The sequence below is a fragment of the Zootoca vivipara genome, chromosome 12 (assembly GCF_965207765.1).
Source record: "Zootoca vivipara chromosome 12, rZooViv2.hap1.1, whole genome shotgun sequence".
Classification (NCBI taxonomy): Eukaryota; Metazoa; Chordata; class Lepidosauria; order Squamata; family Lacertidae; genus Zootoca; species Zootoca vivipara.
The window spans coordinates 44685596-44756486 of NC_142595.1; the positions used below are offsets into that span (position 1 = coordinate 44685596).

Consider the following 70891-nt stretch of genomic DNA (forward strand, 5'->3'; position numbering starts at 1 on the left):
TTTCTTGTAACTCGAAGCCATGGCCTCGAGTCCTATTCTCTCTCTCTCTCTCTGTATATATATAATTAATGTTGCAATACATGTATAAAATCTTTACACAATGCTACATAAATGATATATTTCTAAATTCACATTTTCACATTTCATTATGTACCAGCATTTATCCATTTCTTTTTTGCTTCTTATTTCTTACCCTGTGTCTTCCCTCCACCTGTGCTTGACTTCCTTGTTATTATTTTGTAACTTTATTATTGAGATTATATTTTTGTATCTTAATAATTAAACATTCATTCTTATATATCTGCTTAACTTAACTTTGTGAAATCAGTCTATACATATCAATAAATTCTTGTTGGAGCACCTTTTTGGTCATGTATCCTTCTACACGTTTCCATTCCTGTTTGAGATTTTGATTAGATTGCATTCTAATTGTTGCTAATTAAATCATTTCAAAAAAAATTATATTGCCAATCTTTCAATGTTGGTACTTCTTCCGATTTCCAGTTTTTCCATTTTTTGCCTCGAGTCCTATTCTCAAGAACAGGAGAAAACAAGCATGCCAAAGTTCCCAGGATATTGGGGGGGGGGGCGCACACAAAACACCATGTGCTTTAAATGTACAATATGAGTCTGACCTACATCTCTATGCAGGCAGAGGCGAGCCAGTCTTTTTAAGACTCTGTTTCTCATCCATAGGAAGAAAGAAAGAAAAGTGGGGAGACAGAAATGAAAAGGTGTTTATGCACCCAATGTGTGTGAACCAGAGGAAGGCATGAAACACTTTCTAATGCTAATGGAAGACCAAAGTTAAAAAAGAGCAACTTCCTAAACAAATATTGCAGGGTTGTATTTGTAAGTTAGGAAAGGAAGTGGTTTCTATCTTTTCTGAGTTTCGTGCACAGTATACACACCCTTGTGGTGTGAAACCTGCTTCTCAACTTCCACCTAGAGGAGCTAAGTGTTTGTAAGATTCTGCTGAAGTAGAACTCTGCATTGAACTATGAATTTTTTTCCTGCTGCACTCTTTCTCCTAGGTAAGAACGATCATGTCTACTTCTCTCTCACCTTTTCCCTTTGTTCAGGTGGCACAAGGAGAATCATGAAGGAAAACAAGATGACAATGGAAGAATGATAAGGCCAGCTTTGGGAAACTTTGCTCATAGAGAAACTAACCTGTAACTTGTGTGTTATCAGAGATCAGGAAGACATAGGAACATAGGCTCAATTATTGTCATTTGGCAGGATGGACCAGCGGTGACCGAGTCTCCTCATATGCAATTTCATGGAGAAACTGGTGGAGGAACCTTTGAGAGACTTTGCAGGAGAAATTTGGATGTGTTATTTTTCTGGCTTGACTTGGAGTCTCTGGACTGGGGTAATTGCATGCCACAATGGTGCCCTGATCTTCTGATGCTGCCATGGGAAAATAAGCAGTGCTTTTGTCAGGTTTATATTCCTCTTTCTCTCTCTCTGTTGTCTGTTTGTTGCTCAAATACAATAATAAAATACAGTGGTACCTCTACTTACAAATAACTCTACTTACGAATTTTTCTACTTACAAATGGAGCTCCGTCCGCCATCTTGGATGCAGTTTAGATAGGATTTTTTCTACTTACGAATTTTTAGGTAGGGTTGCTTCAACTTATGAATTTTTTCTCCCAATGCATTCCTATGGGATTCGACTTACAAATTTTTTCAACTTACAAATGTGTGTTCGGAACGCATTAAATTCGTAAGTAGAGGTACCACTGTAAGCTGAAAAGAAGAAAAACTTCAGAAACAAAATACTAAAAGATGGTTCTGTGTACTCGCTTCCAGAATTGGTGGTGGGTAAACTTCTGCCCATTCAAGAAGAAGAAGAAGAAACAATAACAATAATAATCCAAAAGGGAGAACGATGATCCAGGGAGAGAAATCGGTAATGGGCTCAGAATATCCAAAGTTATTCAATGTCTGGGAAGACATTATAGAAGGTCTTCAATGAACTACTTTTTCTAGGATCCATATTAGGTAAAGGTAAAGGGACCCCTGACCATTAGGTCCAGTCGTGACCGACTCTGGGGTTGCACGCTCATCTCGCATTATTGGCCGAGGGAGCCGGCTTATAGCTTCCAGGTCATGTGGCCAGCATGACAAAGCCGCTTCTGGCAAACCAGAGCAGCACATGGAAACGCCGTTTACCTTCCCGCTGTAGTGGTTCCTATTTATCTACTTGCATTTTGACGTGCTTTTGAACTGCTAGGTTGGCGGGAGCTGGGACCAAGCAACGGGAGCTCACCCCGTCACAGGGATTCAAACCGCTGACCTTCTGATCAGCAAGCCCTAGGCTCAGTGGTTTAACCACAGCGCCACCTGGGTCCCTCAGGATCCATATTACTTCTCCACTAAATCTGACAGGAAGGTGTGCAAAGTTTCTGCCTCCTTACAGCTTTGGATGGTATCAGAATTGGAGCCAAGGGGAACCAATCTCTCTCTCCCCCTCTCTCTCCCATGCCCAACAGGTGGTTTAAGAGGCAATAAAAAGATAAAAGGTAAAGGGGCCCCTGACCATCAGGTCCAGTCATGTCCGACTCTGGGGTTGCAGCGCTCATCTCGCTTTACTGGCCGTGGGAGCCAGCGTTTGTCCGCAGACAGCTTCCGGGTCATGTGGCCAGCATGACAAAGCTGCTTCTGGCGAACCAGAGCAGCACAGGGAAACGCCATTTACCTTCCTGCCGGAGCGGTCCTTATTTATCTACTTGCACTTTGAGGTGCTTTCGAACTGCTAGGTTGGCAGGAGCAGGGACCATGCAACGGGAGCTCACCACCTTGCGGGGATTCGAACCGCCAACCTTATGATCAGCAAGCCCTAGGCTCAGTGGTTTAACCCACAGCGCCACCTGGGTCCCTAAGACTTAAGAGGCAATAACCACCTTTAAATGCCTTTCAGAAAATGCCTTTCAAATGTGAACGGAATCAAATTTCTCCCCCATCTTGAAGGATATCTGTTTCTTTGTTTTGTTTTTTTGCATTTATCCAAGGAGTTGCATGCATTGTCCTCCTCTTCCTCATGAACCCCCACAACAATATTGTGAGGAAGGTTAGGCTGAGAAGCAGTGACTGGCTTGAAGTCGCCCAGTGAGCTTCATGACTGAGTTGGGGATCTGAACCCTTCTCTCAGTCCTCCAATCACTATACCACTCTGATTGTTAATTCTAAAACTTTTCTATTTCTTTCTGCATAGTGCTGGGCTTTGTCTATGATATATAAATGTACTTTCACTCAGCTCAGTTTTTTTCTGGGGTGTATGAATTTGCATTCGCTCCCCTCACAACATTTCTCTGCCTCCCTCTGCAGTTGCTCACAGATGGGTCTCCTCCCAAGTTCTCCAGCCTTCGCAGCTTGCTTTGGTGGAAGGAAAGAAACTCCTGATTTCTTGCCAGCAGAACATCACATCTCATAACACGATGTCTTGGTACAAACAGGCATCACAGGCTCAGGGGGCTGTGGCTACTTTAGGGTCCAGCTACACGGGCTCAAGTTCCATTGGAGAGTTCGTCATGGAAGTGGAGCCGGCCTCACGAACATCCCGCCTAACCAAAGTGGTAGCAGCACTGAGTGACTCTGGCATCTACTATTGTGCCGTGAGTGACACAGTGAGAGGAAGACGGGAGCTGGCTGCAGAAAAAGCTGCCTGCAGAGTTTCCTGTCACCGTGGTTTCAGTCTGTACCTTGCTGGTTTTACTTTGGCTTTGGCTTTCATGACTCAGGGTGCTTCCAGACCAGACCATCGCTGTTTTTAGGTGCTATTTGATCACACAGCGGCAGATACGGGCTGTGCAATTAAAACTGATATACAGTCATAAGGTCCTAAACGCCTTACGAGTTGAATGTTGTGGCTCCCAAATGCCGCAAACCCAGAAGTGAGTGTTCCAGTTTGTGAACGTTCTTTGGAAGCCGAATGTCCGACATGACTTCAACAGCTTCTGATTGGCTGTAGGCAGGGCCCGTGCTAGGGTTTTTTTGCGCCCTAGGCGAGATCACCTTCTGGTGCCCCCCCAGGGGGTGAGAGGGAAAGAGAGAGAAGGAAGGAAGGAAGGAAGCAGTGGGTAAGAGAGAGAGAAAGAAAGGAGAGAGAAAAAGGGGGGGGGAAGGAAGCCTGCTCTTGCGAGAGGCGGTGGCAGGATGAGTGCCCCGAAAGGAGCGCTTTTGGGGTGCTGATCCTGTCACCACCTCTCGCAGGGGCGGCCGCGTCTCCCTTCTCCCCGGCTCACTGTGGGGCGGGGGGAGGGAAAGCGGTCTGGGCACTCATCCCACCGCCGCCTCTCTCAAGAGCAGGCTTCCTCCCCCCCCGGCAGGCTGGCCAGTGCCCCCTCCATTTTGGCGCCCTAGGCAACTGCCTAGTTCGCCTAAATGGACGTGCCGGCCCTGGCTGTAGGAGCTTCCTGCAGCCAATTGGAAGCTGCACCTTGGTTTCCGATGTTTTGGAAGTAGAACAGACTTCTGGAACGGATTCCGTTTGACTTCCAAGGTACAACTGTATAGCACTCCTGTGTAACAAACTTACTTCTCCAACACATTGGACTTTTTTTGCCATTCAGGAGACAGGGAAGTGCATTGGAAAGTGTGGGATAATGATGGTTTGACGCTACCCCATCTAACCTCCCAGCAAACAATTCGGAATGAATGCTGAGTAAGTAGCTGACATAAATAGCTCCCCATCGAGTTGGTACAAATGTGCTTAATAAATAGGCTCACCCAGAAGTGACCTGTATTTGGCAAGTCCCTCTTTATTCATTAAGCAAAGCATTCTGTGCTGCTTTAAATTTCTGCACTGGCTGCTTGTCAGCTACTGAGTTGGGATCAAGGTGTTGCTGTTGACATTTAAAGCCCTGAAACCATCACAGGTTCTGGAGAACTAGCAGTCTGCCTCCCCAAGTCCAGACCAATTGAGTTTTTATGATGGGGAAGGGACATCACTCAGCAGTCAAGCAGCTACATTGCATGCAGAAGACCCCAGATTGCCACTTGGTGACAACATGGAAGTGGGTGACCTCAGTGGCAACGCCCAGCTTTTGGAATGCCCTCCCCTGGGTGGTTCGTGAGGTAGAGACAGCAGCCAACAATAAATGTTTCTTAGACACACACACATGGATTCACCCCAGTGGTTCTCAAAAGGCCTGGCACGCCACAGAGGTGTGGCAGGAGAGAAGGGCAAGTGTGACTGGAAGATTCAAGGACTATCAAAGAAACATTGAAACATTTCAGTGTAGTATAGTATCAAGATAATATTTTTTTATTTGCGGAATATGGATATATATCTTTTCAACATGAGAGCAAGAACACCAAGTGATACTGAAGACAATCCTAGTTTTGTTTTCCATTGTATTTCTTATCAATAAAAAAATAATAATTGCTGTGGCACAAGCAAATATTTATTCTGAAGTGTGGCCAAATGGGGAAAAAATTGAGAGCCCACTGGTTTACCCTAAGCCTTTTGGCTTCAATTCTTAATCAGTAAACTTTTTCCTTCTTTTTGCACTCTACTCATTTTTATCTATGGTATATAACTTTATTCTGTTTCTATTGAGCCCTGCTTGATTGTTGTGTTTTCATATGAGTTGCTATCACTGCGGGAGGAAGAGGAGTGAGCACCCTGCGGGTGGCGTGCTCCGCTCCCAAAACGCACGCCCCACCTCTGTACCACAGGCGGAGAAAGGTTTTCATGGAGGCCTGACCAAGTGGTCTTTTATAGGCAAATAAATGTTCCTATAAGGGACCCAGGTGGCGCTGTGGGTTAAACCACTGAGCCTAGGGTTAAACCACTGAGCCTCAGAAGGTCGGTGGTTCGAATCCCTGTGACGGGGTGAGCTCCCGTTGCTTGGTCCCAGCTCCTGCCAACCTAGCAGTTCAAAAGCACCTCAAAATGCAAGTAGATAAATAGGAACCACTACAGCGGGAAGGTAAACGGCGTTTCCATGTGCTGCTCTGGTTTGCCAGAAGCGGCTTTGTCATGCTGGCCACATGACCTGGAAGCTATACGCCGGCTCCCTCGGCCAATAATGCGAGATGAGCGCGCAACCCCAGAGTCGGTCATGACTGGACCTAATGGTCAGGGGTCCCTTTACCTTTAAATGTTCCTATATCCACTTCTGAAGTATTGTAGGAGCAAGCAAGTAAGCCCACAAGCATGTACAGAGTTATTTCACCTTTACCACAAAGTTTTATGTCTGGCATTAGGCCAATGGATATTCCTTTAAAAAATGTAATGGAAATCAAGTGGAATAAAACTCCCCCATGAAAAATCATCATTTGATTTATTTACTGAATTTTATATCCCACCTTTCCTCCAAGGAGCTCATGATAGCCTCTGTTATGGGTCTATACCTTCCAGAAACGATACATTTTATTCCTCGGCTGCTACCAAAGTCTGCCTAAGACCTTTTGCACATGTGGAAACCTTCAGAATAACAAACACCCAAGCCCCTTGGTGAATTAATTAGTCCGAGGAGCTTAGATCTCCCAAGATCTTCTTCTTTTGCCTCCATTGTCTTCCAAGATGTCACTCCGAGTTTTTGCATGAAAAACAAACAAACCCTCAACCTTCATATAATTGGAAGAAGAAAAATCTCAGAGGTGGATCCAAAAGGACTATGGGTGAGCAACGAGCTTGAAGGAGAGATCATAACAAAGAGGTAGGATCAAGTCATGAAGACGTTGTTACAATTGCTTTCTTTCTTGACTCTTTCAGGCAAATACTTGCTCCTGAATAGAACGGATTGTGTCCACTGCTAGGGCTACTCAGAGTTAGCCCCACTGAAGTTAGTGGACATGACTAACTTAAGTTCATTAATTTCAGCAGGTCTCCTCTGAGTAGGACTACCACTGGATACAAACCAATGGAGATAATATAAGTCTGAAATGGTGGCTGGGTGAATCTATCAGTTTCAGATTCAGATTCTCATTTTTTTACTCTTAACTTGCAGTCTTCCACATTTCTGTACGCATTTGTGATTTGGTTTTGAGAGTCCTTATGAAAACCATCAGCATTTTGCGACTTTCTCCTAACACGTACTTCATTGCATGCCATTTTGCCTGGTACGCACATTTTTGCAAGGCAATTTATCCTGCTATGAGGCATTTTTGTATGTTATTTTCAATTATGCACATTTATGTGTACTCTTTACCCTAATACACATGCACACATGCATGCATGCCTGCATGCACACCACACACACACACACACACACACACACACACACACACACACACAAAATTATTTGACTGGAGAACTGTCCTGCAAAATTCAGAGAAGTGTGTATTTCGAAAGATATCTGGGTCCAGAGTAGATTTATGGGGCTTTGGGTATGTGGAGTGTGAAGGGAGGAAAGGAGAGGGAAAGAAGGTGCCATTGTATGCACATACCTCTTTCCACACACAACAACAACTTAGCTGAATGCCGCCCATAGATATGTGACGGACAAGATTATTTGTGAGAGAGAGAGAGACCGGGATGGAAGGAAGATGGGCATGGCAGATGAAAGAGAGCAAAGTAAGGAGAAAAACAAAGTGTTCATAAAACCTCCTATTGCAATAAAAGACTAAAAGAAGCTAAAAGAATCTAAAAGAAGGGTTAGGAGCATTAAACGAATGTGGAAGAGCATACTATAAAAGGTTAGTATATAAAAGGCTATGGCTATCAATTCGTTATAATCTAATCCAAAATTGGTTTGGATTTGGATTCGGTGAACTCATCACCCGAACCAGTTCTCACTTTACTAAATGCAACTACCCCCAATCTGGTCTTTTAGCTTTTTGAAAACAATGTTATCGTTTACCTTTTTAATGGCCATTTCAGAGCTGGTTGAAAATCCAATGAGCTTGTAATCACCCACTGAAGTATGCATGAAGTAGGCATCTTGCCTCAGGTTACTGTCTGCTTTAGCATGAATGAAGAGGTAATACACCTTCTCCTTCTCCCCAGCTACTGTTCTTTTCCACTTTTTTTCTTGACAGCTAGCCAGCATGTTACAAACTTATTGTTGTTGTTTAGTTGTTTAGTTGTGTCCGACTCTTCATGACCCCATGGACCAAGGCACACCAGGCACTCCTGTCTTCCACTGCCTCCTGCCGTTTGGTCAGACTCATGTTGGTAGCTTCGAGAACACTGTCCAGCCATCTCGTCCTCTGTCGTCCCCTTCTCCTTGTGCCCTCAATCTTTCCCAACATCAGGGTCTTTTCCAGGGAGTCTTCTCTTCTCATGAGGTGGCCAAAGTATTGGAGCCTCAGCTTCAGGATCTGTCCTTCCAGTGAGCACTCAGGGCTGATTTTCTTCAGAGTGGATAGGTTTGATCTTCTTGCAGTCCATGGGACTCTCAAGAGTCTCCTCCAGCACCATAATTCAAAAGCATAAATTCTTCGGCAATCAGCCTTCTTTATGGTCCAGCTCTCACTTCCAAACATCACTACTGGGAAAACCATAGCTTTAACTATACGGACCTTTGTCGGCAAGGTGATGTCTCTGCTTTTTAAGATGCTGTCTAGGTTTGTCATTGCTTTCCTCCCAAGAAGCAGGCGTCTTTTAATTTTGTGGCTGCTGTCACCATCTGCAGCAAATGTGTGACCCATTTCATTGATTTTGCAAAGAAAGCTCCCTTCCCACCCACCGCTCCTCCAGTACAGAGACAGACTTCTCTTTGAGAAAGACACCTGAGGTTTTCTGAGCGGAGCTGAGGTCAAAGGAGATCTAATCATGTTTAGATGCTCATTCATCAGGATGTCCATATGGACCCCCCACAACCCATCCATACAGTTTGCCCAGGAAACAGAAAACAACAACAAAATGCACTTTGTATTTTTGCACCGATTAATAATGAAATGTAACAAGTTTAAACAGAATGATAGCAGTAGTCAGCAGACAGTTAAAGCCAAGGGTAGATGATGATGGTAGTTGACTAAATTGTATCAGAGCAAATATTGTCCTATTTGAAAAAATTCTAAACAAGGACCACAAACAGTACAGGGAAATCTGCAGAATGTTTCTGCAGGCGAGGCTGTTTTGCAAAGAGATAGGACCAGGAGATCAAAGATCAGTTGGATGCTGGCAGTGAATTTTGCTACTATCCCTAGTGTGTGTGTTTACGTGTGGGGTGTGTTTGTGTGTTGGTTTCTGTAGACAACCTATTTTATTGAGCATTCGCCCTGATTTGCTTGCAAAACACTTATGCAAAATTTAGATTATATTTTGCATTTATTAAGCATTCGTTTTGATTTGCTTGCAGGAATTTTATAGGAAAATGAGCATTTATCCTGCTCAGTGCTTCCCCCCCCCCCAACAAATGTTTTGGGGCACTCTCATTTTGACTCAAGAAAATCACCATTTTATAGTTCAAATCAGGAAAAATAAATACAGTAAATGGACCAAAGTACAAAGATTCACAAAATGTTTAGAGGGTATGCGTGCCCCTGCATCCCCCCAGAAAAAGCACTGATCCTGCTTTCATTTGTATTTGCATACAGCGTGTTTATTCATCTTTCCATTAAGCATTTGATCATTCTATATCTTTTAATACATTTCCCAGCACTTTCTTAACCACATACCCCCTTCCTTCCTTCCTTCCTTCCTTCCTTCCTTCCTTCCTTCCTTCCTTCCTTCCTTCCTTCCTTCCTTCCCTTTTTTTAAAGAATTATTTTTATTAAGGATTTTCTTGGGTTACAAAGGTAGTGCAATGTCTCCCTTCTTCTTCTTCTTCTTCTTCTTCTTCTTCTTCTTCTTCTTCTTCTTCTTCTTCTTCTTCTTCTTCTTCTTCTTCTTCTTCTTCTTCTTCCATGTATCATTTTTACACATCAATTTTACTTCTTATTTCTACTAATAATCTACTATTATTAGGCACTTGAATCCCTCCTACAAAATACTGACAATCTGGAGGCACATTGTGTTTGTGTGTTGTGCTTGTGCGTGACTAAGCCAGCTTGCTGCCCTCAAGTGAAGTGGAGGAGGCTGAGGTAAGGCTGTGAGCACACCATACATTGAAAGCACATGACTTCTCCCAAAGAATCATGGGAGCTGTAGTTTGCACCCCACAGAACTACAATTCCCAGTACCCTTAAAAAAACCACCATTCCCACGATTCTTTTGTGGGGAAGTCATCTGACATACCCTCCAACATTTCTCAGATGAAAATAAGGACATCCTGTTAATAATAATAATAATAATAATAATAATCTGCCCATCTGACTGGGTTGCCCCAGTCACTCTGGGCAACTTACAACATATATAAGAACATAATAAAACATTAAACATCTTCCCTATCCAGGGCTGCCTTCAGTTGTCTTCTAAATTTGTATAGTCACTTATCTCCTTAGTGTGTGTGTGTGTGTGTGTGTGTGTGTGTGTGTGTGTGTGTCACATAACTTCATACCCTCCAATAAAAATAGGGACGTCCTACTATACCGTCCAACATTTCTCCGATGAAAATAGGGACTTCCTAAGGAAAAGCAGGATGTTCCAGGATCAAATCAGAAACCGGGATGGCTTCTGTAAGTCCAGGACTGTCCCTGGAAAATAGAATCATAGAGTTGGAAGAGACCACAAGGGCCATCCAGTCCAACCCCCTGCCAAGCAGGAAACACCATCAAAGCATTCTTGACATGTGGCTGTCAAGCCTCTGCTTAAAGACCTCCAAAGAAGGAGACTCCACCACACCCCTTGGTAGCAAATTCCACTGCTGAACAGCTCTTACTGTCAGGAAGTTCTTCCTAATGTTTAGGTGGAATCTTCTTTCTTGAAGTTTGAATCCATTGCTCCGTGTCCGCTTCTCTGGAGCAGAAGAAAACAATCTTTCTCCCTCCTCCATATGACATCCTTTCATATATTTGAACATGGCTATCATATCACCCCTTAACCTTCTCTTCTCCAAGAGAAAATAGGGACACTTGGAGGGTCTGATATGAATGTAGGACTCTAGTCCAGCATCCTGTTCTCACAGCAGCCACCCAGATGCATGTGGGAAACCCACAAGCAGCAACCCAGGAAAAAAAGCACTCTCCTCTCCTGAAGTTTCCAGCAACTGCTATTCAGAAGCCTATTGCCTCAAGCAGAGCATAAACATCACGGCTAGCAGCTGTTAAAAGCCTTCTCCATGAATTAGTCTGATCTTCTTTTAAAGCTATCCAAGTTGGTGACCATCACTGCCTCCAGTGGGAGTGAGTTCCATAGTTTAACAAGGCACTATATGGGAAAAAGTGCTTTCTTTTATACGTCTTTAATCTTCCAACATTCAGTTACATTGTGTGCCCATGAGTTGCAGTGCTATGAGAGAAGGGGGAAACCTCTCTGTACCCGTTTTCTCAGCATCATGCATATCGTATTTTTCCGTGTATAAGACGATGCTTTTTGCTAAACAAAATCAGGCAAAAATAGGGTGTCGCCTTATACACGGATAATGGGGGGGGGCGTGCGATTAATGGCAGCAGCAAGCAGGAGATTGGCAGCGGCGATTGGGTGGGTGATTGGTGGCCACGGCAAGGCCTGCTGGTGATTGGCTGTGGCTGCAGCAATTGAGCAGGCGATTGGCGGCTGCGGCAAGTGGGCGGGTGGGCTGTTGGTGGCAGCAAGCGGGCAGACAATTGGCGGCTGCGGTGAAGTGTGCGATCAGCAGTGGTTGCGCCAAGCGATCGGCATTGGCAGGCAGGCAGGCAGGTGAGCGACTGGTGGAAGTGACCTCCCCCACCCCACCCCACAAAGCTAAACAACTTAATTTCTTAATTTTGGGTTAAAAAATAGGGGTCATCTTATACATGGGGGCGTCTTATACACAAAAAATACAGTAATTGTCTGCACATCTATCATTTGCCCTTTTACTCGCTTTTTCTCTAAACCAATGCTGCAGCCTTCATGCAGCGAATGTGCTTTAAATGTACCGTGTGCATGCAACCTTGTATACAATGGCAGCTCTGGCATTTTTGTACATGGAATGCGGGAAGGAAATATCTCTACCCTTCGTCTTAGTAACCAAAATGTTTCCAGCCAGCTCTGGCTAGTGTCCAGCCTCTGAGGAAACGAAGTCAATGATGCACAATATAAATTACTGCATTGGTCTGAATATAAGCCACACCAGCAAATAAGCCGCACCTTTAAAATTCAAGGGAGAAAAAAAAAAGACAATGTCCGAATATAAGCTGCTCGCTTAAAATTGGGTTACAGGCTGAAAATCGCTGTGGTTGGTAGAATTGTAACTGAGCCAACTTAAGCCCTTGATCTTGCAAGCCCGCAAAAGTTACCGCACAATCGCTAAAATGGCAAATTGCTATTCAATTGCTACAATTCCGCAGGCACTCACAACCGTAAATGACAAATGTAGAAGAAAACCCTACGGGTTGATTGCACAACAGTCTCAAGCTTGCAAATTGGCAATAAAACATTTTTTTTCGTTCCGTTTTGCCGTATGTCTGTCTCAGCAGCGATATCGTAAGAACCAATTTTTGTAAGGTCGCGAATTTAAGCCGCACTTTAACTTTTCACGGTCGGGATTTGGAAAAAAAAGTGTGGCTTATATTCGGGCCAATACAGTATTGTGTTTTATAGACAAATATATAGACAATCTGTGCTTTCCCCCTCTGTGTTCAGGTTTGTTGCATGGACCTCCCTCTGCTCTGTTTAAATGGATAGTCTAAACCACACCACCGTGACCCATTTTGTGTTCTTGGGGTTGACTGGCAACTGGCGGCGACTTGAGCTGGCTTTATTTGCCATCTTCTCTATCATCTACCTGCTCATCCTAGCAGGTAACTTCCTCATCATGGTGACCGTGGTTTGTGACCGGAGTCTCCACACGCCCATGTACTTCTTCCTGGGCAACCTCTCTTTCATCGACATCTGCCATTCCTCCGTCACCGCACCAAAGATGCTATACGACTTCCTGTTTGCCCGGAAGACCATCTCCTTTGAAGGCTGCATAACCCAGCTCTTCTTCCTCCACCTCAGCGCCTGTGCCGAGATCTTCCTCCTCACCATCATGGCCTACGACCGCTATGTCGCCATCTGCCACCCGCTGCAGTACATGTCCATCATGAACCTGAAGGTCTGCATCTGGTTGGTGGGCGCCCTGTGGGTGGGAGCCATGGTCCATTCCCTGGTGCAGACTGTCCTCACCATCCGCCTCCCGTATTGCGGCCCTAACGTCATAGACAGCTTTTTCTGCGACGTTCCCCCCGTCATCAAGTTGGCCTGCACTGACACTTACTTGACAGGGCTACTGATTGTGTCCAATAGCGGCATGATCTCCTTAGTTTGTTTCTTGGCCCTCCTGGCTTCCTACGTCATCATCCTGGTATCGCTAAGAGGGAGGACCGCCGAGGGGAGGCGCAAGGCCCTCTCCACCTGTGCCGCCCACCTCCTTGTCGTGGTGTTGTTCCTGGGGCCTTGCCTCGTCCTTTACACCCGCCCTGCCTCGAGCTTCTCCATGGAGAAAGTGGTGGCTGTCTTCTACACCGTGGTGACTCCCGTGCTCAACCCGGTCATCTACACGCTGAGGAACGAAGAGGTGAAGCACGCCATGAAGAAACTCAGGGACCGAAAGGTCTTCTCTTGGAGGAAATGACTGGCTGTCCTCCTCAGATGGTGAATCTGTCAGTTTTGCTTTCTCTCAGATTCCCATTTTCCCTCCAGGTAAGGCTGGGAAAGGTTCCTTGCCTAAAATCCTGGAGAATAATATTATTAGAACTGTTGGGAAAGATCTGGACTATGTTGGATTAAAATGATTGGAAAGAACCTGGAACTTTGATTAGAATGGCAGCAATTATCGATATTCAGAACCCTCAGAATTTGAAGCATGGGGAAGCAAAATTTTTATAATTTGGCATAATATTTGGTTTAATAGATATATATTTGTATAATTTGGAATAATTGGTTTGATATGATTGATTTGTAAGTGAAAATTTAATAAAAATTGATTTTTTTAAAAAATAATAATAATAATAATCCTGGAGAGCCCTTGTGTAGACAATATTGAGCTAGGTGGACCTATGGCAGAAGGGAACCAGTGTTGTGTAGTGGTTAGAACCTCGGATTAGGACCGGGGAGACCACAAGGGAGGGCGCCATGAAACTCACTGGGTGTGGAAACAGAAGCTAATTCCCACAGTTGCGGAGTGGCAACAGAAAATGATTGAATATATGGAAATAAAATAAAAAAAAATCCTTCCAGCAGCACCTTAGAGACCAACTAAGTTTGTCATTGGTATGAGCTTTTGTGTGCATGCACAATTCTTCAGATACTGAATATCTGATGAAGTGTGCATGCACACGAAAGCTCACACCAATGACAAACTTAGTTGGTCTCTAAGGTGCTGCTGGAAGGAATTTTTTTATTTTATTTCAACTACGTCAGACCAACACGGCTACCTACCTGTAACTGAATATATGGAGATAGCTAATCTAACAGTAAAAATACGGCAACAAGGTGATGAAACTTATAGGAAAAACTTTCAGATTATATTAACAAAATGTGTTAACCTGAAGAATTGCAAGCGGAATGAATTAAACCTCAAAACAGAATTTAAACTTTTTTTATTTGTTACAATAAGGGTAACAGTAAGATGAAATAATGTAAACAGACTTCATGACATATAATGAAATTGCTAAACAATAGAAAATAGATGGAAGTTCAGCCCAGACACTGAGATCCAGCGCCGAGGGCCTTCTGGCGGTTCCCTCGCTGCGGGAAGTGAAGTTACAGGGAACCAGGCAGAGGGCCTTCTCGGTAGTGGCGCCCACCCTGTGGAACACCCTCCCAGCAGATGTCAAGGAAATAAGTAACTATTTTACTTTTAAAAGACAACTGAAGGGGGGCTTCCGGTTGACCACGCCATCTTGCTCAGACGGGGGTCCGCACAGCGGAGCGGACCTCGGCGCTTCAGAGGTGGAGGGAATCGTTCCAGCGAAACGAAACCTCCTTAAAAGCCCCAAATCGTGCTTTTTGGGGACAGATTTTGCCTGGCGGCGCCAAAAGCGGGCTCTCTCCTCCCCGGATCGGCTTTGTTTAAGCCCCCGAGAGCGAGGAGGTGAACCGCGGCGGACAGGCTGACATTGCTGCTCTGAGAGTGCGAAGCTGCGAGTCTGGGAAGTGGAGGTGGCCAATTCTTCAAAGAACATTCAGCAAATGAATAGACTGTGAGTAATTTGGATTCTTTGGAATGTAAATTAAGGCAACAATTTGGACCTGGGAGAGAGGGGAAAAGAGGAAGCCACCCCCCCCCCCACGGTAACATAAGAGACAGTAAACAGAAACCCGAAGCCGTAAACAGAAGATTTTAACTTAAAAGGATTCCTCAAAGGCATCAAAGAGAATCTCCCCTAAATGCAGGGTAAAAGGGGAGAGAGACTGTTGTGATTGCCCTGCAGAATGAAGTTAAGACTAAGAAAGACCTTTCTTTTTCTCGGGAGCCGGCAGCCCAGAAAACCCAGTGAGCTGACCAGGATTTATAGTTAAATTTTATTTCTATCTTTATCTCTGGACTTTTTGGGAATTTTTTTTTGGTTTATATGCTTTTGAAATGTGAGTTCGAACTTTATTTTTAAGAATGCAGCCAGCTTGTTAAAATGGAGTCGAGAAAATAGACTGCGATCATATTCCACCCCATGTGACAAGTTTTGACCTTGACAGGACTGAACTATGTCAACAAAAAGGTACCCGCCTGAGTTTCAGCGGACTGTTTTGACCTTAATGTGGGAAACAAGAATAGAACTATGTCAAGAGGAGACACAACGGCTAGTGTTACAGCAACAATTCCAGATTGTGATGACAGAATATGATTTCCTAGAAGATGAAGCTTTTGAAACTGAAGAAGATGAATGTGAGAATGACAATGATGACGACTGTGATGATTTAACACAAAATGAAGCCCATCACGAAAAAAATGATGATTTTACTCTACAAAAAGTTGGATGGAGTGCCTCCCCTTCGAGGGGGGCACGACTGGATTTACTGGAACTCCAGAATGACCACAGGGAAGAAGGAAAAATTAAGCAGAGAAGAGAAGAAGCTCAGGGGTCTGATATGGAGGCCTGGATGGCAAAAGACTGCAAACAGGGGGTGGGGTGAAGGGAAAGTGAAGTGGTGATTGTAAGGATGGGTTAATAGGACTATAACTGGACTGCTGACTATGGAACTTGCTGGATTGGAGGGGTGGAGCAGGTACTCGGGGGGAGTAAGGTTAGTTTGGGAATAGTTATAGGTTTAAAAAGTGAATTGATTCTGGAAAAAGGTGAAAATATGGAGGCCTATAGAGGGGTAAAAATTAGGCACGGGAAGAAAAAATGGGAGTTTGATTTCTCAGTGATTGGACAATAGGCGAAAATGATAATAGTTTAAAAGTGGTATAAGATATAAAGGTGTATGTTATAAAATATGAACTATGAAACTGTTGAAGATGATAAATAAGGGAGGAAAACCGGGGAAGGGTGGGAGGGTGGGGAAGCCCACAAAATATGGTTTAACAATTATGAATTTAACAATTATGATGAATTTTTTTTTGTCTTTTTTTCTTTTTGTCTTTTTTTTTCTCTTCTCTTTTTTCTCTTTTTCTCTTTTTGTATTTTCTTTTTTTTTTGGTATGACAATAGATGGTTGGATGGATGAACTCCTGCGTACTGCCCTGGTTCACTGGAGCTCCCTGGTGGCAGGGGGGGGCTTGGGGGGCAGGGGAGGGGGAGGAGGACAGAAACCCAATCATAAAATGGACCACTTCTGACTGATCACCTGCGTGGGATACTTCTGTGGCAGGGGAGGACCCATGGAGGGGGGTGGGAAGAAGGTGGAAAAGGTGTTTATGTATGTACCATCTTTTGTAATTTGTAAAAACCAATAAAAATTATGTTAAAAAAAAAAAAATAAAAGACAACTGAAGGCACAAAAAGAAGTGATGATAAGAAGACAGAAGACGGGAGAAAGGAAGACAGCTCCAAGGAGCAAAGGAAATATAGTGTGTAAATAGAAACTGTATTTGAGTATGTATAAAATGGAAAATCAATAAAAATAAATGGGGGGGGGGGAAACCTCACTGGGTGTCGTGGCCCAGTCAACGCCTTTCATCCTAGCCTGCTGTTGTGTATTAAAGTAATAGCACAGCCAAGTATGTATTGTAATATAATATATAGAGTTTATTGTATTGTATTGCAGAGTTTATTTGAATGCATAAGTTCCAGCGGGAACGTATATCATTTGCTGATTCAGAGTGCAGGATTTGGATCCGCTGCTGGATTGGTTTACGCTGGAGGGAATCCTTGCCATTGGTTCCCGCCAAAATGTATCTTTCCCCTGCTAGTTCTCTGTTACTATATGAATCCAAGTTTTCCCCATTCCCTGTGTTCTGGCTCTTACTTGTTCTTTGAAGTAAAGAGATGTTGTACCAGATCCTCGCCTCCTGTTCTTATTTGCACTGAGCTGAAATCACTGAAGACCCAACACCTGCCTCACAGGGTTTTTGTTGGGATTAAATGAGGAGGGGAAGAACCATGTATGCCACATTGAGCTCCCTGGAGGAAAAGGTGGGGTGTAAAAGCAATTGATGAATAAATAATAAATGAAATATTATTTGTTTGTTTATTCCATAAACAAATGTTTGATTCTCTATGGCAGCCAGTCAGCTGTGGAACTCCATCCCCACAGAAGTGCACCTGGCACCTTCATTACATGACTTTTGGCAGATGCTGAAGACATACCTCTTTACTCTGGACAACTGAGGTGCATATTTTTAGGACCCACCTTATTTCTGTGATTTTAAAAGTTGTTTTAAACTGTTTTTCATATTGTGTTTAAATTGGTGTAACCTGCCCTGGGGGATGTTAGGGTGAACGGCAGACTAACATCAACAACATTGTGAGGGATAGGGGATATCGCGAAGTCCCTCCCCTCCTGAGTTCCAGCCCATCCCCGAGCGCAGGGGAAAGCAGGGAGAGTTCCGTCTCAAGTGGGGAAGCAGGAAGTGGGGTCCGAGGCTCAGACAGGGTAGCGGAGCCAGCGTCCCAGGTGGGACAGGAAGGGGGAAGCAAGGGGGGCAGACCTGTCCCCCCAACTCCGGAATTGCGCAGAAAACGTAGGGGGAAGAGGATGGGTCTCCCCAAGTTGTTATGTTGGAGAAAAACGCGCCAAACGCCATTCGGAGATTCTGATTCAAGCGGATAAGATGTGTCTCTGTAAATAGTACTGCCTTTAGCACTGTAAATACGCAGCACCAATAAAAAGATAAAATGCAGAGCTGTGTAGAGTCGTTACTCTGAAGTAGCCCACTCCGGCCACTGTGACAGCAACCTCCGAATCTTTTTTTGGGCTACTTTGGAGTTGCCGGGATGAGCTCGCCAGAAGCGGAGAAATGGCGGCAGATCGCGGAGAAAGCCCAGCAGGACCTGCAGCAACTGGCGTTGCAGGCACAAGGAGAATTAAAGACGGCTAAGCAAGAAACGGAGAAGGTCAAGGAGGACAGGCAAAACCTTGCTGAACAGGTGAGAGCGCTACAGGAAAAAGAGCAGCAGTTAAGGGCGGTAGTGGTAGACCTCCAGAACAAGTTGGATGCCGAGAGAAACAAGGGAGGAGGGGGGCCCCAACTCCAAGTGCTGCCAGGAAGGAGAGCGGGGACCCTAGTAAGCAAGTTCAACGGAGATCCGAGGGAGTATCATGGCTTTGAGACTGAGATCTTGTATGCCCTCGAACTGCACCATGATGAATTCCCTGATGATGCGCACAGAGTAGCGTTTATAGTGGAACACCTTACCGGGGCAGCCAGGGAGTGGCTTAGACCATTAATAGCGGCAAAAAATCCTTGCATGAAGAATGTCAAACTGTTTCTAGAAGCTTTAAAAGTAATGTATGCGTCTGATAGCCATATGGACCATACCAAAGAGGAACTGCATAATTTACGCCAGGGAAAAATGACAGTTCGCGAGTATTGGTCTAAATTCACCATGCTGGTGCACAGACTGGGGTGGGAACTGCACTCGCCTCCGATGGAAGCTGCATTCTATTTGGGGTTGCATGAGGATGTCAAGGATGAGCTCTCGAGAGGTCCAAAGCCCAATAATATGGATGAGCTTAGCAAAGCGGCTCTGGCGGTGGGGGTGAGACAGGAATCCCGGTGGAACGACAAGCAGGCAACGCGCGCAAAGCGGGCTTGGTTCCCACGGTCGCAGGAGAAGCCACTCCCCCAACAGCCCTCCCAAGCCACGCCTGGGGCCAGCCCAGACCAAGAACCCATGCAAATTGATAGCGCGCGCGCACGGGCTTTTCAAACCCCGGCGGCGCCAAGACGCAAGGAGGGAAGGGGCGGAAGCTGCTTTCTCTGCAACTCCCCTCAGCATCTCGTCAGAGACTGCCCACATCGCAGGGAGTGGCAAGGAAAGGCGGGAACGGTTGTGCCCTCCCCCACTGACGCAGCACCACAGCAGGGAAACGAGACAGCCTGGCTGCAGGAGACAAGGGGCAGCAGCCAGGCGCAATCGGCAGACAACAGCCCCAACCCACCCACCCGCACAGCGAGGAGCAGCGCCAGCCCCCCTCCCAGAGCAGGGGTGGTTCTAGAACTGACGCTAACGCTCCCTAATGGGTATCCCCTGACAGTCTTAGCTTTAATCGACTCGGGGGCTTCAGCGAACTTCTTTTCGAGAAACTTTGCAGAAGAGCACCAGATCCAACTCCTGCAGCTGGATTTTCCCCTGCACGTCGCCACCATTGACGGCAGGGAGTTACTGGGAGGGGCCATCACCCATCAGACCCCCCCCCATGAGAATGACGGTGGGACGGCACTCAGAGACACTGGCATTCAACGTCACCACCATCTCAGACCCCTCCATCGTCTTGGGCATGAGCTGGCTGGCGCGCCATGACCCCTCCATCAGTTGGCACCAGAGATGCATCACGTTTGGATCAGACTTTTGTCTGGAACATTGCATGCAGCACCAACCAGGGGAGGGGCCTCCTATAGCCACGGTGGCCACCATGCACGTCAAGGGGGGTGAGGCAATACCCAAGCCGTACTGAGACCTGCAGGAAGTCTTCAGCGAAGCGGAATCCGACCACCTGCCTCCCCACAGGTCCTTTGACTGTCAGATCAACCTGGTGCCAGGGGCCACACTACCCCCAGCAAAGCTGTACTCCATGTCAGACCAGGAACTGGAGGATCTGCGTGCGTTCATCGACAAGAACCTCAAGAGGGGGTTCATCAGAGAAAGCAAGGCAGCAGGGGGCAGCCCGGTATTCTGGGTGGACAAGAAAGACACGCAACAGCGCCGCCTGGTGGTGGATTTCAGACGGCTCAACAGCATGACGGAACCGGTGGCTTTCCCAATGCCCAGAGTGGACGATCTGCTGACAGCGGCACGCAGGGGCAAGATCTTCACCAAGCTCGATCTGAGGGGGGCGTACAACTTGATCAGGATCCGGGAAGGCGATGAGTGGAAGACCACGATGTTCATGCCGCTGGGCTCTTTTGAATATCTGGTGATGCCCTTCGGTTTGCAAGGGGGCTCTGCATGCTTCCAGGCCTTCATGCACCACGTCCTGGGGTCCCTCCTCTTCAAGAACTGCTTGGTCTTCCTAGATGACATCCTTATTTACTCCAAGGACCCAGTGCAGCATGTGAAGGATGTCAGGGAGGTGTTGCAGCACCTGAAGGAGCACCACCTGTATGTGAAGCTGGAGAAGTGTAAGTTTCACACCAACGAGGTGGACTTCCTGGGCTACAAGCTGTCAGACAAGGGGCTAGCGATGGACAAGGACAAGGTGCAGGCCATCCTGGACTGGCACAGCCCCAGGACGCGCAAAGATGCCCAACGCCTACTAGGCTTCGCCAACTTCTACAGGAAGTTCATCAAGAACTTCTCGCGGGTTACGGCTCCCATCACGGACTGCCTGAGAGGCAAGCAAAAGTTCAGGTGGACACCGGAGGCACAAGCAGCGTTCGAAAGCCTCAAGAGGGTGTTCGCCTCAGACCAGAACCTGTTCCACGTGGTGCAAGATGCGCCTCTACGCGTTGAGACCGACGCTTCAGACAGAGCTGTGGGAGCGATCCTGCTGCAACTGGATGCCAACAGAGAGTGGAGACCCTGTGCCTTTTTCTCCAGAAAACTGACCCAGCCAGAGCGCAACTACACGGTGTTTGATAAGGAGCTTCTGGCGATCCATTCTGCGTTTAAACACTGGAGACACTTCCTGGTGGGCGCCAAGCACCCCATTCAGGTGTGCACGGACCACAAGAACCTGGAGTTCTGGAGAACAGCCAGGGTGCTCAACCAGCGGCAGATAAGGTGGGCAGAGTTCTTCTCGCACTTCAACTTCTCCATCCACTACATACCGGGGGAGCAGAATGTCAGGGCGGATGCCCTCTCCCGCAAACCAGAGTACATGGAGGAGGAGTTGCCACCAGCACCCCGACACGTGTTTCCCCCGTCGGCATGGTCCTGCGGAGCAGCAGTGGTGAGCGAGGCAGAACTCACAGCAGTGACGGCAGCAGATGAGTTTGCCACCCGCATCTTCAGAGAGCTGCGAGGGGGGAGGGAGCAAGCAAAAGACTTTGCAGAACGCAGGGGGCTGCTTTTTTACAAGGGAGCTCTGTACCTGCCCACCAACCAGCTCAGAGGTAAGGTCCTCAAGCAGATGCACGACAACCCAACGGCGGGTCATTTTGGAAGGGACAAAACCACTCACCTAGTCATGAGACACTTCTGGTGGCCAGGGGTGCGGGAGGATGTTCGGGACTATGTAAGGGGCTGTGACACCTGCCAGCGAGCAAAGGTGGTCAGAGCAGCACCAGCAGGGTTGCTAGAGCCATTGGACACACCGCACAGGCCATGGGAAGTAGTGTCCATGGACTTCATCACCGACCTGCCTTCGTCCAGGGGCAAGACCGCAGTGTTGGTGGTGGTGGACCTTATGTCCAAAATGTGCCATTTTATACCGTGTGCCAGGGCGGTCTCTGCAGAAGAGACAGGCAAACTGTTTGTTGACCACGTATTCAGACTGCATGGATTACCTTTAAGAGTTATTTCGGATCGAGGCCGCCAATTTGTTTCCAGGTTCTGGCGGCGGCTCATGAACCTCCTGCAGGTGGAGGTCAGCTTGTCGACGGCTCGGCACCCGCAGACCAATGGACAGGCGGAGAGGGTCAACGCCATTTTGCAGCAGTACCTGAGATGCTACGTCAGCCAGAGACAAACGGACTGAGTGGATCGCCTGCCACTGGCAGAATTTGCCTACAACAATGCGGTGCACGTCTCCACAGGGGTGTCACCCTTTAAGGCCAACTACGGGCGCGACCTCAGATCTTTCCCAGAGAGGGAGGGGGAGGAGGAGGAGGAGGGCCCACAGGCAGAGGATTGGGCAGAGGAACTGGAGACGGTGCACCAGCAGCTCAGAGAACACTTGGAGAGGGCCAAGGAAGCGTATAAGAAGGGGGCAGATCGCCACAGGCGACAGGGGGAGGTCATCAGGGTGGGGGACAAGGTTTGGTTGTCCTCGGAGGGCCTTCCCAGCAGAGGGCGGTGCAAAAAGCTGGCGCCCAGACGGCTGGGCCCCTTCACGGTCACGCAACAGGTCAACCCGGTTGCCTTCAGGCTGGCACTGCCAGAGGACATGAGGGTGCATCCAGTATTTCATAGATCGCTGCTGTCGCCGTACAGGGAAAGCAGCAGGTTCCAAGGCAGCGAACAGACCCCCGAGGGAGGGGGGGAGAGGGGAGGCAGGGAGCAACTCAATGAAGCCACGGCCATCCTTGATTCACGGAGAGGGGTGGGGGGCCTGGAGTACCTCATGGCATGGGAGGATGCCCCGCCTTCCCAGAATGAATGGGTCCCAGCCACTCAGATACAGGAGGAATTCTTGGTGGAAGAATTCCACGCCCTCTTCCCACACAGGCCCAAGCCCTGGCACATGGAAAGGGAGGGAGAGGGGGAGGGGGAACAGGTTGCAGAGAGCAGTTCACCATGGAGATGGGAAGCGGAGTTTGAGGACCCGGAGGAAGAGGTATGGGCGTCTCCGAGGTCCACCCTGTCAGAGGAAGAGGCAGACTGGCAGCGTATTTTTACCCCCACCAGCTCTGACGCCACGGACTTCTTGGGATTTCAGTCTTCTCAGGCGGAAGGAGGGAGCTCGAGGGATTGGGGAGAGGTGTTCACACCAACCGGCTCGGACAGCACAGAGTTTTTAGGCCTTCAGTCGTCACCGACGCCCTTGGAGCCCCTCGGGAGGGGAGAAGGGGGGCTTGGGAGGGGGGTGGATGTGAGGGACAGGGGATATCGCGAAGTCCCTCCCCTCCTGAGTTCCAGCCCATCCCCGAGCGCAGGGGAAAGCAGGGAGAGTTCCGTCTCAAGTGGGGAAGCAGGAAGTGGGGTCCGAGGCTCAGACAGGGTAGCGGAGCCAGCGTCCCAGGTGGGACAGGAAGGGGGAAGCAAGGGGGGCAGACCTGTCCCCCCAACTCCGGAATTGCGCAGAAAACGTAGGGGGAAGCGGATGGGTCTCCCCAAGTTGTTATGTTGGAGAAAAACGCGCCAAACGCCATTCGGAGGTTCTGATTCAAGCGGATAAGATGTGTCTCTGTAAATAGTACTGCCTTTAGCACTGTAAATACGCAGCACCAATAAAAAGATAAAATGCAGAGCTGTGTAGAGTCGTTACTCTGAAGTAGCCCACTCCGGCCACTGTGACAAACATGATATCAAATACGAATGATACATGATACAGCGGTGCCTCAACTTACGAATTTAATCCGTTCCGAAGGCACCTTCGTAAGTAAAAAAATTCGTAAGTCGAAAAACGCCATTGGAAACGCGATTTCCCATAGGAATGCATTGAAAATGGAAAAATTCGTAAGTCGAAGCAACCCTATCTAAAAATTCGTAAGTCGAAGCAACCCTATCTAAAAATTCGTAAGTCGAAAAATCCCTATCTAAAGCCGCCACGGTTTTTTCCGGATATCGAGACATCTGTAAGCGCGCGGTCATTGCCCTCATTCGTAAGTCGAAAAATTCGGTTGTCGAGTCATTCGTAAGTGGAGGTACCACTGTATCATGATATCAAATACAACATGATATCAATACGAATACTCAACTGATCCACCTGGGTCAGCAGTGGACTTTTCCCCAAGCATGATCACGCCAGAGTTCAATCTCCCCCCCCCTCAAATGAACGTGCAATTTCAAAAGCGGCAACAAATGTAAGGATTGCCTCTGACCATCCACAGAGGATTTCCCTCTCCTTACTAGGTTATCTTCTCTTCCAAAGACTGAGGTAAAACTTCCCAGGTCAAACTAGCATCTCCACAACATCTCTGTTTAGGACTCAGCAACTTGGGATGGTCTCATTAGGATGGTAAAGGTAAAGGTAAAGGGACCCCTGACCATTAGGTCCAGTCGCAGACAACTCTGGGGTTGTGGCGTTCATCTCGCAACATTAAATTCAAAACAAAACACAGATTGCAAGGTTTATTCCTTCCCTAATATAATGCTTTAAGCTTATCTCTCTCCCCCCCCCGCTCCTTCTTTTATGAAGTTTCTCCTGCACTTTTGCCCATCACTCTTCCACCGCATGAAAACTTCTGTCTTCGTTTAATTAAAACCTTAGAAACTAGCTGGTGAGGTTTCATCATCCACCGTTCCTCATCAAATAAACTTTTAATAGGTTCCAGGGGGAGTTGATTAGAGCAAAGAAGACTTCCTCTGTCTTTTCTTGCTGTGGGATGACATGACGCAGACAGGGGCCAAATGATCTCTCAATGTAAAGAATTGCAAGGAGTGTGTGTGTGTATCCCTTTTATGCTAATGAAAGCTAACAGGAAGGGTGAGACGAGCCAGTGGGTGGTGCAGATGCTTTGTACGCAAGAGGTCTTGGGTTCAAACCCTGGCATTTCTAGGTAGGGTTGGAGGAGATCTCAGTCCACTAGCAGTCAGTGTAGGCTAGAGACAGGAAACCTTAGGGTGGAGGGAGGGGTAAATATGGCCCCTGGACCACTGTATCTGGCCCTTGGGATACTCTGCAGGCCACTCCCCCTATTCAGCCACTCCTCAACTCTCCAGATCACTCCCACCACTGACTTGACTTTACTCTCCTAGGTGGAATCTAGACACATACAAAAATGCTGCAAAAATGCTAAAAAAAGAAGAAGTTTTGAAAAATATATTAAATTTGCCATAAGCCCACCATCACCATCTAGTGTCACATTTGTAGAATACACTTAAAGCACACTTAAAACATTATATTTGCAGCTGTATAGCTGAGTCCCTAGAATGGTTTTTACCTGGCTAGAGTGTCCCCTTGAACTCTATGATGCCTCTGGCTTGCCTGGATAGAGAGAGGTATGTAGAGAAACCAGGGAACATTTATATTCAATGCCCCACCCACTTTTGCCTCTGGCTCTGCCCACCTTTGGCATATGGCCCCCAGAAGGCAATTGTGTGCTGAAAATTGTTCCCTATCCCTCATCTACATGGAACCAGGGACGGTGCTGGTCTACTCATATGCACATATTACAAAGGCCTCAATGTTTTGTTTACAGTACGATCGTGTCTTGTACAGGGGTTACATTCCGGAGATGGCACATAGGCGCAAAAACGTGTACAGTCATACCTCGAGTTAAGTACGCTTCAGGTTGAGTACTTTCAAGTTAAGTACTCCGCGGACCAGGAAGTGGGCTCCACCGCGCGTGCATGCGCAGAAGCGATCTGTGCGCTTCACGCATGTGCAGAAGTGCTCTATTGGTGCTTCGCGCTTGCGCGCTGTCGCTGCTCGGGTTAAGTACTTTTCGGGGTGTGAATGGCACCCCGGAACCAATTAAGTACTTAACCCGAGGTACCACTGTAAATGGTAATTTTTTTCATTACAATACTGTCTTATTTATTTTATAGTACAGTACATTGATTATTGCCTTCATTTTATGGATAAATGGTCTCGTTAGACAGTAAAATCCATGTTAAATTGCTGTTTTAGGGGGTGTTTTTCATCGTCTGGAACAGATTACTTTCAATGGGAAAGTTCGCTTCAGGTTAAGTATGGACTTCCGGAACCAATTATGTACTTAACCTGAGGTACCACTGTACACCCGGATCACCCCCTTGGAATGGCAACCAAAAACAGAAAGGGACATAAGATAACGGCAATGCTTTGCAGCTTCCTTTGGAGACATCTTTTCCCTTCACCCTATTTGTGGGTCCATTGTGTTCCAAAGCCCAAAGCAACCTTTGACCCCTTAGCAATACCAATAGTGAGCAGTGAGTGGGTGTTAAGGTTTTCGGTTTTCATCAACCAAGGGGAAGTGAACATGTGGCTTCTAGATGTTGTGGGACTCTAGCTCCCATCAGCTGCAGCCAAAGCAGGCCATGGTCAGGTGGGGTGGTGGTGAAAGTTGCAGACCATCTGTACAGGCCACAGGTTCCCCACTCTTGACCTCCAGCTCCCAAGATATTTAGCTACCTTGGATACACCACACAGGATCGTGGAAAATAGGACTGCTAGGGCTTAGGGCAAAGGGGGCTCACTTGTATCCCTCTAGATGTTGATGGATTACTGCTAGGACTGCCATACGGCTGAGTTTTCCTGGACATGTCTGGAAATAACACTGTTGTAATGGCGTCCGAATCGGCAAAAACCTGGATGTATGGCAACTAAAGGTAAAGGTAAAGGGACCCCTGACCATTAGGTCCAGTCGTGACCGACTCTGGGGTTGCGCGCTCATCTCGCATTATTGGCTGAGGGAGCCGGTGTATAGCTTCCAGGTCATGTGGCCGCTTCTGGCAAACCAGAGCAGCACATGGAAACGCCGTTTACCTTCCCGCTGTAGCGGTTCCTATTTATCTACTTGCATTTTGACGTGCTTTCGAACTGCTAGGTTGGCAGGAGCTGGGACCAAGCAACGGGAGCTCACCCCGTTGCAGGGATTCGAACCGCTGACCTTCTGATCAGCAAGCCCTAGGCTCAGTGGTTTAACCACAGCGCCACCTGGGTCCCACGTATGGCAACTAGGGCGACTTTTTAAGAAGAACGCATCAAAAATACCCCCAAAGCCCAAAGAGAAACTGTTCCAAAACAAAACAAAAAAACTCAACAACTTTGTGTGCCCCCCTAAGAAAAAGGGGTCAACAACGTTGTCTGGCAAACCCCAATTACTACCCCATAAGTCCTGACCACCAACTATGCAGAGCGGGGTTGATGGGAGTTGGATGTTCAAATAATATGTGGAGGACAGCCTGTTGCAGTGATGGGCAACCTTTTGAACTTGGTGTGTCAAAATTCGCCAAAAAGCCGAGCATAACTCTGGTGGTGTGTCACTTCGAGAAAAAAAACAACCATAATTTCACGGTGTTTATAGTTTAAATAACAAAAATGTATAATTGTTTCCCCTTAAAAAACAAGGAAAGGGGGGAGGGGAAAATTATTAAAGTTTTTTAAAAAAAATAAAATAAAATAAATATTTAAAAAGGGAAAGAAATAAGGCAAAACCCAGAGTTCTTTCCCAGTGGGAGTCTGGGCTCAGGCCTTCCTCCAATGGGTCTGCCACTGGGGAGGTGGCCTCGGGTTGGGCCTGTGCCGCCTCATGGCCCTCTTCAGCCCACCTCTCCCCTCACTCGGCTATGCTTGCGCGGCGGCGGCGGCGGGGGGGGCAACAGGAAAGGGGTTTCAGCTTACTTGGGTGTCTCTTCTCTCTTCCCGGGATGGCGGTGAGCTGGCGGCGGTGGCAGCAGCAGCGAGGTCAGAGTTGGGGTTCTTCTCCCTCCTCCAAGGGCCCCCTCCTCTCCCTTGAGGCGGGGTGATGGGGACGGCAACAGAGCGAGCGGACCCCTGTTCTCCTTTGCCTTGTTTTCCCTTCTTTTCTTCCTCCTTTTTGCGGGGGCGGCGGCAGCGGGGCTGGGGCTTCCTTTTTCCTCCTCCAGCCTCCAGAGTGCCTCGAGGCCGTCTGTCTGGTTGTGGCGGCAGCGGTTTCGGTGGCTCGGGAGCCCGTCTGGCAGCTCCTGCAGCGCTGGTCACTTTCAGGAGCTCTGTGGCTCCGTGCCGTTCCGCCATCTTGCCTCACCGGAGGTCCACAAGGTCCCCAGAGATGCGTCGCCTGCGGCATTCCGCCGCCGGCTGGAAGTGAGGTCTCTGCATGCAGCCGCATGTCACCGAACATGGCTATGTGTGTCAGTGCTGACACACATGTCATAGGTTCACCATCACTGGCCTATTGGCTACCTACTGGACCAATGAGTTACATGCCACCTCTCTCTCTCTCTCTCTCTCTCTCTCTGTGTGTGTGTGTGTGTGTGTATCAACATGTGCCTTCACAATTTGCCCTTACTGCAACAGGTACCATCCCTGAGCAACCAGCCCTCCAAAATCTGAGTGTCAGGAGTCCTGGTAACTCTGGTGGCAAGTGTAGTATCCAAGGCCTGAGTGAAACTGACATCTTCTTATGCCATGAAGAAGATTCTTTGAGCCACCCCTCCACCTTTGTTTAGGAACTTCTCAACTCATGGCATGAAGGCTGAAGCGGGGTTTGAAGCCTCCAGGACTTGGCCTGCGGTGATGGTGTCATCACAATGCACCTGAACCTGGATGTGCCTGGTGTGCCAGAGGGCCACATTCCAGTGGTGGTGGGAAGAGCCAGAGGCATAATGTGGACCCTCCAACATCCTTCAGATGAAAAAGGGGACATTTTGAACCCCCCATTTTTTTGCCTATCAGAAGAAGGGCGAGTTTCACTACTTCCACCGTCCCGAGAAAACCCCTTCATCCCGATTTTATTTTATTCTTCAGTAGATTTACAAAAAGGAAAAAAGGCACGAATAAATAAATATTAGGAAAGGGCACAATTAACAAAGCATTTTAAAAATAAAAATAAAAACCAAGACTCCTTGTGCTCCACTCCTCCTTGCTTCCCACCCAGGGTGGCCCTGCCCTCTGTCTGTCCCTCAGAGCCCGTTCCTCGTGGTTCCTCCATGGTCCTTGGTGGCAGCAGTCTCTCCTCCTCCTCACCTGCTCTCCAGCAACCGCTATGAGCTGTCCGAGAAAGGAGGCCGGCAGTGGCAGCCATGGAGAGGCAACAGGAGGCTCCCTCACAGCTGCTGAGGACAAGCACCAGCTCATTCACCTCCCTGAGCTTAGCAGCAGCAGCAGCAGGGAATGAAATAGGGACATTCCAGGATCAAATCAGAAGCTGGGATGGCTTTTGTAATTCCAGGACTGCCCTTGGAAAATCGGGACACTTGGAGGGTTTGATAATGGGCCAAGCAACGCATGTTGAATTTTACCTTGCTACATTGGGCTACTTCCTACAGATGCTTTCACACCCCTCTCTGGTCTCCAACCAGGCATTATCAGAGCTCAAGGACAAATTCCAGCAAGACCAAACCACTCAAGGATAGTGCGAAGTAGGGCAGGTGAAGGCCATGGCCTGAGGAGGGAGGAATGGCTGAAGAGGGATTATGGCCTGGGAAGAGACTCAAAGGCCAGGCAGAGAAGTTTGGAGGGCCACATTAGGCCCCGGGGTTTTATGGTCCCAACCCCTCCATCTATAAAGGTCCGATACAAGTCTATCATGGAGCAGGCACAGATTGTAAGAACACATTAATTAGTGTCCAGAACACGTTGGATTAAAAACATATTGATACCACTTTAACAGCCACGACTTTCCCCCAAAGAATCCTGGGTACTGTAGTTGGTTGAGAGACCCCTTGCAGAGCTATCATTCCCAGGACTCTTAAGAAACTACAGTTCCCAAGATTCCTTGAGGAAATCCACGAGGGTTAAAGTGGGGCAAGTCTGCTTTAAATATATTGTGTGGATGTGGCCGCAGACTGAAGGGCATTTTATCAATTGGCTCCATGAAAATTGTATGCCGCTTGATTTTAAGAAACCTCCTCAAAGCATTTTACAAAAGGAAAAAAATAATGAAATCATCAGTTAAAAAACAACAATGTTTAAAAACAACTATTTAACACATTCAAAAAATAATTAAAATAAACAACAAGCTGAAGACCAGATTAAAGAACATGTCAACATTTTACATGTCTAGATAGGCTTGCCTGAAATATATATATGTATTAGCAAATGTTGAAAATAGTACAGTGAAGGGACCTGCTTGATGTCAATAGGCAGGGAGTTCCAAAGATCAGTAGGGAGCCTGCACTGAAATGAATCCAGTAAAACCAAGGTTTCAAATCCACTGCTGAATTCTGGGGTATACCCAAGTTCGATATGAAATATTGTTTGCTGATTGTAGTCAAAAGCTGTTCGTTCTTACTAGTTTGCAAACGATGTTCGAAATAAAGCAGCTTTGCACTTTTATGATTACACCATTTCATCCCTCTTCCTCCTAATGCCCTTTGCCTTCCAGATTGACCTGTCGGCCTCGCAGCTTGTTCAGGGCATTCAGCATGTCCTCGTTCCGCAGGGTGTAGATGACCGGGTTGAGCAGGGGTGTGACCGCCGTGAAGAAGATAGAAACCACCTTGTCCGCAGCCAAACTCTTGGCCGGTCTGAGGTAGATGAAGATGCAGTGGCCCAGGAAGAAGGTGACCACCGTTAGGTGAGCAGCGCAAGTCGACAGAGCCTTCCGCCGCCCTTCAGAGAAGCGGTTCCTCAAGGAAACGAGGATGACCACGTAGGAGACCACCAGAACGACAAAGCAGACCACCGAGATCACCCCCGAGTTGGATACAATGAGGATTTCGAAGACGTAAGTGTTGGCACAGGCCAGTTTGATGACCAAAGGGACGTCACAGAAGAAGTTGTCAATGCTGTTGGGGCCGCAGTAGGGCACATTGAGCGTCAACAATGTCAGGGCTATGGAGTGGAGCAAACCGCCCAGCCACATGGCCACAGCCAACTGGAGGCAGACCCGGCGGCTCATGATGGTGCTGTAATGGAGGGGATTGCATATGGCGGCGTAGCGGTCGTAGGCCATGATGGTGAGGAGGAAGATCTCCGTGCAAGCAAAGAGGTGGAGGAAGAACATCTGGGCTATGCATTCCCCAAAGGAGATGGTCTTCGTCTCCGCTAGGAAGTCGGCGAGCATTTTGGGCATGACCACGGACGAATGGCAGACGTCGATGAAGGAGAGGTTGCTGAGGAAGAAATACATGGGCGTGTGAAGATGTTGGTCGTAGATGATGGTGATGACGATGAGGACATTGCCAACTAGGATCAGGCAGTAGATAGCTGTGAAGAAAACGAAGAGCGCCAGTTCGGTGCTGTGGCTAGTGGTCAAGCCTGACAGGACAAATGTCTTCACAGTAGTGACATTCTCTGGTACTGCATACATCTCTGTGGCAGAGGCTGGAAGGAATGCAGGACAAAACAGGGAGGATGAGAAACTGAAATTCTGATTGGAGTCTCTTTGGGCGAAAACAGAGAGAACCACCCCAAATATACAGGAAGAGGAGAAGGAAGTTGAAATCTATTTCCACCTGTGATTAGTGTTACATGGCATGGGAGGCCTTTGATCAGAAACCTTGAATCTTTTTTTTTTTTAAGCTAAAAAACCAGCCGCAGACTCCCAGCAAAGGAAGAATGGATACAAAAACTTATGGAATATGTAGAAATGGTGAAACTTACCGGAAGAATAAGAAATCAAGATAACAAACAAGAATGGAAATGGTTTATGGAATATTTACAGTAAACAGATAAAAACACTGGCAGGATTATTGTAATACAACCTGCAGTTATGTAAGAGTATATATTGAAAGAAGATAAATAAATGAGTAAGTTAAGTGAATTTGGATATGCAGAAGATATTAAAAATAAATTTAAGAAACCGCAGAAAGAGGGGGAAGGAAGTCAAGTTTTAAAATGTCAAAATGATTGTAAAATCAGTGAAATGTATATATCTGAAAAGTATAAAAAATAAGAATTTAAAAAACCAGCTGCAGAGTTCAGATCTAGTTTGGGGCTGAGGCAGTGGGAGAGAGGAGGGTTAATTCTTTCCTCTCTGCCATGTCCCCACTCTGAGGAGGGGAAAAAGATATACTTATTTCTATTGAGAGATTTATGGATATGCCACCTTTTGAGCCATAGCTTGCCTGAGGAGGCTCACAATACATATAAAAAAAGCCTAAGGAATTGAAACAAGCTGAAGTGGCCAGAAACAAAAAAAAGGCAGCATCCAGTTTGACCATGATTAAGAAGGCCAGATAAAAACAAATAACAAAGGCGAAGGGGCAGTCCTATGGCGAGATCTGCTGGGGTGAGTATTTTTCTCCTTTTGTGAGTCCTAAATTCATTTCTCCACATTTCTGGATCGGTTCATGCCCCCCCCCCGCTTTAAAAAAGGTCCCCATGAAAAATCAGCAGCATTTCAGTGCAAATTTCTCCTAACATACGCAATTTTGTGTGCTATTTTGCCAACATGTACACAATTTGGCAGAGCGGTGTTCCCTCATAGAAAGCAATATTTGTATGGTTTACGCATTCCTTCAGCAAGTGCAGATGAGCTAGGGTTCCCCTTTAAATGCAAGCAGAACTGAATTTCTGTCTCCCTCCTATCTTTGGGCCACAAATGAGTAGCCACCTCTGCAATAGAACAATGAAAGGAAGGGAGGGAGAGGGAGAGAGAGGTTGAGATGGAGAAATTGCTTTCTTCCAGACTGTTGCTGTGTTCAAGAAGGATTCAATCTCACATACTGCTTGTGTGACTGAAGTTGATTTGGCCCTCTTGCGTGGCAAGCAGTGAGCAAATGCAGTATAATAAGTGTGGGATAACAGTTGCCGGGTGCAATGTCACACCACCTAGCTGCAAACATATCTGAATGGAGGGCTCGCTAACCAGCAGACTCAGGATGCTTCCAGGTGGAAGCATCAGTGTAGGCATCAGCCTCAATGGCCTTGCAGATTTTTATGAATTTCGGAAAGCAGTGGATTGTCTTGACCGCCCCCTGCAAACGATGCAGCCAAATGAGGATTAATGCTCAATAAACAAATTATCTGGAAGTGACCGTAGTCTGTGCTAAAAGGCTTGAAGCTCTGTTCTAAGAAGCTCTGAATAATGTGCACTTGTATAAATCAGGCATGTCAAACAAGTAGATCACGATCTACTGGTAGATCATTCCTGGTAGATCTCTGGCCCCTCAGCAATCTCCAGCGGTTCGGCACCCCTTCCGCGCCCCTGATGGCCAGGTGCCCTGGCGCCTTGCGCCACCCAGCCCGGGCCTAGGGATGGCCCTGATGCAAACCTGTGTATCAAATATGTTTCTTTTTGCAAGAATTTCTTTTGCAGAATATCCAAATTTGGTTCCTTGCTAGTATGTTTGTAGATTACGAACCACCTGAAGTCTGTGGCTCTATGGTTAGCTGATATAAAATGGGACGTGAGCGGTGCCTCTACCACTGGGTTTGCAATACGGCTTTTGTGCTCTAATATTCTAGCCTTTACCGTTCTTATCGTGCTCCCTATGTACCATAGGTTGCATTTGAATTTTTTTGAACTATTATCAGTTTAGTTTTATTATTATTCACTTTATCAATACTTCGTTTCAGGGATTTATCACGGTATAGTTTTGTTTTTGCGTTAGTTAGAGTGCAAAGGCATTCTCTCTCTTCCCCCCACCATACACACAGCTTTTGAGATGCTGCCATATGTTGCTCAAGACACTTGAAAACCTGTCCTCACATCAGAAAGGACTTAGAAGCTTGCTATTATTTAAATATGTTATTCTCATTATGCTGGATCTCATTTCTGCATTTGGGTAGTGCAAATGAATACACATGACTCCATTAATGAACAATGCATTTACACCCATTTAAAAATTAACAACTGCTAGGACTTGGCTGATCGCCGAAGAATTGATGCTTTTGAATTATGGTGCTGGAGGAGACTTGAGAGTCCCATGGACTGCAAGAAGATCAAACCTATCCATTCTGAAGGAAATCAGCCCCGAGTGCTCACTGGAAGGACTGATCCTGAAGCTGAGGCTCCAATACTTTGGCCACCTCATGAGAAGAGAAGACTCCCTGGAAAAGACCCTGATGTTGGGAAAGATTGAGGGCACAAGGAGAAGGGGACGACAGAGGACGAGATGGTTGGACAGTGTTCTCGAAGCTACGAACATGAGTTTGACCAAACTGCGGGAGGCAGTGCAAGACAGGAGTGCATGGGGTCACGAAGAGTCGGACACGACTAAACGACTAAACAACAACAACAGGACTTGGCCAATTTGTCAGTTTTGGACCTCAGTGACAGGTGTGATTTCAAGTATGTTTCTATATATAATTTCAACAGAGAAGTTTTGTTCATTTAAGATCTGGGCAGATCCATAGGATAGATTTAAAGAACATCCAGCACACATTGAAAGCACATGACTTCCCCAACAAATGCTAGAAACTGTAGTTTCCCTCTTGCACAGCTGCAATTTCCAGCATCCTTAACAAATGACAGTTCCCAGGATTCTTTGGGGGGGAAGATTAATGCACTTTAAATGTGCGTTATATGTGCTTTCAGTGAATGCTGTGCACCCGCTCACAGAATCCCCCACCCTCCCTTCTGCAGCTGAATGAATAAAATGCCACTTACCATACATTTCTTTCTGGAGGTGCTGGAGATTCTTAGGGCAGAGATATTTTTGGACAAGCACCTAACATTCAATTTAAAAACAGTTTCTTCTGACTGCCTCTGAAGGCCACGCAGATCAGCTTAAGGGAATGAGAGAGAAGAACTTGTAATTTCAACACTCTCTTCGAAGTGCATTTTGACCCTTCCAGGCTGCGTTTCTAAGAACGATAGTCCTAGCTGAATTTGCTTCGTATAAAATTGCTACTATATAGTGTAGTCTTGGGCCAAATGAATAACCCTGCATATAAATTGCCTCTAAACCAACGTGAAGTTTAGATCCAGATCAGGTCTCTACATTTTGGTTTTCCTTTGGCATAATTTAAATATAGAAAGAATCCAAGTCTACAGTTTCATTCAAGTTTCGTTTCCGCGAAGCTTGAGATACCTAAAGAGTTGTGATTAAAATAAGGACTACCCAACCCAAAAGTAAGGGACGCAAAAAGACTCACGACATGTTGCTTTGTCCCCTCTGGTTGCCAACTCTGGAGATCCTTTATGCTTTTCCTCCCTCAATATGCTTCTAATTCTGTCATAGTTGAGAATGTCTAACACAGATTGGAGCATCAAAGCGAGGATTGCAAGTTGAAGTTCTCACAATTAAGTCACAGGGGAGGTCTTACGCAAGTTGGCCCAAAGTTTTATAAACATCGAAATTAAGCCTGGCTTTGTTTAACAAGCCCTCTTAGGCTTTGAGGAATCGTGTGTCAATTCGGACAGAGAACAACACAACAATTGCCCATAATTGTACAACGGAAACTCATCCAGTCTAAATCCATTATTGCACAGGTCTAGATCAGGGGATGCAGTGAGGATCAGTAGCTAGATAATTTTAACCAAAGGTGGGTGGATTAGACCAAAGGCCCATCATCTTCAATATCCCATTCTGACAGGTAACCAAGCAGATGCTTCCAGGAAGCCTGCAAGCAGGACTTGAGAATCACAGTGCTCTCCCCACTTGGGATTCCCAGGAACTGGTTTTCAGAGGCAGAATAAAAGCCTGAAAGGAAACGAAGTATGGTCGGGAGATCCAACAATGTTTGAGTTTGGCTGACCCTCTACTGGTCACCCAGTCTATACCACTTCAGACTGCAGGTCCTCTATAGGGAGAAAGTCCTTGCATGCAGAAAGCTAGCATGTGATGCAGGATATACCTGCAAAAAAAGAAAAGAAAAAGAAAAAGGCTGGTCTGGAAGAGCCTTTCTTTCTATGGGGCGGGCACATTTACAAGTGCCACATTACCAAGTGCCTGTTTCACACTTAATGAAGACTCGATCTTCAGTGTGCCTGTTCTCTGGAACTCCCTGCCACTGGAAATTAGGCAGGCATTTCCTTGGTGCTGTTAATGTTTGCTAAGAATAGGCAAGCCTACACGGGCATGTAATTTTATTATGTGCAGTGCATTTGCTTGAAAAATCTTTTGCATTTATATTTCCGTAATTTTGCTACATCTTTCTGCTTTTACTGCCATTTTTTTTAAAAAAAATGAATATTATATACTATTCTGTGTAGTAAAATGTGTAGCATTTTTCTTATTTAAAAAAATTAAGCAGTATATGAATCTTATTAAATGAATAAAAGTGTGTCTGGAGATGCCAGGAATTGATTGTGGGACCTTCTGAATGCAAAGTAGGTTCTCTGCAGCTGAGTGACAACCTTCCCCCAGCCAGGGGAATAGCAAGGGTGTGTGTGTTGGGGGTGGTCCGCCCCGGGTGCCACCCTGGAGGGGGGTGACACTCAGCGTGCCCCCCTGCGACTCCCAAGCCGAGCCCCGCTGCTTCGAGGGTGCGGCATCCGTACAGGCTACCGCTCTTGCACGGCGTCCATACGGGATGCCGCTGCGCATGAGCAGCAGCCCGTACGGATTGCGCATGTGCGGCACCCCATATGGAGTGTGCACGCACGGGATGCTGCACATGCACAGTTTGTATGGGCTGCCGCACAGGCGCCGCACGGGGTACCGCCTGGGCCTGGTACGCCACTGCCCCCAGCCAACACTACTTCTCCTATATAGACCTTTAAAGTAACACGGCGAAATCCTTCAGTTGTTTCAGGTGGCTGCAGGGATTTTGTTAGATTCCCTGCACATTTTCTGTACTGAAATGCACCCCTCTGTACAGCAAGTGGAAGCCCCCCCTCCACAAAATAGTTTGAAATCCAAGCTAAAGCATGCAAGTCATGGATGCATGTGTAAGTTTATTAAATATGCATTTTGATAATCAACATTTGCAGCTCATGTTACAGGTAGGTAGCCGTGTTGGTCTGACGTAGTCGAAACAAAATTAAAAAAATTCCTTCCAGTAAGGTGCTACCAGAAGGAATTTTTTAAATTTGCAGCTCATATTTATTTTCATTTGCTCCATATGCAGAATCTAGAGTTTAAGAGTTTGCCAGGGGCCGTGTTGGCGTCGATGGACACTTCAGCATTTAGAAGCTCTGACCCATAGGCTCTTGAAAAGTAGCAGTGAACAGCAAGTGCTCACCCAGGAACATCATAAGGATAAGTCTTTTGTGAGTGCAGGAGTGCAAAATTTGATCGGGGGATCAGGAAACTGTCTTAACTCATGTACTGTCCCCCAAGTTGAAAATCTCTGAGTGCCAGGTTTTCTTCTATGTTCCAAACCTCACATTTTCATGGTGAACCCATGGAAGATGTGCAGTGCTTGAGATCCATAGGGTTCCATGCTCGCTTGCCCGATTTCACCCTGGCTGTGGTGACATTTCACCTGGGCCCTTCTCCCCACCTTCCCTCTGCACCTCTTCATAGCACAGTCGGACCCTCACTTTTTCTCCACCGTCACCTTCCTGCCAAACAGTTTGTTGAGCGCCTGCTTCATATCCTCATTCCTCAGCGTGTAGATGATGGGGTTCAGCAGAGGGGTGACAGCAGTGAAGAAGACCGAGACCACCTTGTCCTCCGAGAAGCTGGTGGAGGGACGGGAATAAATGAAGATGCAGTGCCCCAGGAAGAGGGTCACCACCGTGAGGTGAGCCGCGCATGTGGAGAGTGCCTTGCGCCGGCCTTCCACAAAACGTTTGCGGAGGGAGACCAGGATGATGCCGTAGGAGACCACCAGGACCACGAAGCAGACCACGGAGATCAGCCCCGAGTTGGAAACAATGAGAATCTCAATGACGTAGGTGTCTGTGCATGCCAGCCTGATGACCGGGGGGACGTCACAGAAGAAGTTGTCGACCTTCTGGGGCCCACAGTAGGGTAGCTTGATGGTCATGCCAGTCAAGGCAAGAGAGTGCACCGTGCCGCCCAGCCAGATCGTGCCGGCCAGCAGGAGGCAGACCTTGTGGTTCATGATGGTGAGGTAATGCAACGGGTTGCAGATGGCCACATAGCGGTCATAGGCCATGACGGTGAGGAGGAAGATCTCAGTGCAGGCAAAGAGGTGGAGGAAGAACATCTGGGCCACACAGCCCCCAAAGGAGATGGTCTTTGCAGCCGAGAGGAAGTCGGCCAGCATCTTGGGCACAGTGACTGTGGCGTGGCAGACATCGATGAAGGAGAGGTTGCTCAGAAAGAAGTACATGGGAGTGTGCAGCCCCTGGTTGTGGATGATGGTGACCACAATGAGAATATTGCCGGCCAAGGTGAGCAGGTAGACCACCAGGAAGACCACAAAGAGCACCAGCTGCGTCCCAGGGTTGTTGGACAGCCCCACGAGGATGAACTCGGTCACCGAGGTCTGGTTTGGGGCTACCACAGTCCAGTTTGGAACAACGCGTTCTTCCATTTCCGTTCTAGAAAAAGGGAAATAGCAGACGAACATTTTGAGTGGCCTAGAAGGTGCTGTATTTATTATTTCATAAACTCTACATACCACTTGATTGAAAACAGAAACCCTCAGAGCTGTTTACAGAAAGAATGGGCTGAAGATTCATACAAACTCGCAACATATGAACAACTTCATATAAACGCAGACTTGTCATGGACAAATTCAATGATATTTGGAAACCATTCTTACAAATACTGTAACAGGTTAAGATCTGGTAAAGTACAATAACAACTTTGTAAAGTATACAGTTTTGGGTTTTTTCCTCCCCCCTTTATTTCTCCTTGTTACTCTCTCTCTCTCTCTCTCTCTCTCTCTCTCTCTCTCTCTCTCTCTCTCTCTCTCTCTCACACACACACACACACACACACACACACACACACCTCACCATGTTTAGTGTACATATGGTTATGTATTTTTTGAACTTTCAATAAAGATGTCAAGAAAAAGAATAAAAAAATTCCTTCAGTAGCACCTTAAAGACCAACTAAGTTTTTATTTTGGTATGAGCTTTCGTGTGCATGCACACTTCTTCAGATACCATGCATGCACACGAAAGCTCATACCAAAATAAAAACTTAGTTGGTCTTTAAGGTGCTACTGAAGGAATTTTTTTATTTTACTTCGACCCAGACCAACACGGCTACCTACCTGTAACAAGAAAAAGAATATAATCAGTAAGACTTGATTAATTATTATTATTATTATTTTTACAGAAAGACTCATTCTTGCTGCTGTAATCTTAATATTTACAACCAGATGAAGGTTTCATTTTCAGAATAATAATTTTTCAGAGTAATTTTTACAGTTATATCAAAAATTACTGATTTGGTTATACAGTGGTAACTCTACTTACATTCACCTCTGGTTACATAACCTTCGGGATGCGTGTGTGGCAAACCCAGAAGTATTTTTCCAGGTTGCACTGCGTGCGCATGCACAGAAGCACTCTACGCACTGCACACATGTGCAGAAGCGGCACCTCCGGAGATGCACACCTAGGAATCCGACTAGAGCTCCGGAACAGATCCTGTGCGCAACTGGAGGTACCACTGTACTATTAGAAATACAGAGACAGATAATTATGAATTTTTTGTGGGGTATAATAAGTTAACTGTTTATATTCGGACAATTTTTCTGCTGTACTTTATTGGAAGGGGGAAAATAATCATTTTCGCAGTGTTAACGGAGAAATCTGAGGGCAGATTTCTCTGTTAACAGCAATAACAATTTAAACAATTTATTTAACTAAAACACTAACATTATAACATATAAAAATATTCCTTCAGTAGCACCTTAAAGACCAACTAAGTTTTTATTTTGGTATGAGCTTCCGTGTGCATACCAAAATAAAAACTTAGTTGGTCTTTAAGGTGCTACTGAGTGAATTTTTTTATTTTATTTCGACCCAGACCAACACAGCTACCTACCTGTAATTATAACATATGTATCCATGTTTGTTAACTGATGTGGTAAAACATTTATATATATATAACTTTAGACTGAGTTTTAGCACACATGAAAAACTTTAAACAAATCCTTATTTCCTGATAAATCATTTGGACTATAATGTAACTTAAATAGAAAACTATCTTTAGAAAGATTTTTTTTCATCCAAAGCATTTTATTTTTAAAATCCAATTTAAATTTTAAAAAATCCAATTTTTAAAAAAATAAAATCCGATTTAAATTCTTAAAATCCGATATTTAATTTTTTTAAAAAAACCAAACTACAGTTCCTTCCCGGGATTCTTTGGGAGAATCCGCCTCCTTTGAGAGAGGAGAAGAGGATTGTAAAGAGTGATAAAGAAATAAGGCAATGCAGCCAGATTGCATTCAAATGAAATACAGATAATTGTTACTATAGCTTCACTATGGTAACCATACAGGGGCCAAAGTACACCTTAATTTAGAAGTGGTAAAGGATGGGGGAGAGATTTGATTCAGGCCACATTTAAAGATGAACCTATTAACTTTGCTCTTTCTGAAACAATATAAGCATCGACACACAGCCATCCATCAAAATCCACACTTATCTAAATCTTGCAGTGGAGGTTTATAAAAATGCATATATTAGGGGAATGAACATAACAGTGGAAATGGCATACAAAAATGCATTATGTTAGGAGCAAGTGCTTGCAAAAATGTTTACTCTTGTCAAAACTGCATACAAAATCTGTTTTTAGGAGAAATTCACACTGTTTAGCCGTTGCCATCTTTGTGATTTCCCCTATCAAAGACACACACACACACACACACACACACACACACACACACCTGCTGTTAATTTTGCTGGAGAAAAATGAATCCAGATCCGCCCCCCCCTGTACATTGGGGCAAATGCAATTGGAGCTTTGGGTGTGTGTGTGTGTGTGTGTGAGAGAGAGAGAGAGAGATTTTGATCAGAAAAACTGCTTTGGGGAGAATTAAACACCTCATTTCCCAACACCACTCCCTGATCTGAATTGCCTTCTCACCCACATCCCTGCTTTTAAGATTTTATCTTAAGATTTATCTTGAAGCAGCAGCAGCAGAAGAGGAGCAGGAGGAGCTGACAAGGAGTCTTGTTTCAAACCACTAATGAAGTTATTTTAGCATCAACCAACCCCTAAATCTTTTTGAGTGATCCACGCTTTCAAACGATAAATAAAAAAAAAGACCTGCAAGGTTGCAGTAACCTCAGGAATGTAGCAGCCGTTCTCCACTGTTGTCTTCTGAAAAGTTTAAGAACCAGGTTGCCTCTCTCAGGATATATAACCTTCTGCTGTTTTGCATCAATCCAGGCTCTTGCCAATTTCACTTTGTTGCAAATCTTCAGCAAGTCAGCCCCGCAGAGATCAGAACTCCTGACATGGCACCACAAGGGAGATAGTTAGGATGTCCAAAACTTCCAGGATGCTGTTGAACATTTGTACAGCATCACTGTTCTCTGCAAGGGGTAGAAAAACAACAACAACTTCCTTCTTTAATTTGGATTCTCTGCTGTTCTGATCCAATGTGATGTGCTTTTGTGCTGCCTGGTGAGATGAGATATGAAGGAGTCCTTGAATAGTGGTGGCAAGGAGGAGGCCTGACTCTCCCCAATTTCAACCTAATCATGCCCCTCCCTGAAATGTGGAACCTCTGGCCCTGCAGTTGTTGCTGGACTACAACTCCCATCATCCCCTGCTATTCTGCTTGGGACTGATGCGCATTTGAGTTCAGTGTCATCTGGAGAACTAGAGGGGTCCAGGGCAGCCTCATACAAAGTGCGTCAGGGGTGGCATCTCACTCTCAGGCTGTGGGTGCCCATTGCCACAACACAGACATGTGATGTCACTGTTGGGATATTCCATTCCACATTAAGAGCAGAAGTGGGACTGTTGCCTGTCCACATGTCTGTGTAACACACCAGCATTGCATGCTGGGAACTGTGTACAGTATAGCTTTCTGTTTTGCTTTGGACACTTAGGAATGATGTTGCCGGAAACCTCAGGTGGGGAGAGGGATATTGTGCTTGGGTACTGCTTGAGGATTCCCACAGGCATCTGGTCGGCCACAGTGAGAACAGGATGCTGGACTAAATGGCTGATCCAGCAGGTCCTTCTTATGTTTTTAAAGAAGGAAGACGTAAGTAGAGAGAGGAGGTGTTTATATTCACCCCCCCAACATCTGTTTTGAATTTTAGGTAAGCTTGTAGAATGACAAAAGTGACCACTAGGGGTCAGAAAACAACCAGGAATGGTCAATGTCTTTTAAAATTTTGTGATAAGGAAGGATAAAATTCTGGGGAAAAAAGGAGGAGGAAGAGCAGATGAAGGTGTGATTGAAACAGAATGAGAGGCTTCTGATCTCATTACAGGGCCTGCCAGTGTCCTGACATCAAATTACATCATGGATATCAGCCCATGACAATGAGAAATGTAAGTCTTCTTCATGTTTCATGTAGATATTTCTGATGATAACTTCCCTGGCCATTGTCTGCCTCACACATTGGACCTAGAAGAGCAAGAGGTTGTGTTATCAGCAAGTTACAGCAACTGAAGGCACAGGCACCCCCTTTAATGCTCAGTGTGGGTTGAAAAGGTTGCTCTCCTCCCTTCACCCCAGCTTGAAACATGGGCCTCCTTTTTAATTTTTTACCCTTTTCATCCTTTTCATTCCCTCATTCCAAGGAATTCTGCCCCTAGCCATTGTTAAACCTATTGTTCTAAACATACAGAGGCCAATTCCGCTCAGGATGAGACTCATTTGGAGACCCCGATTCATCTCACGGAGCTCCAGTTCCCAGAATTCCCTGGGAAGAGGGATTGATTGTTAAACCACTCTTAGCACCCTTAACAAAGTCCAGCACCCAGGAATCTTTGGGGGATGCCGTGCCCATTTAAAGTGATATAATATTGCTTTAAATTTGTGGTGAAGAGGGGGCCAACTTCTACTCTTCCTGACTTTAAATGGACAGCTTTTCCTTTTCCACATGTTAGACACTGAAGCAGGGTGCTCCCTACGCACAAGGGGCTACAAATATCATAGGAGCAGTGCTATTAGGGGTGTGGGATTGTTTAACCCTTTCATCCGTACTGTTTCCCTGGTTTAAATTACACCCCCCCAGCTGCTATATAAGAAAACTACAACAGATTCCACAATTGGTCATGTGTTGTATATAGAATGTTCTGGATCATTCCTATTTTCAGCTTTAAGAAGAGGAAATAGGGTGAAAGCAAAGCATCGGTTTGTGGTGGTGGTTTGTGGTGTGCTGAGATCAGCAGGCTTTTCAGAGCGATGCAGGAAACTCCCTTTCTGTCATTCGTAATGTGGTGATCTTTTGACAGAAGGACCTGTTAAGAGCTAGGGGTGGCCAGACACCCTCCTCATTTCAGCGGTATAGCTACTCTTCAGCCTTGAGCCGAAAGATGTTCCTGGCGCTGCTCTTCACAATTGGTGAGCCTGCTATTTGCTCTTAAAGTCTAGTTCATCGTGTGAACTGTTGTTTGTTAAGGATGTTGAGAGTCATTAGGAGACCCCTATTCCCCTCAGAGACACAATTACTACAATGGTTTAACCATCAATCCTCTTTCACAGGGAAGTCTGGGAATTGTAGTTCCGTGAGGTGAACAGGGAGCTACCCATCAACATTCAGCATCCGTAACAAATTACAGTGCCCAGATTTCTTCAGCGGAAGCCATGACTGTTTAAAGTGCTATCACTGTACGGTGTGGCCCAAGTCAAACCGTATGTCCATCTTGCCTCGGACTAGGCAATGTGCTGCCCTCCAGAAATGGTTGGTCCTCAACTCCCATCATTTCTGATCAGGCAGAGGGCCTTCTTGGTAGTGGCGCCCACCCCATGGAATGCCCTCCCATCCATAGCTGCCAAGTTTTCCCTTTTCTCGCGAGGAAGCCTATTCAGCATAATGGAATTTCCCTTAAAAAAGGGGATAACTTGGCAGCTATGCTCCCATCAGATGTCAAGGAGATAAGTAGCTACACAACCTTTAGAAGACATCTGAAGGCAGCCCTGTATTGGGAGGTTTTTTAATGTTTAATGTTTTATTATGTTTTTGTATATGCTGGGAGTTGCTCAGAGTGGCTGGGGCAACCCAGTCAGATGGGCAGAGTACAAATAATACAATTATTATTATTATTATTATTATTATTATTATTATTATTGGTCATGATGGCTGGGGCTGATGGGAGTTGTGGTCCAGGAACAACTCTGGGGGGTGCCATGTAAGCTAAACCTGATCTAGTCCAATAATCTGAACAGCAGTAGCTTTCCAGGGTCTTAGACAGAGATTGTTCCAATCCATCTAGCTCCTTATTGTCTACATCAACTGGTAGAGGCTCCCCAGGATTTCAGACAGTGTCTCTCCCAGTCCTACCTGTAGATGCTGTGAGAGATTGAACCTGGGACCTTCTGCACCACCAGTGAATTACAGCCCTTCCTTCAGCGTCGTCTTCCTATAATCACCGTCTCTTTCCACACAGTGGCTCAGTGCTTTGGCTTTGGCCAAGTCATGCAACCTGAGAAAGTCTTCTCCTTGGAAGGAGGCAAGATCCTGATTGACTGTGCTCAAAACCTTAGTGCGTCCCACGACACGATGTATTGGTACAAGCAGGCTGGGAGCACAATGTCCTACTTGGGACACAGCTATGAGGGAAAGTCTGTTGCAGCTGCCGAGGAGTTCACGCTAGACGTGATCAAAGAATCTCGCCGCACCACGCTGAAAAAAGACGTGGCAAGACTGAGCGACACTGCTGTATATTTCTGTGCCATGAGTGACACAGTGGAAGGAAGCCAGGCGCCATCTGCACAAAAGCTACCAGCCTGCTCAGTGTTGCTCTTGGAGCAGAATCTCAGCACAGTGCCCTGCTGTGGATACCACTGACAAGATCCTAGAGTTGGAAGGGCTCTCAAACGTCTTCCAGTCCACCCTCCTGTCAGTAAACAGCGGCTACAGCATCCCTGATAGGCGGACAGTCAACTTCTAATGGAAAAGAGTCCATCCTTTCCTAGACACTCTGATCCACTGTCAAACAGAAGGATGTAAGAAGAGGTTTCTGGGTCAGATGAAAGGTCTGTCTGGTCCAGCATTCTGGGTTCCATCCAATGCTTACTTCAGCGTAGACCCACTGAAGTTAATGAACATGACTTTTTGGACTACTTAAAGAAAGGCTACTGTATGACGAACTCGCGAGCAGGATTTGAGCCATGAGCAACGTAAGTAATTAGATTATAATATTGAGGTTACGATTTAATAGATGGAAGATAGGGCACAGCATGGAAAACAGGGCAGGAGTCATCAAAAATAAGAAAAAAAGATGTAATGGTGTTTTGATTGTATATGCTAAAAATGTTGAAACTTAATAAAATATAATTGGGGAAAAAATGAAGTTAATGAACATGACTAAGTCCGTGAATTTCAGTGGGCCTACTCTGAATAAGACTTAGTTGGATAGAAGCCTTTGTTCCCACAGTCCAAGGGTAACCAATGAAGGGCACACCAGATGCCCTTGAACTGCAGCTTCCATCTGGTCTGGCGTCCTATTCTCACAATGGCCAACCAGATGCCTATGGGAAGCTTGCAAGGAGGGCATGAGTTTGGCCGTGCTCTCTGCACTACTGATTACAAGCAACAGGTTTTCAGAGGCAGACTGCCTGTGACATTGGAGGGAGAACCTAGCCATTGTGGGCTTTGTGCATCCTTCACAACCTTTGCTTTCCTAAGGTAAAGGTAAAGGGACCCCTGACCATTAGGTCCAGTCGTGACCGACTCTGGGGTTGCACGCTCATCTCGCATTATTGGCCGAGGGAGCCGGCGTATAGCTTCCAGGTCATGTGGCCATCATGACAAAGCTGCTTCTGGCAAACCAGAGCAGCACATGGAAACACCGTTTACCTTCCTTAACCCTGGAGTGGTAAGGCTGCCAAAGAGACCTTTTAAAGGCCCCAGACTTTGTTGGACCCCTAAGAGATGGCTACTTCCCCTTCCATTTTACAGGCAGCTAATTAACTGTTCAAAAACAACTGATGCAACGCTGCTGGTGGTTTCACTGAGTGCTGCCATGAGACAGGGAGGCTGGAAGGCATTCTCCTCAGAGTCTTAAATCCCTACAGAAGGGCACAGAAGATGTAAATATGCCTCCAGAAGAACTGGACTCTCAGAACCTGCAACACAGGAGATCTTCACTGATACTGAACAGATGTAAGAGCAAAGTAGATTTTATTGAGGAAGGAAGGAAGGAAGGAAGGAAGGAAGGAAGGAAGGAAGGAAGATGCCCTCTCTGATCAATCAGTAGAAGTTTTATTTCAAGGAAACAGGTGCAGGTGGTGGGCTGTGATTATAAGATTCAGTATCAGAGAGAAGAACTAAGTAATGCTGTAACTCCCTGTCTTCTACGCCTGCAGGGTAAGAGAATATTTCTTTTCTCTGGCTCCTTTTATTTGTTGTTCAAATGCTTTTTAAAAATCTACCTTTTCTTATTTCCATATTGGCAGCCTTTTGCTGCCAATTCACCAAATGTATTAGCCCTGTTCTTTGGTACATACTGGCTGAACGGCTTGCAAAGGTCAATGATCCTACTCTTCCACTTGCAGTCTAGGAGAGATGGCACAAAGGGGAAAAGGGGATAGGAAGGGAGGAGGGAAAACAAACCAACTCAGGTGCTAGGTGAGGTCCTCCAGATGTTCTCTTCATCCGTGACCATTGGCCATGCTAGTAAGGGCTGATGGGAGTGGGAGCTTAATAAAAAGACCTGGTAGCATACCTGTTTCTCACCACTGAGGGCTCATCCGGACTTCCCTTTGTGCCATGTTTCTAGGAATAGGTTCATACTTCAAAGAGCCACAAAGCTGGGATAACTCAGCTGGTAGAGTATGAGACTTTTAATCTCAGGGTTGTGAGATTTCACCTTAAGTGAAAAATTCCTGCATTTCAGGGCGTTGCCTAGATCATCCACACGGTCCCTTCCAACTCCATGATTCTATGATATCTGAGCACTTTTTTTGGGTCACGCTGCTTTCCAGATGAAAAAAAACTGCTCTTTACTGCTGAATCGGAGTAAACAGCAATATGTGGAAAATCCAAATTGTCGTTTGTTCCGAATCAGCATTCAAAACTGGTTTGTGCAGGGAATGCACTGGGACACGATGCTTTAACACAGGCACCCCCAAACTGCGGCCCTCCAGATGTTTTGGCCTACAACTCCCATGATCCCTAGCTGAGGACCAGTGGTCAGGGATGATGGGAATTGTAGTCCAAAACACCTGGAGGGCCGATGTTTGGGGATGCCCGCTTTAACACATGCCTAGAAAGCACAGGGCAAAAGGTAAGTGTGGACGAGCCCAGAATTAAGTTCTTAATTAAAAGGGTCTCCTGCTTCCCTTCTCTCCTTCTGCTGAAACTGCTTCCAAGGGACAATTGATGGAGAGAGCAGCCTGCCACAGCTGGCTTCTCAGCAGAACTTCCCTCACTCTATCTCTGCTGCATCCTGATTCAGGATAATTGCCTTTACTGCATTATTATTCATATATAACTTCTGCATTTGCAAAAATCCATTTAAAATCTTCCCCCTGTCCTTTGGTGAAATGCTTGCAGAATTACTCCAGGCTCTTAGCTGCAGGAGGCACCTAATTTAGCCTTGATCACCCACTCCAGCTGCTACAGCCTGCCCTTCTGATGAGGTGGGTAGCTTCCTACTTTAGAGATGGAGGAACTGAGGCATGGATTTCAACAGGACTAATTCTGGAATGATTAGTCCAGAATGGTGTGTGCTACATGTAAAAGCTTGATACCAATATGGGTGCTTCACCTGGAGATTATCAGGAAAAGATCTGTGAATGAGATCCCATAGAAGCATGCACGGTTCACACATTTGTGCACATGGCTGGACATCCCAGCACTCCACAGCCTGATCCTAAAAATGCTTACATGGATTTCGAAAGGGCAGAGGAACCAGAGACCAAATAGCAAACATGCGCTGGATTATGGAGAAAGCTAGAGAGTTCCAGAAAAACGTCTACTTCTGCTTCATTGACTATGCAAAAGCCTTTGACTGTGTCGACCACAGCAAACTTTGGCAAGTTCTTAAAGAAATGGGAGTGCCTGATCACCTCATCTGTCTCCTGAGAAATCTCTATGTGGGACAAGAAGCTACAGTTAGAACTGGATATGGAACAACTGATTGGTTCAAAATTGGGAAAGGAGTACGACAAGGTTGTATATTGTCTCCCTGCTTATTTAACTTATATGCAGAATTCATCATGCGAAAGGCTGGACTAGATGAATCCCAAGCCGGAATTAAGATTGCCGGAAGAAATATCAACAACCTCAGATATGCAGATGACACAACCTTGATGGCAGAAAGCGAGGAGGAATTAAAGAACCTTTTAATGAGGGTGAAAGAGGAGAGCGCAAAATATGGTCTGAAGCTCAACATCAAAAAAACCAAGATCATGGCCACTGGTCCCATCACCTCCTGGCAAATAGAAGGGGAAGAAATGGAGGCAGTGAGAGATTTTACTTTCTTGGGCTCCTTGATCACTGCAGATGGTGACAGCAGTCACGAAATTAAAAGACGCCTGCTTCTTGGGAGAAAAGCAATGACAAACCTAGACAGCATCTTAAAAAGCAGAGACATCACCTTGCCGACAAAGGTCCGTATAGTTAAAGCTATGGTTTTCCCAGTAGTGATGTATGGAAGTGAGAGCTGGACCATAAAGAACGCTGATCGCCGAAGAATTGATGCTTTTGAATTATGGTGCTGGAGGAGACTCTTGAGAGTCCCATGGACTGCAAGAAGATCAAACCTATCCATTCTTAAGGAAATCAGCCCTGAGTGCTCCCTGGAAGGACAGATCGTGAAGCTGAGGCTCCAATACTTTGGCCACCTCATGAGAAGAGAAGAATCCTTGGAAAAGACCCTGATGTTGGGAAAGATTGAGGGCACTAGGAGAAGGGGACGACAGAGGACAAGATGGTTGGACAGTGTTCTCGAAGCTACGAACATGAGTTTGACCAAACTGCGGGAGGCAGTGCAAGACAGGAGTGCCTGGCGTGCTATGGTCCATGGGGTCACGAAGAGTCGGACACGACTAAACGACTAAACAACAACAACAAGCTGCAAATCCTATTGGGTTAAAAGGCTTATTCAGAAGTTCAAAGGGATCACAGCCTGACACTATGCAAGGACTCAGAAATAAGTCCTCCTGAGTTCAAAGGGATTTGCAGCCCAATTGATGCTCCAATCTGCTTTGCAGCCTCTCTCTCTTCCACTGCTCAATTGCTTCCATCCCCCAAACTCTGGTGCTTTCCTTCACTCAGCTGCTATTTATTCCAGGCTCTGCCTTACAGTGTGTACCTCCTATGTCAGGTAGCCAGTCAGGACAGGAGGAAGAAGATGAGCTAGGACTCTTATCTGCAACCCCTCCAATAATACCTAGAGCTGACTCTGGGTGTGTATGCTTCACAAACGCTGCAAATGGTTCAATCCTTGGCACCTCCAGGTAGGGTTGAGGAAGACTTCTGTTTGAAACATTGGAGAATTGCTTCCAGCTCCTGTAGAATGGGGAACCTTCCAGATGTTGACTACAAGTCCCACCACCCTTGTCCATCAGCCATGCAGGCTGGGTCTAATGAGAGTTGAGATTCCATCAACATCTGGAGGGCCACAGGTTCCTCAAAACAGTTTTAGATCCTTTGCAACTCAGTATCCTAAATAGATTTGCTGCATTTCTGAAGAATTGACCAAGATTGTGTGTTTTCTCTCTCCCCCCCCAAATCCTTTTAGCAACATGGTTGGATCTGAAATGAGAAACCACACTGTCATCTTGGAATTCATTCTCCTTGGCATCCCCCACACCGAAGGCATACACAACATCCTCTTTGCCGTCTTTCTATCTTTCTACCTCATCACTTTGCTCGGCAACCTCCTCATCCTCTCGGCCATCATCACTGATGCTCGCCTCCACACTCCCATGTACTGGTTCCTCTGCAATCTCTCTGTGGTAGACCTGGGCTTCTCCTCCATCAGCACTCCCAAGTTCCTGGCCAACATCTGGGCAGGGAGCAGAACCATCTCCTTAGGCGGATGTGCATGCCAGGTCTTCTTCTACCACTTCCTGGGAAGCACCGAGTGCCTCCTCTACACGGTCATGGCCTATGATCGCTACGCCGCCATCTGCCACCCACTGAGGTACACCGTCATCATGAACCGGAAAGTGTGTGCCCTTCTGGCAGCGGGCACGTGGTTCACTAGTTCGTTCCATGCCACCATTTTGACCAGCTTGACCTTCACGTTGCCTTACTGCAGAACCAACGAGGTGGACTACTTCTTGTGCGACATCTTCCCAGTGGTCAAGCTAGCCTGCGCCGATACCTACATCATCGAGACGGTGAGCTTCACCAACATCGGCGTGGTGCCCATGGCTTGCTTCTGCCTCATCCTCACATCCTACGTCAGAATTGCCATCTCGGTCCTGAAGATGCGCTCGGCGGAAAGCCGGCGCAAGGCAGCTTCCACCTGCGCGTCCCATTTGACCGTCGTTTGCTTCTTCTTTGGGCCCTGTGCTCTCCTCTACACCCAGCCGTCCCTGAGTGATGTGTTAGCTACGCCCATCCAGATTTTCTGCAATGTGGTCACCCCGATGTTGAACCCCATCATCTACACTCTGCGGAACAAGGAGGTTCAGGGAGCTTTCAAGAGGATGAAAGGTGCTTAGATCCTTTCCGTTGAAGAGGGGGAAACAAATTGGAAACAGAACATCAGACTAAGCTTCTCACCTCTAGATGGCACAATATGATAACATGAGGGCACATTGCTGTTCCAGAAATTGGGATCCTCAGGCCCGGGAGTAAAATACAGCCCTCCAGACCTCACGATGTGACCCTCGAGGCTCTTCCCAGGCCATGTCCCTTCCCAGGCCACATCCCCTCTCTCAGGAAGTGCTTTTGATTGTTTGGAATGTGTCTGAGATAAGGCCCAGTGAAGCAAGCTTATTTAGCAAGGAGGAGAGGCAGGGGCGTAGCCAGGATCAAAATTAGGGGGGGGCACAGTGGGGCAAGTAAAGCGATCGGCAGGGGCGAGGGGGTGCCAGGATCAGCCTGAAATCGGGCTGTTCCGATCCCCTCCTCCCCCTCCGCGATCGCCGGGGCGGGTGGAGGGAAAGCGTTTGGCTGGCTTTCCCTCCACCCGCTCCACAGCCAGCGAGAAGGGAGACGTCCTCTAGCCAGCTGGCTGTGGGACGGGCGGAGGGAAAGCCAGGCAAACGCTTTGCACGGCTCTGGGGCTTTCCCTCTACCCGCCCCACAGCCAGCCAGGGAGAAGGGAGACGGCACTGGGCAGCGGGGCAGGCTGGCCAGCGGCCCTGCTTCTAGGGGGGGGCAACTGCCCCCCCTGCCCCCCTGCCTACGCCCATGAGGAGAGGAATAAAAACAATTATCATTATTCACCATCTATTATAGCAGATGAATCTCAAGGGGTGTCCAGAGCACTGTCTGGTCCTGTTGTGTTGGATGACTTTCAGTTCGTAAGGCTCAAGCATGTCGACAAACTGCTTGGATTGATCAGGGTGATCACTTGTGTTCCTTGCCCTGCTTGGCTGATTAAAAGTAGCAGGAAATGGGGCAGCTGTCTGGGCCAGGGAAGTGATTACAGTGGTACCTCGGTTTATGAACACAATTGGTTCCGGAGGTCTGTTCATAAACTGAAGCGTTCATAAACTGAAGCGAACTTTCCCATTGAAAGTAATGGAAAGTGGAGTAATCCCTTCTAGACGGTCCGCGGAGTAACCGTTCATAAACTGAAGCGAACTTTTCCATTGAAAGTAATGGAAAGTGGATTAATCCGTTCCAGACAGGTCCGCGAAGTACTTAAACTGAAGCGTTCATAAACTGAAACATGGGTGTAATTGGTTCCGGAAGTCTGTTCATAAACTGAAGCGTTCATAAACTGAAGCAAACTTTCCCATTAAAAGTAATGGAAAGTGAATTAATCCGTTCCAGATGGGTCCGCGGCGTTCATAAACCGAAAATTCATAAACCGAGGTGTCACAGTGGCCGGAGTGGACTACTTCAGAGTAACGACGCTACGCAGCTCTGCATTTTATTCTTTTATTGGTGCTGCGTATTTACAGTGCGCAAGTCATTGCTATTTACACGGAGTGATGTTGTCAGTCGGTTTCAGAACCTCCTAATGGCTTTTGGCGCGTCTTTCTCCAACACAAAAGCTTTGGCAGACCCATCCTCTTTCCCCTCCTCTTTCTGCGTAATTCCGGAGTTGGGGGGATGGGTCTCCCGCCCTTATTCGCCCCTTCCTGTCCCACCTGGGACCCTGGCTCCTCTACCTTGCCTGAGCCTCGGACACGACTTCCTGCTTCCCCACTGGAATCGGAACTCTCTCTGCTTCCCCCTGTGCTCGGGGATTGGCTTGAACTTAGGAGGGGAGGGACTTCGCGATATCCCCTGTCCCTCACATCCACCCCCCTCCCAAGCTCTCCTTCACCCCTCCCCAGGTCCCCCCCAGGTGTCGGTGACGACTGGAAGCCTAAGAACTCAGTGCTTTCCGAGCCCGTTGGCGTGAACACCTCCCCCCAGTCCTGCAAGCCCCCCCCTTCCGCCTGGGAGGACGGGAATCCCAAAAAGTCTGTGGCGTCAGAGCTGGTGGGGGTAAAAATGTTCTGCCAATCTGCTCCTTCCTCTGACTGGGTGGATCTCGGTGACACCCATACCTCATCCTCTGGTTCCTCAAACTCCGCTTCCCAGCGCCATGGTGAACTGCTCTCCCGTGCTTCCTCCCCCTCCCCCTCCCTTTCCATGTGCCAGGGCTTGGGTCTATGGGGAAAAAGGGCGTGAAATTCTTCTACCAGGAATTCCTCCTGTATCTGAGTGGCTGGGACCCATTCATTCTGGGACGGTGGAGCATCCTCCCATGCCATGAGGTACTCCAGGCCCCCCACCCCCCACCTTGAATCCAGGATGGCTGTGGCCTCATTGAGTTGCTCCCTGCCTTCCCTCTCCCCCCCTCCCTCAGGGGTTTGTTCGCTGTCTCGGAGCCTGCTGCTTTCCCTGTACGGTGACAGCAGCGATCTATGAAACACTGGGTGCACCCTCATGTCCTCTGGCAGTGCCAGCCTGTATGCCACCGGGTTGACCTGTTGCGTGACCGTGAAGGGGCCCAACCTTCTGGGCGCCAGCTTTTTGCATCGCCCTCTGATGGGAAGGCCCTCCGAGGACAACCAAACTTTGTCCCCCACCCTAATGACCTCCCCCGGTCGCCTGTGGCGATCTGCCCCCCTCTTGTACGCTTCCTTGGCTCTCTCCAAGTGTTCTCTGAGCTGCTGGTGCACCGTCTCCAGTTCCTCTGCCCAATCCTCAGCCTGTGGGCCCTCCTCCTCCTCCTCCCCCTCCCTCTCAGGGAAAGATCTGAGGTCACGCCCGTAATTGGCCTTAAAGGGCGACACCCCTGTGGAGACGTGCACCGCATTGTTGTAGGCAAATTCTGCCAGTGGCAGGCGATCCACCCAGTCCGTTTGCCTCTGGCTGACGTAGCATCTCAGGTACTGCTGCAGAATGGCGTTGACCCTCTCCGCCTGTCCATTGGTCTGCGGGTGTCTAGCCGTCGACAAGCTGACCTCCACCTGCAGGAGGTTCATGAGCTTTCCCTCTACCCGCCCCACAGCCAGCCAGGGAGAAGGGAGACGGCACTGGGCAGCGGGGCAGGCTGGCCAGCGGCCCTGCTTCTAGGGGGGGGCAACTGCCCCCCCCTGCCCCCCTGCCTACGCCCATGAGGAGAGGAATAAAAACAATTATCATTATTCACCATCTATTATAGCAGATGAATCTCAAGGGGTGTCCAGAGCACTGTCTGGTCCTGTTGTGTTGGATGACTTTCAGTTCGTAAGGCTCAAGCATGTCGACAAACTGCTTGGATTGATCAGGGTGATCACTTGTGTTCCTTGCCCTGCTTGGCTGATTAAAAGTAGCAGGAAATGGGGCAGCTGTCTGGGCCAGGGAAGTGATTACAGTGGTACCTCGGTTTATGAACACAATTGGTTCCGGAGGTCTGTTCATAAACTGAAGCGTTCATAAACTGAAGCGAACTTTCCCATTGAAAGTAATGGAAAGTGGAGTAATCCCTTCTAGACGGTCCGCGGAGTAACCGTTCATAAACTGAAGCGAACTTTTCCATTGAAAGTAATGGAAAGTGGATTAATCCGTTCCAGACAGGTCCGCGAAGTACTTAAACTGAAGCGTTCATAAACTGAAACATGGGTGTAATTGGTTCCGGAAGTCTGTTCATAAACTGAAGCGTTCATAAACTGAAGCAAACTTTCCCATTAAAAGTAATGGAAAGTGAATTAATCCGTTCCAGATGGGTCCGCGGCGTTCATAAACCGAAAATTCATAAACCGAGGTGTCACAGTGGCCGGAGTGGACTACTTCAGAGTAACGACGCTACGCAGCTCTGCATTTTATTCTTTTATTGGTGCTGCGTATTTACAGTGCGCAAGTCATTGCTATTTACACGGAGTGATGTTGTCAGTCGGTTTCAGAACCTCCTAATGGCTTTTGGCGCGTCTTTCTCCAACACAAAAGCTTTGGCAGACCCATCCTCTTTCCCCTCCTCTTTCTGCGTAATTCCGGAGTTGGGGGGATGGGTCTCCCGCCCTTATTCGCCCCTTCCTGTCCCACCTGGGACCCTGGCTCCTCTACCTTGCCTGAGCCTCGGACACGACTTCCTGCTTCCCCACTGGAATCGGAACTCTCTCTGCTTCCCCCTGTGCTCGGGGATTGGCTTGAACTTAGGAGGGGAGGGACTTCGCGATATCCCCTGTCCCTCACATCCACCCCCCTCCCAAGCTCTCCTTCACCCCTCCCCAGGTCCCCCCCAGGTGTCGGTGACGACTGGAAGCCTAAGAACTCAGTGCTTTCCGAGCCCGTTGGCGTGAACACCTCCCCCCAGTCCTGCAAGCCCCCCCCTTCCGCCTGGGAGGACGGGAATCCCAAAAAGTCTGTGGCGTCAGAGCTGGTGGGGGTAAAAATGTTCTGCCAATCTGCTCCTTCCTCTGACTGGGTGGATCTCGGTGACACCCATACCTCATCCTCTGGTTCCTCAAACTCCGCTTCCCAGCGCCATGGTGAACTGCTCTCCCGTGCTTCCTCCCCCTCCCCCTCCCTTTCCATGTGCCAGGGCTTGGGTCTATGGGGAAAAAGGGCGTGAAATTCTTCTACCAGGAATTCCTCCTGTATCTGAGTGGCTGGGACCCATTCATTCTGGGACGGTGGAGCATCCTCCCATGCCATGAGGTACTCCAGGCCCCCCACCCCCCACCTTGAATCCAGGATGGCTGTGGCCTCATTGAGTTGCTCCCTGCCTTCCCTCTCCCCCCCTCCCTCAGGGGTTTGTTCGCTGTCTCGGAGCCTGCTGCTTTCCCTGTACGGTGACAGCAGCGATCTATGAAACACTGGGTGCACCCTCATGTCCTCTGGCAGTGCCAGCCTGTATGCCACCGGGTTGACCTGTTGCGTGACCGTGAAGGGGCCCAACCTTCTGGGCGCCAGCTTTTTGCATCGCCCTCTGATGGGAAGGCCCTCCGAGGACAACCAAACTTTGTCCCCCACCCTAATGACCTCCCCCGGTCGCCTGTGGCGATCTGCCCCCCTCTTGTACGCTTCCTTGGCTCTCTCCAAGTGTTCTCTGAGCTGCTGGTGCACCGTCTCCAGTTCCTCTGCCCAATCCTCAGCCTGTGGGCCCTCCTCCTCCTCCTCCCCCTCCCTCTCTGGGAAAGATCTGAGGTCACGCCCGTAATTGGCCTTAAAGGGCGACACCCCTGTGGAGACGTGCACCGCATTGTTGTAGGCAAATTCTGCCAGTGGCAGGCGATCCACCCAGTCCGTTTGCCTCTGGCTGACGTAGCATCTCAGGTACTGCTGCAGAATGGCGTTGACCCTCTCCGCCTGTCCATTGGTCTGCGGGTGTCTAGCCGTCGACAAGCTGACCTCCACCTGCAGGAGGTTCATGAGCCGCCGCCAGAACCTGGAAACAAATTGGCGGCCACGATCCGAAATAACCCTTAAGGGTAATCCATGCAGTCTGAATACGTGATCCACAAACAGTTTGGCTGTCTCTTCTGCCGAGACCGCCCTGGCACACGGTATAAAGTGGCACATTTTGGACATGAGGTCCACCACCACCAACACTGCGGTCTTGCCCCTGGAAGAAGGCAGATCTGTGATGAAGTCCATGGACACCACTTCCCACGGCCTGTGTGGCGTGGCTAAGGGCTCCAGCAATCCCGGTGGCGCTGCTCTGACCACCTTTGCCCGCTGGCAGGTGTCACAGCCCCGTACATAGTCTCGAACATCTTCCCGCACCCCTGGCCACCAGAAGTGTCTCATGACTAGGTGAGTGGTTTTGTCCCTCCCAAAATGACCCGCCGTTGGGTTGTCGTGCATCTGCTTGAGGACCGTACGTCTAAGCTGGGTGGTGGGCAGGTACAGTGCACCCTTGTAGAAAAGCAGCCCCCTGCGTTCTGCAAAGTCTTTTGCCTGCTCCCCCCCCTTCTCAGTTCTCTGCAGATGCGGTTGGCAAATTCATCCGCTGCCGTCAGTGCTGTGAGTTCTGCCTCGCTCACCACTGCTGCTCCGCAGGACCATGCTGACGGGGGGGAAATGTGCCTGGGTGCCGGTGGCGCCTCCTCCTCCATGTATTCTGGCTTGCGGGAGAGTGCATCCGCCCTGACATTCTGCTCTCCCGGGATGTAGTGTATGGAGAAGTTGAAGTTCGAGAAGAACTCTGCCCACCGTATCTGCCGCTGGTTGAGCACCCTGGCAGTTCTCCAGAACTCCAGGTTCTTGTGGTCTGTGCACACCTGGATGGGGTGCTTGGCGCCCACCAGGAAGTGTCTCCAGTGCTGGAACGCAGCGTGGATCGCCAGAAGTTCCCGATCAAACACTGTGTAGTTTCGCTCTGGCTGAGTCAATTTCCTGGAGAAGAAGGCACAGGGTCTCCACTCTCGGTTGGCGTCCAGTTGCAACAAAATGGCGCCCACAGCTTTATCCGAAGCATCTGTCTCCACGCGTAGGGGCGCGTCCTGAACCACGTGGAACAGGTTCTGGTCTGAGGCGAACACCCTCTTGAGGCTTTCGAACGCTGCTTGCGCCTCTGGTGTCCACCTGAACTTCTGCTTGCCTCTCAGGCAGTCAGTGATGGGAGCCGTAACGCGAGAGAAGTTCTTGATGAACTTCCTGTAGAAGTTGGCGAAGCCTAGTAGGCGTTGGGCATCTTTGCGAGTCCTGGGGCTGTGCCAGTCCAGGATGGCCTGCACCTTGTCCTTGTCCATCGCCAGCCCCTTGTCTGACAGCTTGTAGCCCAGGAAGTCCACCTCCTTGGTGTGAAACTTGCACTTCTCCAGCTTCACATACAGGTGGTTCTCCTTCAGGCGCTGCAACACCTCCCTGACATCTTTCACGTGCTGCACTGGGTCGTTGGAGTAAATAAGGATGTCATCCAGGAAGACCAAGCATTTCCTGAAGAGGAGGGACCCCAGGACGTGGTGCATGAAGGCCTGGAAGCATGCTGAGCCCCCTTGCAACCCGAAGGGCATCACCAGATATTCAAAAGAGCCCAGAGGCGTGAACATCGTGGTTTTCCATTCATCGCCTTCCCGGATCCTGATCAAGTTGTACGCCCCCCTCAGGTCTAGCTTGGTGAAAATCTTGCCCCTGCGTGCCGCTGTCAGGAGATCATCCACTCTGGGCATGGGGAAAGCCACTGGCTCTGTCACTGAATTCAGCCGTCTAAAATCCACCACAAGACGGCGCTGTTGCGTGTCTTTCTTGTCCACCCAGAAGACCGGGCTGCCCCCTGCTGCCTTGCTTTCTCTGATGAACCCCCGCTTGAGGTTCTTGTCGATGAAAGCGCGCAGATCTTCCAGTTCCTGGTCTGACATGGCGTACAGCTTGGCTGGGGGTATAGTTGCCCCTGGCACCAGGTTGATTTGGCAGTCAAAAGGCCTGTGTGGGGGTAGGTGGTCGGACTCCGCTTCGCTGAAGACCTCCTGCAGGTCCCAGTACGGCTTGGGTATCGCTTCACCCCCTTTGACGTGCATGGTGGCCACCGTGGCTATCGGAGGCCCCTCCCCTGGTTGGTGCTGCATGCAATGTTCCAGGCAAAAGTCCGATCCAAAAGTGATGCATCTCTGGTGCCAACTTATGGAGGGGTCATGGCGCGCCAGCCAGCTCATGCCCAAAACGATGGGGGGGTCTGAGATGGTGGTGACGTTGAATGCCAGTGTCTCTGCGTGCCTTCCAACCGTCATTCTCATGGGGGGGGTTTGATGCGTGATGGCCCCTCCCAGCAGCTCTCTGCCGTCAATGGTTGCCACATGCAGAGGAAAATCCAGCTGCAGAAGCTGGATCTGGTGCTCTTCTGCAAAGTTTCTCGAGAAGAAGTTCGCTGACGCCCCACTGTCAATTAGGGCGAGGACTGTCAGGGGATAGCCATTTGGAAGCGTGAGCGTCACTTCTAGAACCACTCCTGCTCTGGGAGGGGTGGGCTGGCTCTGCTCCTCTCTGTGCGGGTGGGTGGGCTGGGGCTGTTGTCTGCTGACTGTGCCTGGCTGCCGCCCCTTGTCTCCTGCAGCCAGGCTTTCCCGTTTCCCTGCTGTGGTGCTGCGTCAGTGGGGGAGGGCACAACCGTTCCCGCCTTTCCTTGCCACTCCCTGCGATGTGGGCAGTCTCTGACGAGATGCTGGGGGGAGTTGCAGAGAAAGCAATTCCCACCCCTTCCCTCCTTGCGTCTTGGCGCCGCTGGGGTTTGAAAAGCCCGCGCGCGCGCGCTATCAATCTGCATGGGTTCCTGGTCCTGACTGGCCCCAGGCGTGGCTTGAAAGGGTTGTTGGGGGAGTGGCTTCTCCTGCGACCGTGGGAACCAAGCCCGCTTTGCGCGCGTTGCTTGCTTGTCGCTCCACCGGGATTCCTGTCTCACCCCCACCGCCAGAGCCGCTTTGCTCAGCTGATCCATATTACTGGGCTTTGGACCTCTTGAGAGCTCATCCTTCACCTCCTCATGCAACCCCAAGTAGAACGCCGCTTGCATTGGGGGTGACTCTAGTTCCCACCCCAATCTGTGCACCAGCATGGTGAATTTCGCCCAATACGCGCGAACTGTCATATTTCCTTGGCGTAAATTATGAAGTTCCTCCTTAGTCTGGTCCATATGACTATCGGACGAATACATCGTTTTCAAACCTTCTAGAAATAGTTTGACATTCTTCATGCAAGGATTCTTTGTTGCGATTAACGGTCTTAGCCACTCCCTGGCTGCCCCGGTAAGGTGCTCCACAATAAACGCTACCCTGTGCTCATCATCAGGGAACTCATCGTGGTGCAGCTCAAGAGCATACACAATCTCAGTCTCAAAGCCCTGAAATTCCCTCGGGTCTCCATTGAACTTGCTTACTAGGGTCCCGGCTCTCCTTCCTGGCAGCACTTGGACTTGGGGTGCCCCTCCCGCCTTGTTTTTCTCTGCATCCAGCTTGTTTTGGAGGTCTACCGCCACCGCCCTTAATTGCTGCTCTTTTTCCTGAAGCGCTCTCACCTGTTCCGCAAGTTGTAGCCGGTCGTCCTGGACCTTCTTAGTCTCCTCTTTAGCTGCCTTCAATTCCCCCTGCGCCTGCAGCGACAGCTGCTGCAGTTCTTGCTGGGCTTGCTCCGCGATCTGCCGCCATTTCTCCGCCTCTGACACGCTCATCCCGGCAACTCCAAAGTAGCCCAAAAAGGATTAGGAGGTTGCTGTCACAGTGGCCGGAGTGGACTACTTCAGAGTAACGACGCTACGCAGCTCTGCATTTTATTCTTTTATTGGTGCTGCGTATTTACAGTGCGCAAGTCATTGCTATTTACACGGAGTGATGTTGTCAGTCGGTTTCAGAACCTCCTAATGGCTTTTGGCGCGTCTTTCTCCAACACAAAAGCTTTGGCAGACCCATCCTCTTTCCCCTCCTCTTTCTGCGTAATTCCGGAGTTGGGGGGATGGGTCTCCCGCCCTTATTCGCCCCTTCCTGTCCCACCTGGGACCCTGGCTCCTCTACCTTGCCTGAGCCTCGGACACGACTTCCTGCTTCCCCACTGGAATCGGAACTCTCTCTGCTTCCCCCTGTGCTCGGGGATTGGCTTGAACTTAGGAGGGGAGGGACTTCGCGATATCCCCTGTCCCTCACACGAGGTGTTCATAAACCGAGGTTCCACTGTAATGCCTCCTTGCAAGAGGGCAGTGGTGGAGTATGTCTTCCTGGCATCCAGGGCTGGGAGGTGGGTGCAGATGCAGGAGCCCAACCCTTGCCACCAATGTGACGCCAGCCCCAATCTGCTTTGCAAGGCTGCGATGATCTCAGCCTCGCCGAGCGGCTAGGGAAGGGTGGCATGAGAAAGAAGCAACAGACATGCACCCTTTGATTCCATCCTTGCCCTTGCTTTGTGGGGCTGGAAGCGAAGAGGGGGTGGTCCCTGCCTGCTTAAAGGGGGTAGTAGTAAAACCTGGATTCAGAAAATCTAAGTAACTACCGGCCAGTTGCTAATCTCCTCTTCTTCACAAGGCTCTTGGGCGGGTGGTTGTGGACCAGATCCAGGCGCTATTGGAGGAAACTGATATTCTAGATCCATTTCGGTCAGGGTTTACGCCTGGTTTTGGCACACAACTGCTTTGGTCACCCTGTATGATGACCTCTGTCAGTAGAGAGACATACAGGGGTACCTCGGGTTAAGAACTTAATTCGTTCCAGAAGTCTGTTCTTAACCTGAAATGGTTCTCAACCTGAGGCATGCTTTCGCTAATGGGGCCTCCTCCTGCTGCTGCACAGCTGGCACACGATTTCTGTTCTTATCCTGGAGCAACCACTTCCTGGTTAGCGAAGTTTGTAAGCCAAAACGCCTGTAACCTGAGGTACCACTGTACAGCTCTACTTCTCGGTTACAACTGCAGGTGTAGCAGTGGATGTGGTGGTCCATTGCCTTGCCTTGGTTATGGACTGGATGAGAGTCATGAGCTTCAGTTTATCCAAATAAGAATGAGGCACTGCTACTGGGCAGAGTGGATGGATGGGAGGTTGCCTGGTCTTGTTGGGGTTATGCTCCCTCTGAAGAAGCGGGTACGTAACTTGGGGTTACTTCTGGATTGTTTGCTGTCACTTGAGGCTCAGGTGGCCCCAGTGGTGGGGAGTGCCTTCCATCAGCTTCGGCTGGTGTCCCAGCTACGCCCCTATCTGGGTAGGGAGAGCCTAATTTCTGTCGTCTATGCCAGGCATCCCCAAACTATGGCCCTCCAGATGTTTTGGCCTACAACTCCCATGATCCCTAGCTAACAGAACCAGTGGTTGGGGAAGATGCGAATTGTAGTCTAAAACATCTGGAGGGCCAAAGTTTGGGGATGCCTGGTCTATGCTCTGGTCATCTCTAGGTTATATTATGGCAGCATATTATATGTAGGGCTGCCTCTGAAGACGGTTCAGAAACTCCAGCTGGTGCAGAATTTGGCAGTCAAGTTGCTCACAGGACAAGACGGTTTGAGCATATTAAGCTGATGCTGGCCTGATTGCCATAGCTGCCAAGTCTCCCGTATTCCCCGGGAAACCCCCGTTTTTCCAGCCATTTCCCGCTGGCAGCCCGGATTTTTAAAACCCCCGTAAATCCCCCGGATTCTTACCGGCACAGGGAGGCTCCTCTTGCGCATGTCTGGAGTCTCTGGACATGCGCAGAAGCGATTTCTGGCACTGCAGCCATTTTGGAAATGGGCAGAGCATGCGTAGAAGCGACTTCCGGTGCTGCTCTGCCCAGTTCCAAAATGGCGGCAGCGCGACTTCCGGCGCTGCGGCCATTTTGGAAATGGGCAGAGCATGCGTAGAAGCAACTTCCGGTGTCGCTCTGCCCAGTTCCAAAATGGCCGCAGAGTGACTTCCGGTTCCACGCAGCTGCCGATCCCGGATTTTTCAATCTGGAAGTTGGCAACTATGCTGATTTTTAGATAGGGTTGCTTCGACTTACGTTTTTTTCTCCCAATGCATTCCTATGGGATCCGACTTACAATTTTTTTCGACTTACGAATGTGTGTTTGGAACACATTAAATTTGTAAGTAGAGGTACCACTGTATTCTGGGTTTCCAAATGTTGCAAAATACAAAGTTGTCTTCATTATGTTTCTGTTGTATATAATGTTCCACTAAAGGAGCATCTAGGATTTTATTACAAATTCATTTACTTAAAATGATGGTCCCTAGTGGGCAATGGAACTTTATTTCTTTAAGAACTCCTAGGGAACCACACCTAACCTTTAAGGAGAACTCATATAAAAAAGCACACATACACCTTCAATCCTAAAGACATACAGAGAACATTTGGGTACACATCGACCTCTTTAAACTTAGGTGAGGAACTATGTTATTTTATGTTTCTTTATGGTTTTCAATCTTTATTCATGGAATTAGTAGATGTATGTTGTTTCCAGTTATTTTGTTATATTTAATCCTTGCAGTTGATGTAGGTTAAAAATACCGAGACAGGGTCCTGTCCTGGATTTGAATTATTGGGGACTCTACCTTACTTTAAAGACTCCCACATCAAACACTGCATCAACATTTTCTGACTTTGGACAACTGTGATCTTTATCTGACTATAAAAGACTCCTACATCGAATACTGTGTTGACACTTCACGTCAAAAGACTCCTTATGGAACCTGTACAATTCAATTAAATACTATTGAACTGAGAAATTATATTGAAAAACTTTAAACATTAAGTTTGTCACATAAATTGTATGGTTGCATGTATTTTCATTTTTTATGTTCACTGTTGGTTTGTTAATAGGCATTGCCCTTATTATTGAATGGTAATGGTGGCCTGAGTTCTTGTTCTGATTCTTATTTGGCCTGATTGTACCAGCTGCCAGTTAGTTTTGGGGCCCAATTCAAAGTGCTGGTTTTGACCCATAAAGCCTTAAATGGCACAGGACCTCAATAGCTCAAGGTCTGCCTCTCCCCATAGGTACTGACTCGGACCCTACAATCATCTGTAATCACTGCCCTGAGACCTTCAGGTATAGGGTGGTATATAAATTCAATAAATAACAATAAATAATAATCTTCTGAGGTCCTTCTTTGAGTGCCTCCTCCTTGAGACGTCCGGAGGATGGGCCTTCTCGGTGGCGGCTCCCCATTTGTGGAATGCTCTCCCCTAGGAGGTTTGCCTTGCCTGGCACCTTCATTACATATCTTTAGGCACCAGGTGAAAACATTTCCCTTCAGCCACTATGGCTTTTTAAATGAGTCTGTGGGAGGGAGGGATGGGTTTCAAACATGGGCATTTCCCCGTCCTACCTGGAGATGCTGGGGATTGAACCTGGGACTTTTAGCCCTTCACATCACTCATTGAATTGTAGTTGACTATGTGAAGCAGTGTGAAAGAATGGTGATGTGGTGTTGGCTTTTTATTATTATTAAAAAAACATATTTAAATGGAAGTCTTTCTCAGGAAGGAAAGAGATGTCACCAAGGAGTCAGGGCAGGGAAGGATTCAGTGGTTGGAGTGCATGTTGGTACCAGTGACATGGGGAAATGTGGTTCTGAGGTCCTGAGAACTCTGTGGCCAGGCTGTCGAGTGAAGCAACTGAATATCCATCTATTATAGGCTACCTGTGTTGAGAGAAGTACATTGGCTGACAATCAGCTACCAGGTCACCTTGAAGGTCTTCTTCTTCTTCTTCTTCTTCTTCTTCTTCTTCTTCTTCTTCTTCTTCTTCTTCTTCTTCTTCTTCTTCTTCTTCTTCTTCTTCTTCTTCTTCTTCCTCTTCTTCCTCTTCTTCCTCTTCTTCCTCTTCCTCTTCCTCTTCCTCTTCTTCTATGTAGAAGCTGCTGGATAAACAAAAACTGGCTCTTGTATCAAAATAAAAACTTTCCAGTCCAAAAATATGGTTCATTCTTCCATTTCAACGTACATTAAACCAGTGGCGTAGCATTGGGGGGGGGGAAAGGGGGAGGCACACGGCAGTTGCCCTGGGCGCAAAATTGTTAGGGGATACAAAATTTCAACATCTGGTGCTGCCTCAATACAGTTGCTTGCTTCCGCAGCTGGTTTCCATTGAAAACAGCTTCTCCATGTGAACCAGGAAGTGACCTCTGCAGACAATGAGTGACTCTTTTTGTATCTCTGCAGCTGTGATCTCCTAGGTGAATGTGCATGCCTACTCCATCTGTTTACCTCCCTACCACTACCCCCTCTGCATGGCCCCGGGCACTGGCAACCCACTCTATGCTACTGCATTAAACAATTATTCTCAACCGAGACAGGTAACCTGAAAGATCGCCTGCTTCTGTAATAGACCTGTAAGGTCTCTTAGATCATGCAGTTGCTTGCAGGTGGGGACATTGTTATGTAGAAACTTGGTTCTAGCCACAAATAATAAAGATGTCTGTGCAAGAGACAAGAGCAGTGGAGATTGGTTTATTGGGGTGAATTGGGTATTCCCTGTACCAGCTTCAGTCTGCTGTCAGTGATTCCCCACCTGCCTGCCTTTTTACTTCCAACCAATCAGGGAGTAACTTTGCCTATCATTGGCTCTAGCTCCTCTTCCTATTGGTCTCCCAGGCTTCATCCAATCCACTGTTCCCCATGGAAACTAAAGGAAGCCACAAACATACAATAAATAAATAAATAAATAAATATTATTTATTATTTGTACCCCGCCCATCTGGCTGGGTTTCCCCAGCCACTCTGGGCGGCTCCAACAAAAATTTAAAATACATTAAAAACTTCCCTGAACAGGGCTGCCTTCAGATGTCTTCTAAATGTCAGGTAGTTATTTATCTCTTTGACATCTGATGGGAGGGCATTCCACAAGGTGGGCGCCACTACCAAGAAGGCCCTCTGCCTGGTTCCCTGTAGCTTTGCTTCTCGCAGTGAGGGAACCACCAGAAGGCCCTCAGCGCTGGACCTCAATGTCTGGGCAGAATGAGGGGGGTGGAGACGCTCCTTCAAGTATACTGGGCCACTTAGGGCTTTAAAGGTCAACACTAACACTTTGAATTGTGCTCGGAAACGTACTGGGAGAAAGTAAGGAAGCACAGCATGTATTTAGAAACCGTATATTCAGTGTGGATGTAGAACGTTGCTTTATACTGTATTGGTTCATTCAACATAGTATTGCCAACAATACCTGGGACCTTTTGCACACAAAAGAGGTGCTCTACCACTGAGTTATGGCCTTTCACTTTGCCATGATGATGTTTTGAAAATCTGATGTAACTCCAAATGGAGTTATTATAGGCCCAAGGTACATCGTTATGATCAAAACACACAGCGCAATCATGAGTTCAGAAATGCTTTCAAATCCCCAAAGCTTGGAAATCAGAAACCTAGGGAGGAAAGAAATGCACAAGGGAGGGAGAGGATATAAAGAAGATCAGACACAAACACAGTATTAAAAAAAGGGAAGAACTTATAGGAAAAATCCAGAGCTGTGGGAGGATGTTAGGAATGGATTTATGATGAGAAACTTGGGACCTCTAGAGAAGAGCACTCCTTCTGCTGTGCTGGCCATTGAGCATCAGCTGTTATTTCAGGGTTCAAACTTTGCTGAAGGACAGAAAAGGGATTGGCTGTCTCTCCAGATAGTTGAGTGACAGTACAAAAAAGGCACAGAACCTTTTCTATTGGGCATCTCAATATGAATAAGCAGGTGGGATTCTGTGTCTTGAGGACCCAAGCCCACAACCTGTATTGCTTGGACCTCTCCTTCCTAAGGGTCTCCATTATGATAAGGACTGCTATCAGAGTACCACCCTTTCCACAGTTGCATGGAATATGCGGGAGAAAAGTGACCAACTACTGAATGCAGAGAAACCAGCATTCAAGTCTGGCTATATCATGTCCTCCAACCTAGAACTCTTTCCCCACAAATTATTTTGTGCATTTTTATGTCTGGAGGAAGGATAGGATTGGAGAAGATATGGTGCTCATGATTTAAAAGCACACTCTTTTTGCATTTTCCTGGCTTATATGCGGAATGTATCTGAAAATAGCTTTTTGAGGAAACCGTGATTGAAATGAAGTTGCATGATTGTTGCACCCAGACTCTGAGATGACGCCTGAATCTTTAGAATTTAGGGTGGAAAAGATGGATATTCCACATCTCGCCACTTCCCTCCTCCCAGGCAACAAATGACAAGAGCTTGGTGTGATATAAAAAATGTTACACAGAACTCGCCAAAGCTTCATATTTTTGGTCACTCTCTTTTGTACATTGTAGGGATAAACTTTAAAGGCATTCAAAGAATGGAGTGTGAAAATCAAACAGCACTGATGTATTTTGTCCTCTTGGGGATTCCATACCCACCTGAGCTACATGCTGCTTTATTTTGCTTCTTTGTGTCCATCTACTTGCTGACCCTCCTTAGTAATCTCCTGGTCCTCTTAGCTGTGATATGTGAACCACAGCTGCACAAACCCATGTACTGGTTCCTCTGCCACTTGTCCATCTTGGACATTGCCACCTCGACCGTAGTGGTGCCCAAATTGATTGCTGGGTTTGTGGAGGGTGGTGGCACCATCTCCTTTGCAGGTTGTGTGAGCCAACTCTTCTTCTACCACTTTGTGGGGTGCACAGAATGCTTCCTCTACACCGTGATGGCTTATGACCGCTTCCTGGCCATCTGCCGGCCACTCCATTATGGCACCCTCATGAACCGTAACGCCTGCCTCTGGCTTGCTATTGGCACGTGGGCAGGTGGTTGTTTGCACTCAGCCATGGAGACAGCTCTCACCTTCCGCTTGCCCTATGGACCAGGGAATGAGGTGAGGTATATCTTCTGTGACATTCCAGCTGTGCTGAAACTTGCCTGTGCTGATACAACCCTCAATGAGATAGTGACCTTGATTGATGTCGGTCTTGTAGCCATGACTTGTGTTTTCCTTCTCCTCCTTTCTTATATGTACATTGTTTTGGCAGTCCTAAGGATTCGTAGTGCCGAGGGGCGACGGCGTGCCTTCTCTACATGTACGTCCCATATCATTATTGTAATGATCTGCTATATTCCTCTGACTTTTACTTATCTAAGACCAGGAGCACAAGATCCACTGGGAGGGGTGGTGGCTGTGTTTTACACCACAGTGACTCCCTTCCTGAACCCTGTCATATACACTCTGAGAAACAAGGAGATGAAAGCTGCTGTCTTGAGACTAAGAGTCAGGAAAGCATAGTTCCTCTCCCATGTGTATGCTCAGAGAGATTTTTCTAAGGTCTGTTCCTGGTTGCATCTTACACTTTCAAGATATACCATGTTTCTCATAAAATAAGACGTACCTACAAAATAAGACATGGCAGGCTTTTCACGAGTTGATTAAATATAAGACTCACCCCAAAAATAAGCCGTAGTGGGGGGGGGGGAAGGTCTGGCAAGGAAAGGAAGGTGTTTAAGCGCCTTCGGAAGAGCCGGCAACAGCGTGCTTGCTGGCAGCCTTTTCATGCCACTCGCAGTGGCCATCGCCGCTGCTGCTGCTGCAGTGCTTTGGCGCTGGGCGCGTGCCCACAGCCACCTCCACAGCTGCTGGGATCACCGTCGCTGCAGCCGCGCTCCTGGGCGCTCTCGGCGCTTCCTCCGCTGTGTTTTGTGAGGGCGGGGGCTTCCCGATGAGCAGCTGAGAGGCGGGCTGATCGGCCGCCTCTTCGCTGCCGCCGCAGCGCTCGGGGCGCTCGCCCCCAGTCGCCCACACAGATCACAGGCTTCACCTGCAGCCGCAGCTGCCTCTCACCAGGCTCTTCACGCTGCACTGCGCTGTGCTTCCTGAAGCAGCTCCCGTGCAGTCGCCTCTTGCCGGGCCCTCCACTGCCACTTCTCTCACAGCCGCCTCTGCCGCCGCTTCCTGCTCCGCCGCCGTGGCTGTGCTCCTTGGATCACGGCGTTTCTTCTGCTCCCCAGCAGCACGCAAATGGGAGGGCAGCCTTGCTGTTTTTATTTTCTTCTCCCTGGCTCTCCCCGGGTCCCGCACTGCTGCCGGCTCTCACCGGGTCCCGCTGGGTCAGGGCTCGGCGCAGCACGCTGTTGCCGGCCCCTGCTCGAAAAAAAAGACACCCCCTGAAAATAAGCCACCGTGGGGTTTTTTGAGGAAAAATAAATATAAGACGGCGTCTTATTTTATGAGAAACATGGTAGTAATGGCCACTAACTTGGATACCTTTCAAAGGCTTTTAGAAAAATTCTTGTGAGATAAAGGTACCAGTGGCTACTAGTATGTCTCTGAAATCATAAGTAGGGTGCTGTTTTGCTCGTGTCCTGCTAGCAGGCTTCCTACAGGCATCTGCTTGGTCAATGTGAGAACACAATGCTAGATTAGATGGACCTTTGGACCATGACCACAATGTTGATGAAGATTATTCTTATGATAACAGTGATAATAATGATAATAATAGTCAGTATGACATATTCCAAAAATGGCTTGGAGAAATGATTGAGTAGAAGACCATACCAAGCACATCTCAAGCACATGGTTTTCCCCAACAGGACAAATGTGTGTAACTGATGTACATCTATACAAGATCTCAAAGTAGCTGTCTTATTAAAGAAAAATTTCAGAAACAGACTGGAAAGAGAAGTTGCTGAATTGCAACTCATTACCAAGCTTAAAACCATGGAGAGACCTGGTCTGAATAAGGACATTGGATTGTTATCTCATTATACATGATAAAGATTTCTTCAGCCATCTCACCCCTTGCTTTTTCCTGCAAGACCAATTGCAGTTGTTAACAGTCATCAACAGGTTTACCACTCCTATCAGCCAATTACCTATTCCCACCACCCTTCTGAGTAATACCCCTCCCCACCCTCTGACTATACATAAGGGTCTGGTGACTTCCGTTTCAGTGTATCTGAAGAAGTGTGCATGCACATGAAAGCTCATACCTATGACAAACTTAGTTGGTCTCTAAGGTGCTACTGGAAGGAATTTTTTTTATTTTTTGTTTTGATGTACATGTGTAAGTGCCCAACATGCTTTGTTGGCCTGTGGCTAAGCAGTGAACTGGCTGCACAGTCAAGTATTTTGAGGGGATGTGGAAGCTATGGGAAGCATCCATCCCTGATGTTTGACCTGTGAGTGTCCACTTGCACATTCAAGTGGGCTTCGTTTGCCATTGCAATTGGGGATTGAGGAAGGTGCACTGGAGAATTCAGCCTTGATATTATGGATTTGCCTGCGAACTGCTCTTGCAGTGATTCAGCTGGACAACCATCTTGCCTCAAGCAAAAGAAGGATGAAAAGTGTAGCTGATTACACATGTACACAACATGCACCATTGCCATGGAAAATGGTTTGAATCAGGGCGCAGTCATAGAGTTTGGTGGAGGCCTTGTAGACCATGTACTCCAGCATCCTGCTTAATAAAATAAATCCAGACATCTACAGCATCCCAGAGAGATGTCTGCCCAGCCTCTCTTTGAAGACCTCTAGCAGCGGAGAGCTTACCACGCCTGTAGTTAACTGGCTCCATTGCCATAAACAAATTTCTCCTGATGTTCATGTGAAATTGATCATCCTGTAACTTGAGCCCATTAAAGTTTGTTCTTCCCTCTGGCACTGTCCGTCCTCTTTCTTCCATTTGACAGTCTTACTACGGAAATTCCGAAGATGAGGATTGCATGCCAGTTTATTTGTATCAGAAACATTAGAGGCATGTGAGAGATGTATTCAGCATCACCTTGTTCACTGGGGTGAAACATCTGATTCAGTCCACATTTAAAGGTGGACCTACCTAGTTCTCACTTCCTGAAATGATTGTTGTTGTTGTTTAGTCGTGTCCGACTCTTCATGACCCCATGGGCTATAGCACGCCAGGCACTCCTGCCTTCCACTGCCTCCCGCAATTTGGTCAAACTCATGTTCATAGCTTCGAGAACAGTCCAACCTTCTCGTCCTCTGTCGTCCCCTTCTCCTTGTGCCCTCAATCTTTCCCAACATCAGGGTCTTTTCCAAGGATTCTTCTCTTCTCATGAGGTGGCCAAAGTATTGGAGCCTCAGCTTCAGGATCTGTCCTTCCAGGGAGCACTCAGGGCTGATTTCCTTAAGAATGGATAGGTTTGATCTTCTTGCAGTCCATGGGACTCTCAAGAGTCTCCTTCAGCACCATAATTAAAAAATGAAATCCTGAAATGATACATGAACTGAAACACAGCCATCCTTCAAAATGTGCACTGAATTTTGCACTGCAAGTACTGTAATGTGTACCAAAACATATAAAGCAAGATAAAGTGACCATAAAATGAATGTTAACAAAAATAACTTGCAAAAGTGTGTTACATTAGGCAAAAATGTATACAAAAATGTGTGTGTTAAGCTCAATCAATGATAAAAATTTGTGGAATTTGGCCCTAATATGATGAGTTTTCATGAGTTTTTTTTTTAAAAAAAAGAAATTGCAAGCTGATGTGGAAATGTGGAGAAATGACCTTAAATCTGCAAAGATGAGAAATGGAGATTAACAAAAAAAATTACATCCCTATGCTTTACTATTCTATTAATATAATTACTTGCAGTCAAAGTAGATGTTTCAAGAGATCAATGATCAGGATCTGTTTCTAAAAGTTTTTTAAAAGTTTGAGAAAGCTGCTTTTTCATTTATTACTTTTATAAATTGCAGTTGTGTGGGGCCCTTATTCAGACTGGGATCATGCCTGTTTTCCTGATTCATGCTAGCCAAACTGAATCTGTTATTGGCACCACATACAGGTACCCTTACAATACCTGTGTGTTTTGCTTTGCAGAGTGAAAATAAATTTGGGGAGAGATTTTAAAATGTGATTGAAACATGTGAGAAAGGGTTAACTTTCACTCCAAAATACCGTTATCCTAATCCAGCATCGTGTGTCTGCCATTATTATTATTATTATTATTATTAGTATTTGTTCCTATTCACAGACACACACCCTCCCAACATCACGTCTTGTTGGGCCTCAATGCTGATGTTCTTAGTATTCCGGAAAGTGAAAAATCCTGACAAAATTTTTGAGTTGTTTTTTGTTTAGGTCAAAGTTGTTGAGTTTTTTGGGGGAACG

General features: G+C 47.5%; 5 protein-coding genes and 1 gene segment (V, D, J or C); 4 read left to right on the forward strand and 2 right to left on the reverse strand.

Annotated features, from left to right (window-relative positions):
- The first annotated feature begins 12626 nt into the window (after positions 1–12626).
- On the forward strand, positions 12627–14155 carry LOC118094833 (olfactory receptor 4E2). The gene has a single exon (XM_035135533.3). It carries the CDS (start codon positions 12642–12644, stop codon positions 13578–13580), a length of 939 nt encoding a protein of 312 aa, XP_034991424.1. The 5' UTR covers positions 12627–12641; the 3' UTR covers positions 13581–14155.
- Positions 14156–30308: 16153 nt separating this feature from the next.
- Positions 30309–31256, reverse strand: LOC118095591 (olfactory receptor 4E1-like). The gene has a single exon (XM_035136837.3). The coding sequence runs from the start codon at positions 31254–31256 to the stop codon at positions 30309–30311; it is 948 nt and encodes a 315-aa protein (XP_034992728.2).
- A 5859-nt stretch (positions 31257–37115) lies between these two features.
- Positions 37116–38282, reverse strand: LOC132592990 (olfactory receptor 4E1-like). The gene has a single exon (XM_060281335.2). It carries the CDS (start codon positions 38279–38281, stop codon positions 37316–37318), a length of 966 nt encoding a protein of 321 aa, XP_060137318.2. The 5' UTR covers position 38282; the 3' UTR covers positions 37116–37315.
- A 4846-nt stretch (positions 38283–43128) lies between these two features.
- Positions 43129–45013, forward strand: LOC148684066 (T cell receptor alpha variable 4-like). The segment is given in 2 exon segments: positions 43129–43240; positions 44287–45013. Coding segments are annotated over 2 exon segments (429 nt in total).
- A 2363-nt stretch (positions 45014–47376) lies between these two features.
- On the forward strand, positions 47377–50806 carry LOC118095001 (olfactory receptor 10D3-like). Its single transcript, XM_088655510.1, has one exon. The coding sequence runs from the start codon at positions 49592–49594 to the stop codon at positions 50516–50518; it is 927 nt and encodes a 308-aa protein (XP_088511636.1). The 5' UTR covers positions 47377–49591; the 3' UTR covers positions 50519–50806.
- Positions 50807–66119: 15313 nt separating this feature from the next.
- LOC118095126 (olfactory receptor 10G6-like) lies at positions 66120–67043 on the forward strand. The gene has a single exon (XM_035136139.1). It carries the CDS (start codon positions 66120–66122, stop codon positions 67041–67043), a length of 924 nt encoding a protein of 307 aa, XP_034992030.1.
- The last annotated feature ends 3848 nt before the right edge of the window (positions 67044–70891 follow it).

Excerpts from the sequence above, each read along its gene's own strand:
- LOC118095126 (XM_035136139.1), top strand. The coding sequence starts at position 66,120 with ATGGAGTGTGAAAATCAAACAGCACTGATGTATTTTGTCCTCTTGGGG.
- LOC132592990 (XM_060281335.2), bottom strand. The coding sequence starts at position 38,281 with ATGGAAGAACGCGTTGTTCCAAACTGGACTGTGGTAGCCCCAAACCAG.
- LOC118095001 (XM_088655510.1), top strand. The coding sequence starts at position 49,592 with ATGGTTGGATCTGAAATGAGAAACCACACTGTCATCTTGGAATTCATT.
- LOC118095591 (XM_035136837.3), bottom strand. The coding sequence starts at position 31,256 with ATGTATGCAGTACCAGAGAATGTCACTACTGTGAAGACATTTGTCCTG.
- LOC118094833 (XM_035135533.3), top strand. The coding sequence starts at position 12,642 with ATGGATAGTCTAAACCACACCACCGTGACCCATTTTGTGTTCTTGGGG.